We start from the raw sequence: 72,089 nt of genomic DNA, 5'->3' as shown, positions 1-72,089 counted from the left end.
CCGGCTAGCTTTTGTATTTTTTAGTAGAGACGGGGTTTCACCGTGTTAGCCAGGATGGTCTCGAACTCCTGACCTCGTGATTCGCCCGTCTCGGCCTCCCAAAGTGCTGGGATTACAGGCTTGAGCCACCGCGCCCGGCCAACACTGTAATTATTATTATGTACATCATCTTTTTTGATTTTTTTCCAGCTATGGTAAGAGGAGGGTATTACTATATGCAGGTTACAGTGGGAGAAACTGAGGCCCAGAGATCTTGAGTAACTTTTCAAGCTATAAAGTATCAAAGCCGGTTTATAAATCCAAGTTAAGTTGGCCCTGAAATGCATGCATTGAGCTTTCATTCTACTGTCTCATAGTTATGATCTCCATTGCTACTCTGTCATATCAGTTTCCTTTTTCTGCTGTAACACATTATCGCAAACTTAGTGACTTAATACCAATTTGTTATCTTACAGTGCCGTAGTTCAGAAGTCAAAACATGGTTGTTATGGGCTAAAATTAAGGTATCAGCCAGGCTGCATCCCTTCTGGAGGCTCTGGGAGAGAATCCATTCCTTGTCTTTTTCAGCTTTGAGGGCGTGCCCACATACCTTCCAACAATTATGTCACTCTGGCCTCATCACATCTCCCTCTCTGACTCCGGCCCTACTCCCTCTATTGGATAAGGATAACTGTGACTGCATTGAGTCCGCTGGGATGTCCAGGCTCCTCTCCCCATCTCAACATTCTTAACTTAGTCATATCTGCAAAGTCCCTTTTGCCATGGAAGGAAATATATTCACAAGTCCCCGGGATAGGATGTGAAAATCTTTGGGGGAATGTCATTCTATCTACCACACTTACCTGACTTCTCTTCCATGTTCCCATCTTTCCCTTTAATAAGGAAATTGTGATAGAGCATTTGGGGTCTCCACGCAGTGGTGAGTCTCCTTTTGGGGTCTTTTCCCACCTGTATCTGTCAGACAGTGTTCTGGCCTGGGAAACATGGGCCCTAGGCAGCATGGGGTCCCTTGCCTCCCAGTGAACTGGTCACTGCCATTCATTTATCTTCTTTAGGTTGGGCACGAGGAATGTGGGGGAAATGGGTACCCCCCATTCTACAGGCTGGAGACTGGGTTGCTTCTATTTTCAAACAGCTCCTCCCATCCCCATGCCTTTTTCCCAAGGTCATAAGCCCTGAGTGGGAGAAGAAAGCTGAGAGGAGTCTGATGGGTGAACGGCAGCTTTCAGTGATGGCATTCAGCCCTTTGTGGTCTCTGACTTTTCCAGCCACAGCCCCCATTCCCAATAACATGGCCCAGCTCCAACCACAGCCAGCTCCTCACCAGCCCTGAACAGACCTTGCCCTTTCACTTATCACTGCATATGCATATTCACCTCCCGCTAGTGCCCTGGACTCGTTTGCTGGGTGAGAATTGACTTATCTTTGAAGATGGCCCACATATCATGTCCTTCAGAAAACCTAAGCTGATTCCCCTGGTCAGAGTTAATGGGACTGCCCTCTGGGCTCCCAGTCACTTTGCTCATACCCATTTTTAGACAGAAATGCTGCAGCTGCAAGTGCCTAAGCCCAACAGGAACTTACTGACTTATGTAGCTGACGTTCAGGAGTGGATCTTGCTTCAGGTATAGCTGGATCCAGGGTCTCAGCCAATTTTGTCAGCTTCCTGAGTTTCCTCTCTCCTTCTCTTTACATCTCCCTAGCTTTGTCCTTTTCCATATGCCCACCTTTTCCATCTTAGCTCTATCCTTTTCCATATGCCCACCTATGCAACTTGAGACAGTGACTGCCATCTGCACCTAATTCCAGTTTTACAAACCCAGTGGAAAACAAGGCCCTCTCTCCCTCACACAAATGCCAGTCCTAAGGAGGAATAATTTGCCTTGTTGTTCCCCTGCCCATCACTAACCACATCACTTTGGCCAGAGAGGATAACATTCTCTGTCATTGGCCACTCTGGGTCATAGATCCAACCTTGCATGGAGAAGACAGGTCACTTTGGGTCAGCTCCAGTGGAACCCATGGTGTTGGAGCGGGGATCCCCAAAGAGCCATGCTAAACAGACCAAAATCACAGTGTCTGTCTTCCACAGCTGGGGTGGCACTTACCATTTTGTATTTTCCTTTATCTGTTTAAACCATTAGCTACTAGTTATCACTTCAGTTCGGTAACTTGAATTCATACATTTCATTCATTCGACAAATATTGACCAAATGCCTACTGTGTGCTAGACTATACTGAGGGGCACGAAATTAGGCTGTGTCTTACTCCTCATGGCAACACTGTGGGCTGGGCATTTTCATTACCCCCACACAGGGACGACATAGTGTTATGGGCTGAATGGTGTACCCCCAAATTCATATGTCAAAATCCTAGCCTTTAGTGTCTCAGAATGTGACTGTATTTGAAAATAAAATCTTGGGCCGGGTGCAGTGGTTCACGCCTGTAATCCCAGCGCTTTGGGAGACCGAGACGGGCGGATCACGAGGTCAGGAGATCAAGACCATCCTGGCTAACATGGTGAAGCCCCGTCTCTACTAAAAATACAAAAAAAATTAGCCGGGCGTGGTAGCGGGAGCCTGTAGTCCCAGCTACTGGGGAGACTGAGGCAGGAGAATGGCATGAACCCGGGAGGCGGAGCTTGCAGTGAGCTGAGATCGCGCCACTGCACTCCAGCCTGGGTGACCAAGCAAGACTCCGTCAAAAAAAAAAACAACAAAAAAACAAACAAACAAAAAAAGAAAATAAAATCTTTACAGAGGTAATCAAGTCAACATGAGGTCTTTAAGGTGCGCCCTAATCCAGTATGACTGGTGTTCCTATAAAAAGGGGAAATTTGGACACAGAGACATGCATAAAGGAAGACAAGGTGAAGACGTCCATCTACAAGCCAAGGAGAGAGGCCTAGAGTAGATCCTTCCCTCACAGTCCTCAGAAGGAACCAACCTTGTGGACGCTTTGATCTTAGACTCCCGACCTCCAAAACTGTGAGAGAAGAACTTTCAGTTGTTTAAGCCACCTAGTTTGTGGTACTTTGTTAGGGAAACCCTAGCAAACTAATATACATAGATTTACCATGTACTTGCCTATGTGCATTGCATGTGCACATACACACATACACACGTGCACATGCACACACACACATATTATTTCATTTTTTTAAAAAAGCCCCTAAAATATAAAATGATCATGAATGCTTAGCAAATAAATCAACCAAATTTCCTTTATAGTCATCACCACCCACCCCTGCTCTCCACCACTAGAATAAAAGGGCTTCATTAAAGGAAGTAAGAAAGAAAAACTTTCTTGTCTCTCACCTTCTACATAAAAGGTTTACTCAGGGGAAATCACCATTTGAAAGCCAGTTTTATCTGGGTCTTACTTAGAAACAGCCTTACCAGAATGCAGAAGTGGAGCAAGAGAAGAGAAGAAAGACAGTCTTGAAGCGACATGTCTGCTGCTGCTCACAAGGGAGCCCATTGGGAGAGCCAAGAGCTGAAGAGGCAGAGAGACCCATGAGGGTTGCCAACCATCTCGTTCTGCCTGAGATTAAGGGATTCCTGGGATCTGGAACTTTCAGTGCTAAAACTTGGATAGTCCTGGGCACACCAGATGGCTGGTCTCCCTCCAGTCCTTTGCCCCACAGGGTGGCAGTCTCCAAGGAGAGGCTGTGGAGCGGACAGCCTGTGCTAGGACCCCAGCCCCTGCCTCCTGGCTGGTCAGACTATTCACCTGTCTGAGGCTCAGTTTCCTTAGGTTGAAGATGGGGATAATAAGAATAATACCCTGTAAAGGTGTTGAGAGGCATGGCAGTAGCCCCTGGATGTTCCTGAGGTGAGCAGTTCTGGCTGAACTCAGACTCACGTGCTTTGCCTGCAAGCATCTTTCTGCATTTTGCTTTAGGGCTTTCTGTGCTGAAGCAGCTTGCTTGGCCAATGCAGAAAGCAGAGGCCAGGACAGCAGAAGAGTTAATGCCCCCAAGAGTAACCTTCTACCAATTAGGCTTAGACGCAGTGAATCAGTGCTCAGACCTCTGTGAGGTTCGGGAACATTTCTTGGAGGCATTCTCCATGCTTCTCCAAGGCCCCACTGCAGCTGGCTTTGGGGCCTGGAGCAGCAATTTTGAGAAGCCCCCTTATATGAGCCTGACGGTCACCCACCTCATACTCCGGCTTCCTAGAATCACCCCTCAAGTAAATCCCCTGTATCCAAGCCCTTGTTGCAGGCTCAGGCTTCAGGGGAACCCAAACTTAGGATAATTAAAAGTCACAACCAGGTTTAGCAAATGTCAAGCAGGCATTTCAGAAATGTCCATTGTGGTTATTTGTCTAGGATTGAGAGTTCACACGGGTGCTGGGAAATCCTGTTTTTAAGGTGGGCCATCTCAGGGACCCAAGGGGTGTCAATACACTTTAGTAACGGCCCTAAGAAAGTGGATCGAGTCCACCTGTAGATGGATGTCACTTGGCTAAGCTGAAATTTGTTCAAAATGGAAAATGCCTGGAAGGGTTTGGAGTATTTCTTCAAGTTGGATGAAAGTGTTTCATCCTCCTCCCAACTGTATAAAATTGTGGGTGCCTAAAATAATAACCGTTTTCCCCCCACTGGTTTTTATGTTCTCAAAGCAAAGAGATAAAGGAACAAAAAACGTCTGTACAATAGCCAAACACAATGGTGTGATTTTTCCAAGGCATGAAAGGGTGGTTAGGGTACCTTCCCAATGCTCACTTAGTTTGTAAACAAATAGCTTTAGGCAAGCAACCTTGTCACAGAAATGTTTCTGAGATTTGCAAGGAGACAAGTCTCTTGACATTAACTAAAGCCTGAAGTACACAGGGAGATGAAAGTGACTGCGGGGTCTGGATTCAAAAGAAATGACAATGGTGTTCCACAACATGCCATCTGAATATAAGCCATTTCCCATAAGGATTTCTGCCCAACATTTCTCCAGATACAGATCAAGAGTGTTTGAGATCCAAGGGCTGGAAGTGTGGCTTGACTCCTGTTAGGTATTGGTTGAAGGTGAGCTATGTCTAGGTTCTCTAAGGCTCTGGAATCACTAAGAGTCAAAAATCAAAAGTCAGCTCTAAAGGGGTTGCCAAGGACCCAGAGGGGTCTGAAACACAGGGGAGTTACACAGGGGATCATCTACTTCAAGATATCTTGAAAAAGGCAAGGAAGAATGACAGAGGTGAGGAACTGGGATCCTTAAACGGCCCTTCTCAAACTTTCCTGTCGACTTGAATCCCCTGGGGCTCTTGTTAAGATGTTGATTCTGATTCAGTGGGCCCAGGATTGGGCCTGAGATTCAGCATTTTCCATAAGTTCCCAGGTGATGTTGGTGGTTCACAGACTACACTTTGAGTAGCAAAGCTTTAAAGGCGGGGACTGTAAAACAGACTTGAATAGCGAAGACATCAGAGCAGAAGTTTGGTACCCCGCTGGAAGCTTGCTAAAGTCTCTCCTCAAATCACCACGCTGGGTATGTGTGGGACAGAGATTGAGAAAGGCTGAGAGAGGAGATGAGGGAAGAAGGAAGAGAGGGGGAGGGAGAGGGAAAGAAGAGAGGCTGGGAAAGACCATATGTGACTACTTGTACTTCAGTGAAATCAGAGAACAGAGCTAATTTCTCCAGATACTACTATGATTTCTGTACTGAAAGATTCTTTAATTGAATAAACATATTCTTAAAGACCATTTCCTTTGTAAGCTGTCAGCACCCAGTCCTTGTTAGCAAGATAATCAGGGACTGTGAGTCCTGGAGGGGCCCCCTAGAGATCATTTATCCAATTCTTCCAATTTCCCCCAAATTTAGGGCTTGAAAAGCAAACTGCAAAAGGATCAGACTACCGATGAAGGCCTTCCAAATGAAGCCATCTGGACAGGTGTCTCAACCTATCCATATTGGGATATAAAAATCTGAGCCATTTCTACCTTTGCAATTGCTACTATGAACAGTGCAGCATGGACATCCACCCTCATCCCGTCCCTCCATCTCCAAGTGGTAAAGGATTCCTTCACTGATTCCTTAATCCTATTCCGTAACTTTTCACCTCTGCTGATCATTAACATGGTCTTACTTTGGATCTTAAGGCTCAGCTCTATTCATTTTAAAGCTCCAATCTCATATTTGATTGAAAGCTTGTCTACTTTGTGCCAGGGAGGTGGCCCGAGAGGTGGTTCTCCCCACAAAGGCCCAGCCCTCAGGTGATGGGGAGAGAGACGGAAAACTGACTTCCTCTTCTCTTCTGCAGCCCAGAGCTGGCGTGGATGTCTCCTTTTTCTTTATCATCATTTCCAAGCTCTCTGTAGGGCAATTCCCAAAGGCTCATTCTTGGTGAAGCATATTTGTGGAACTTTTAAAATAGGCCCATAGACTCTTTAGTTTCCCTCTCCTTGAACATAAGCCAGGCTTAGTGATTCATTTCTAACAAACAGAATGTGGCAGAAGTTATGCAGTGTGGCTTCTGACTTAGGTTAGAAAATGTGATCCAAATTCCACCTGGCTGTGTCTCCTGGAGTATTTGCCTTTGGGATCAGCCACCATGCTGTGCAGAAGCCAAGCATGGAAAGGCCATGCGTAGGTATTTCAGGCAACAGCTCCAGCAAGTTCCCCCAAGGGCCAGCATTCACCACCAGACGTGGGAGTGAGAGGCCCCAGCTCTCGGCCTTGGAGCCACTCAAGCTGTTTATAAGTGATCAGGGAGGAGCTGTCTTGCTGAGAACTGCCCAATCTGCATACTCATAAGCAGAATGATGAGTTGTTTTGTTAAGCTACCAAGTATTGGGATGGTTTGGTACCCAGCATTAAATAACCACAACAAAAATGGTCGGTTCTTTGGAAAACCCACTGGGGATCTCCCTGCTGCATAGAGCTTAGACACAGGTGATCTGGTCCAGGCTCAAGTAACTCTTCCCCCACCCCTGGGTTCTGCTCTGGGCGATCAGCTTCATGACAGACTTTAGTAGCAAGGTCCCTGTGCCCAGAGAGTGGCGCTTCTGGTGGGAACAGCCCAGTTACCTTCACTGGTATCCGCTGACCCACGGAAGACTGACATACCCTTGCTAGGCCCCTAGGTGGGCCCGCAGGCAACCCCACCCCTCCTAGAGACACTGTCTCATTTCCTCCATCTCCTTCCTGCCCCTTTCTCCATTCCCAGGAGTTCCTGGACTAGAGTTTGACAATTTTGGGCCAAAGAGACTATCACCATTCCCTGACATGCTCCACGTGCACCATCTTTTAAGAGGTGGGATATGCAAAGGGGAAAGGAGGTTGCTGCCCCACACGCTGCAATCGGCCCACAAGGTTACTGCCCTTCTGTCTCTACCCAGCTTTTCTTCCATCCATGGGTGGGAATAGAGGGGGCTGATGGTATTGGAGATTCAGCCAAAATGTCACCACCCACAAACCCTGCAGTGAAGTGGCTGGTCCAGGCAGTTGGCGGTTCTCAGAATCTGGATTGAGGAACACTTAACACTATGGCTGCAACATGTCTTGTGCAGTTTGGGCACTGCCCAACTCCCAGGGTAGGAGTCTGCAACTTTTTACCATACTGGGTCAGAGAGTAAATATTTTGGACTTAACCCTGGAGGCAGAGCTTGCAGTGAGCCGAGATCGCGCCACTGTACTCCAGCCTGGGCGACAAGCGAGACTCTGTCTCAAATAAATAAATAAATAAATAAATATATTTTGGACTTTTCAGACCACGTAAGATCGGCCTCAATTATACAACTGTATTGTTTTAGCAAGAAAGCAGCTATACACAATATATAAATGGATGAGTATAATTGTGTTTCAATAAAACTGTATTCACTAAAACAGACAGTGAGGAGATTTGGCCCCAGGATTATAGTGTGCCATCCTTCATTCTAGGGGATTCCATTCACAAAGCACAATGCACACAGTCTTAAGCTGTGGCTCTGCTTAGCACTGTGTGCTCTTTGGGCCTCAATTCTGGGAAAACAGGAACAATCCAGATGAGTGCCTTACACCATCCTGGAGGAGTGTTTTCAAGGAGGCAGTAGAATCCTCTGGGATGAGTCTAGAATCTTCCTTTCACCTTAGGGGAACCTTTTGGGCATTCTACTCTTTCATTCATGAAAAGAGTCATTTTGAGCAGGTGCTCTGTGTCAAGCATTGGGCTCAGAGCTGGGAATATAACGGAGAACAAGACAGACACAATTCTGGTCTTTATGGAACCTGCAGAATTGTGGAGAAGAGAGACTTTGAATGAGTAATTACAAAAGGGGAGGCTCAGGGGCTATGGGAGCTCTTGTGGGGAAGCTAAGCCCATCTGAGGAGTCAGGAAATAGCTGTGGTCTAAAGTGTAGTTCCCAACACTTTTGGCACCAGGGACCAGTTTGTTTAAGACAATTTTTCCACAGACCAAGGTGGGAGGGATGGTTTTGGGATGATTAAAGCAGATCGCATTTATTGTGTACTTTATTTATATTATTATTACACTGCAATATATAATGAAATAATTATATAGTTCACCATGATGTAGAATCAGTGGGAGCCTGGAGTTTGTTTTCCTGCAACTAGATGGTCCCATCTGGGGGTGATAGGGTGATGGGAGACAGTGATAGATCATCAGGCATTAGATTCTTATAAGGAATGTGCAACCTAGATCCCTTATAAGCATGGTTCACCATAGGATTCACACTCCTATGAGAATCTAATGCCGCCACTGATCTGACAGGAGGCAGAGCTCAGGTGGTAATGGGAGTGATGGGGAGTGGTTGTAAATACAGATGAAGCTTCACTCATTTGCTCAGTTCATCTCCTGCTGTGCAGCCCAGTTCCTAACAGATCACAGACCTAACAGGTCAGAGTTTGTGGACCCCAGTCTAAAGGATGAAAAGGAGGTAGCCAGGCAAACAGTGGAGGGACGTGTGTTGCAGGCAGAGGGGAGAGCATGTGCAAAGGGAGAGCACAGCACTGTGAGGGAGGGTGAGCTTGCGACCTCGTACTCCATGGCTAAGTCTCTCCTCACTCTACTTTTGATCTTTTGTAGATTGCCAAGATCAAGATCATAACCTGGAATCTTTCATCAAGCTGGTAAATCTGTACTGCTTGGTTGCATAGTTTAAAAACTTTTGAACTATTTGCCAATATTAGAAAGTCAAGATATCTCAAATAAAATCTGTATCTCTGGCTTCTCTTATTAAAAAAAAAAAAATCCTAGCACCTGGGTCCAATCCCTGCCCAGTGACAATTGGCTTGGGGCTGCTGGCAGCTGCCCCCTTAGATGGGACATCTTTTGTCCCAAGCCCCATCACTCCCAATTGTTTTATATCAGGTCTGATGCACTCATTTGCATTACTTCTCTGGCCAATGCAGACATTTGAATTTGTGACTTTCTGATCCAGGCAAATCTCATAATGCACAGAAATGCATTCAAGACAGTAGGAAAGGGGGATGTGACCACATTCTCCAAAAACAAATGTGCACTGTGGTAAAGATGAATTATGCTTTCCTGAAAAATCCAGTCACCAAATCAATTGAATTCCCCAAGGCATGCTCCTGAAATCCCAATGCAAGCTGGACACTGACAAAGGACATCTCTTTTCAGCCCTGTCATAGTCTGTTTTGTGTTGCTGTAACAGAACACCTGAGACTGGATGATTTATAAAGAAAAGAGTTTTATTTAGCTCACGGTTCTGGAGGCTGGGAAGTCCAAGAAGCATGGTGCCAGCATCTGGTTGGCTTTTGGTGAGGGCCTTGTGCTATGTTGTAACACAGCAGGGAAGCTGAAGGAGAAATGGTGTGCAAAAGAGAGCAAATACAAGAGTCAGCCTTGCTTTATAAAAATCCACTCTGGCAGTAACTAATTCAGTCCCTCCAGAGACAGACTGCATTAATCTCTTCATGTGAATGTACTTCTCATGACCCAACACCTCTTAAAGGTCCCACCACCTCTCAACACCGTCACGTTTGGGACCAAGCCTCAGTGTCAGTTTTGTTGGGGACAAGTCATACTCAGGCCATAGCAGGCCTCTTGCAGAAACCCTGACAGTGTTTAAGGACAGCACAGAAAGACTCCAGAGAAAGAGGGCTGAGCTAGCGATAGACTCCAAAGGAGGCTTTTGTGTTTTTTTTTCCCCCTCAGGCTCTTCTTCTCCAGAAAATCATTTCAGGGGATGAATTTTTCTCCAAGGAGGAGTTTTTCAAAGTATGTGCCAAAGAATACTAGATCTAAATGATACTGAAAGATGTTGCAGGCACAAACAGCCTGAATGTTGGAGAAAGCAGGCATTTTAGGTCTGGTTCCCCAGTGGCTGACCCTGAGCTGAGGACTCGTGTGCAAAGGAAGAACTGATCCTGGGCAATGTCCCATAGAGGATGGCTTTAGGCTGGTCCCACAGGGGAACTATCAACTGTGAATGATGTCTCAGAGCTGCCCCACCCAGGACGACATATTGGTCACTAGTGGAGGTTGTCCCTAGGGGATGTAAATTTTAGAGCACTTTTATGCACGCAGAAAACAGGGTTGGGGCAGAAACAGAAACTAGAGATCTGTGTCTATCTGAGTGGAGCCCTGCCATTGTCTGCTACCTCCAGCAATTCTAAATGGATTACAGATTTGAAAATGTTTTGTTTTTGTCTGCAGAACTTTTCAGAACTTTTAATGTGATCATTGCAATCTCTATGGAAAGGATAGCACATGTAGCAACTCCCCAACTCAACTGAGTATGAGGCTGTCTTTTCTCCAGAAAGCCTACAGATCTCAGTTTGGGGAACCCCTACTCTTAGGGTCCTATACGATGGAGAATTGAGAGCAGAAAAGGCTTTCTCGTGGCCTCAGCTAAACACTGCCCTGGGGTCTTTTGGAAGCCAAGAGGAACCCAGCCAGACTGGGCTCCAGACCTTACAGGGGCATTCCCAGCTCACCGCCACCTCTTGACCCCTGCCTCCGGGTGCTCAGTATAAGCTGCCAACGGAACTGACACACAGTCTCACACCAACAGAGTTGGACTCTTCCAGGGCCCCCCAAGAGCTTCCCAAGCATGGCCCTTTTGAACTTATTCTCTCACAACTCCATTCTGAGCCTCCTGCACCCCCACCAGCGTTGCCTGCTCTCTCCCAAACTAAATATGTTTTTAAATATATTTTCTTTTCTTTTTTTTTTTTTTTTTAATGATTCTTCATCATTCAACTTGAACTAACTAAACATGTTTGTGAGCTAAATTTCTTATAAGAGATGGTGGCTTGGTTTTCTTGGTTGACTCCTGTAGTGTTTCTAATTTTTCAGGTTGATTTTTGTCTTAACCTGCCAAACCAGGTTGGGAGCTCCTGATCACTGCCATCTACATTTTCTTTCTGACCAACATGGGTTGAGTGCAGGCATTTGGCCCAGCCAAGGAACTGAGGGATGAGCCAGTGAAAAGCCATGTGAGAAGAGCCCTTTGCTCTGTGAACCACAGCGTGGGCCATCTCTCAGATGCCTAGCCCCTGCATGTTCTGTCTGAATTGTACACATCTTGAGATGAGCTGCATTTCTCCTTGCTTATGTGAGGCAGTTAATGGCACTCAAGAAATCATCCTGAGTTTAAAACTCATTCCAGAGAAAACACGGCTCTGACAGGGTGGCACCCTTGGGATAAGTCCACCCACCAATGTTTACCAAGGCCCTTCCACGTGCCAGTCACTAGAGCTGACTCAGATCGCCACTTCTGGAGTCCAGTCACTTTTTGCCTCTAACTCTTGCTGAGTGTGGACCTTGGTCAATGCACTTTTAGCCTGAAATTCAGTTTCTTCACCTGTAAAATGGGAACAATAAATGACTTTTACATCAAGGTGATATATGAATGAAACATACACCTAAGGCACTTAGCATTGTGCCTGAACCATAGTAAGTGCTTAATAGATGTCTCTCTCAACACAACAACACAACACAATACAATACAATACAATACAATACAATACAATACAATACAATACAATACTAATAAAGAGTAGATAGTGCAGTTCAGCCTTCACCCACTTCAAAATTGTCCTACGGCTAGTCCTGGAAAAAGTTACTTTGTGAACCCTTTCTTCTGCCTCTTGTTTTCTTCCACATTCCTCCTTCCCTCTCTCACTCTCTTCCACCTTCTTCCCTCCTTTATTCCCTTCCAATCTCCTAGGGTTCTCAGTGTGCTTATGAATCTCAGGGGGGGCTCTCTAAATGTAGATTCTTGGGCCCCAAACCCAGACATTTTGATTCAGTGTGTCTAGAGAGCAGCTCTGGGTCTATATTTTTAATAGACCACCTAGATACCTCTGTTGTGGGTGGTACAGGGACTGGCATGTGCTGGTACATGTTTAACAAGGACTTGGGGCCTGGGAGTGGGCTGGCTTGTTTGTAGCATTTGCCAGTTTCCAGGGGTGTAAATACTCCCACTTCAATTTCAAGCTATCCATGCGATGTCACTGAGTGTCGAGCTGGGAAGAGATGTTCTGTAACATACCATTATGTTGTATTACAGATACAAAAGCATAGGTGAAAGGAATGAGAAATAGAATAATTAGGAAATAAGTATTTTTAGTATAATTTATTTAATTGTAATTTTCTGTAATTTAGTATTTAATGTTGTGTTTCACAACTGGCTCACAAAATTCCTAAATACTTAACAATTGGCTCTTGAAAGTTGGTATAGGCAGGTGCCAGCACACCATGACAGGGCTGCTGCTTGAAGAACCCTGCCCATGAGAATTGAATGAACACTCTGTTCTCTCTCACCCTAGTGAAATGCACATACTTGCACATTTTTACTCAAATTCTTGGAGACTTTAAAAATAGCCCAAAGCTCAAGATGGATTTGGAGGACCCCCTGTTTCCCTGATTCCCTCCTGCACTGTGAGAGTGTCTTGAGGGCTGGTGGGAAGGATGATGGAAGGATCAATATTTTGGGGGAAAAGGAATTTTGCAGATCCTTCCCTTTTCCTCCTCCTGAAGCTCCACCACAAACTGATCAAGGGTGCCACTACTACAAGCTTAGAAAGCACCCCATCCCTGTCAAGCCCAAGCTCTTAATCTCCCACTGGAGCTGTGGGGCCACCCAGCTGGTGCTATCTTATCAGAGGCTGGTGACAGCCACAGGATTCAAGAGAGGAAACGGAGGTATCTTATCTGCCTTGCTTGTATCCGGCTGGAAGGCGAGCTGTTCTTTCTCAGTGAAGGGCAGAGTCTCGTGTCACTGCCCTTGGTTGGGAACAAGGGAGAACAAAGGTCATTGCCCTTTACAGACTCAAAGGCTTAGAGGGTCATGAAGCAGGCAAGGGCACTGGGACAAAGAAAGGCTCCATGCTTTAATCCTTGGCAAATTAAATCCCTGAAAGGTGGCTACACCTATTATCCTCATTGAAGAAGAAACGGAGGCTCGGAAAATTAACTTGCCTCAGGTGGTGCAGTGAGACATCAGGATTTAAATAGAAGTCTGTCCAATTCAAGGATCAAGCTCTTAATGCTTCTACTATTGCCCTTACTTAATCTTTCCAACAGCCCTTGTCCCCATTTTACAGATGAGAAGATGGGGATCATCACTGAAACTCTCAGAGCCCCAGGAGGGGCCAGTCAGAACTCTATGGGCCTCTCTCCGAAGCATAACACACCAGCAAAGGGCTGGATCCTTTATAAAGCAGTGAATTTCTGTGGGGGCGGAAGGAAGAGACAGAGGAAGGGAGAGAGATAGGCAAGACGTGGGTCTAGAATAATCATTGTACACGAGAGGCGCAGGCGTGAACAGCACATGCGGACTGGCAGGCAGGCTCCTGCTTACGCTGAGGCTGGGGAAACTTGGAAGGGGAGGGAAGACAGCAGAGCAGTGATAGCTCCCAGCCGCAGCCGCCAAGCTTCCAGGATTTCTAGAGATGAGGTCATGGGGAACTGCTCTTTTGTTCTCACGACAACCAGGCCTACCCCCTTCCCACTCTCCAGCCCCAGTTGTACTAGGAATTGGGGTGGGGGGGTAAGAATGTCAAAGAGAGGCGGTGACAGTGGCTGCGGTTACCGTCACTGTCCTTCAATATTCAGATGGTACCCAGAGGTAACCATGGCAACCGGCCATGGGAGCAGTCGTTGAGGAAGATGTTTATCCCACCCAGTGGGTAGGGCTGAGGGATGGCCAGGCCACACCAGGGCACCCAGCCCCAAGGAGACAGCTCCGTGCCCGCTGCAGCCTTGCTTGTGGGGGTTTTCACCTCTTACTCCAGGCTTCTGGGGGTGCAAATCCCCATTCTAACATGTGGGCAAAACTTGGCGAAGTTCTTAACTCCTCTGAGCCATGGACTCCTCATTTGTTCACAGTAAGCATGTGATGATGATGATGATGATGCCATGATTGTTATTATTCAAAGAATGAGCTGTAGGACTCATCAATGAATGAGTCAGATGGACCTGTGTAGGAACCTCTGTAACTAAGACAAGCAGCTTTCCTCTCTGGGTCCCAGTTCTTTATCTGTAAAAGGTGAACCCCACAGGCATTTTACATGACCGTCATGGTACCTGCACAGCTGAGGATGTGTCTTGGTTTGTGTTTCTGTGAAAACAGAACTGGAAATGGGGTTTGGGTGCAGGTAGTTTATTTGGGAGGTGATTCCCACAAGTGGGAGAATGGGAGAGTGATGTGGGGGCCATGGATAGGAGAAGCCAGTAATGAACAGGTGACCACTGTGGGTACCTGGGGCGCATGCTCACTGCAGACCCCGGGGGAATTGTGTAGAACGTGCCTCTGGATTGTCCCACGAAGGGTGGGGACATTGGGGGATTTAACAACTGCCATCCCACAATAGGAAGAGAGGCCAGTGCTTGGGTTAAGTAAGACACTGTCGCAGGTAAGTTCAGAGGTAGGCAAGGGAAGATGGTGTGGGGTGTGAGAGAAGCCACCACAAAAGGAAACACTGGGTCCTTTCCATAAAACAGCATCTTGGTCTCCCTCGGCCTCCTGCTGCTTACACACATACACGCTTGCTTTCTAGAGGCCATTCCTGTTTCCATGAGACTAGTGCATTAATTTAACTTATTTATCTTTTTAAACTTTAGGTTCAAGGTACATGTGCAGGTTTGTTGTACAGGTAAATTGCGTGTCACAGGGGTTTGGAGTACAGATTATTTCATCACCCAGGTAATGTGCCTGGTACTCAATAGGGATTTTCTATCCTCACCCTCCTCCCACTCTCCACCCTCAAGTAGGCCCTGGCATCTGCTGTTCCCTTCTTTGTGTCCATGTGTATTCAGCATTTAGCTCCCACTCCTAAGCGAGAACATGAGATAAGTAAATTAATTCAGCCTCTGTAGAAGGCAGTTTGGCAATTTCTCAAAGAACTTAAAACGGGAAACAGGTAATTGAATGGTCGATTATCATTTGACCCAGAAATCCTATGATTGGGTATATACCCAAGGGAATATAAATCATTCTAACACAAAGACACATGTACACATATGCTCATCGTAGCATGATTTACAATAGCAAAGACATGGAATCAACCTGAATGCCCATCAAAAGTAGACTGGATAAAGAAAATGTGGTCTATAGACACCATGGAATACTGCACGGCCGTAAAAAAAGAAGGAAATCACATCTTTTGCAGCAAGGTGGATGCAGCTGGAGGCCATTATCCTAAGTGAATTAATGCAGGAGCACAAAACCAAATACGGGCATTGGCCTCCATCAGCCTTGATTATGAGGAACTTGTCTGCCTTTTGTATTAGCTTGAGCCCCTGGGCAGGTGCCTTGATGCCTCTACATTTCTGTTTGTTTGTCTGTAACAGGGAACAATAACAATACTTACCTCACAGGGCTGTGATGAGAATTAAATAAGATAATGTGCAAATATGGGATCAGCAGAGTATTTCCATAAAGGGCCAGATGGTAACTATTTTAAGCTTTGTGAATGATCTCTGTTGCAACTACTCAACTCTGCCACTGTACCATGAAGGCAGCCATGACTATATGTAAATAAGTGAATGGGTGTAGCTGAGTTCTAATAAAACTTTACTCACGAAAACAGGAAGCAGCCAGATTTGGCCCATGAGCCCTAGTTTGCTAATCTCTGGTATAAAGCCCAACACGCAGTACCTGGCACATAGTAGGTTGTCAGTGGAAGCAAGTCACAGTTATTATTGCCACAGCTTGGAAAGAGTACAAGCTGAAGGCTCTCCAGAGCTTAGTTAAGTTTCTACTTCTTCCCCTTCCATGCCACTTAACCATTCAAAGCATGAATCTGTGTCCTAGTCCTTGCTACTCAGAGCATGAAGGTTCATGTACCAGCAGCCTCATCAGACCTGTAAGTTTTTTAGAAATGTAGAATCTTAGGCCTCATCCCAAATCAACTGCATCAGAACCTACATTTGAACAAGATCCCCAGGTGATATCTGTGCACACGATAGCTGGAGAGACACTGTCCTCTTTCATCACCTGCCTGCTCTTCCCAATCAGACAGCACATTGCCTGGCCCAGACTTCGAGCCAGTTCTTCTGGGGTTGCTTATTACCTGACTCTTCTCTCCATCCACTCTAAGTCGCTTTTCACCTCCATCCCAGGCACACTTCACAACTGGAGGCCCAAAGCCCTATCTTTATTCAGTGTAATTCTCACATATAGTCTCCTGGATTCCACCCGCACAGATGTCCTCAGAGCCTCTGCTCAGATCTAATCACCCCACACCCTGCTCCTGAAATGGTCTCTCCATTCCAGCCGCACAGGCAGCCATGCACCCAGGTGTCCCAGACAGTTTCCTTGTCTCTTCATTCTCCTCTCCTCCTTTCTCTTGTGCTTCCTCTACCCTAGGCACTCCCATGAAAAAATTTTCCAACTCAAGCATTGTATTAGTCCCTTCTTGCATTGCTATAAAGAAATGCCTGAGACAGGGCAATTCATGAAAAAAAGAGGTTTAAGTGGCTCACGGTTCTGCAGGCTGTGCAGGAAACATGATGCTGGCACCTGCTTGGTTTCTGGGAAAGCCACAGGAAACTTACAATTGTGGCCAGAAGGCAAAGGGGGAGTAGGCATGTCACATGGCCAGAGCAGAAGCAAGAGAAAGGGAGTCGGGACGTGCCACACACTTTTAAATGACCAGATCTCGTGAGAACTCATGATCGCAAGGACAGTACCTAAGGGATGGTTCTAAACCACTCATAAGAAATCTGCCCCCATGATTTAATCACTTCCCAGCAGGCCCCACCTCCAATACTGGGGATTACATTTCAACATGGGATTTGGTCAGGGACACACATCCAAACTACATCAAGTATCCTGCCCGCCAGGGGATAACCCAGCCCCATGCTGCCCATTACTGCAGCCATTTACCACTGGTGGCTCATCTGAATTAAGATGTACTTAAAGTGTAAAATACACTCCAGATTTCAAATATTTAGTAAGGAAAAAGAATGTAAAATATTTGTTAATAATTTTGTGCAATCAATGACATGTTGAAATGGCATTTCAAATATACTAGGTAAAAACTGTAAAAAAATTTCACCTGTTTCTCCCTTTTTAATGTGGCTATTAGATAATTTAAAATTACACATGTGGCTTCCATTATAGTTGTATTGGACAGCACTGGTCTGGCAGGATACTGTGTGGATTAAGAATGCAGGTACCAGAGTCCAACTGCCTATGTTCTGTTCATGAAAGAATGATTCTGAGACTTATTTAAAAGGTAAGGAAGGGTTTATTTAAGACTATCACAGTAGGGGATACTGCAATAGGGGAGGGAAATGGGGATCAACTCTGAATACAGAAAGGACAGGTGGGGGATTATAGTCAGTGAGCAGAGTAAGGAGAGTCAGTGGATGAAAAATTGTGAAGAGGAGACACCCAGGGTTGGGGAATTCTTGCTAAACTGACTGAACAGGATTCTTGCTAAAAGCAGGTCAAGGACTTATACATTAAGGGTGGGAGATGAGGAAATTGATCAGATTTCAAGGGTGATCAGAGATGAAAGGTGAAGACATTTTTGCTAAACTGGCTTGGCATGATTTTTGCTGGGCAGGACTGGGGCCATATTTGAGGCCTAGTCGAACAGTCGGCTCAGAGGAGCTGAACTAAAGTTTGGGCGAGGAGAGAGTGTTTGTCAATTCGAATCGTAGCTCTGCCACTGTCTGGCTGTGGGTTCTTGTTGAAACTGGACAACCGCTCTGTGCTCAGTTTCCTTCTCTAGAAAATGGTGATCGTAAAAGTACGCGCTTGGAGTGTTGCTGTGAGGGTCACAGGAGATGATGTGGGCTAAGCTCTTGGCACCTTGCCTGGCATGTAATTATCACTCAATAAATGCAAGCATTTGTTATTCTTTCCATAAATATTTGGGAGGACTGATTCTGAAACCTCCAGGGATTCTGGATTGGGAGCACTGAAAATGCTGACACAGATTCCTGGTTTCCTCCCACTTCATGTGTCTTGTAAAGCTCCATGAGCACCCGGTGCCATTCTCCTACCACAAGTTGAAGGTTATTTCTATATCCTCTGAAACTTTCTCTTCAACCACATGACCATTTTTTGCCAAGAAACAGAACTTCCACCATGTCGTAAGTTCCACAAAGCTAAGGTGCTGGTGTTCCCCAGCCGTGAGACCCAGTTCCCCTCCATGGTTCCAGATGCACACCATCCAAATTCATGCTTCATTCAAATGGTGCATGACTGTGGATCATGGACCTCTGGGTCATTCACAAATCCTGGAACTTCAGAGGTAATTTGTGAAGGCCAAGGTCAGCCCACTTAAAACAGTTCTCTCTCTTTCTGTCCCAATTTGAAATTCTTACTGACCCCAGGGTGAGCAAACTGCAAGGAAACATTTGTTGTGAGAAGACATGGCAGGCCAGGACCATTGGCCAAAGCTGGGCCATTCAACATGTGTCATTGTTGGAAATGGGACAGACAGTCTAATTCTCTAGTGAGGAGATTTAGAATTCTCTGGAGATAGGAGAAATTCATTTCTTGGCCAGTAATCTAACTCAAAAAGCTAGAAAGGCCTTAAAAGTGCATCATGACAGAGACAGCTGAGTCTGACACCCAGCCCTGCATGGGTAAAGTCAGCTCCATTTATTGGACCTATATGTAAATTTTGGTAAATAGTCAGGTTCTTATCTTTAAGGAAGTGTTTTTCTGAGAGACTCTTTGCCCAGCAGAGACCTCGGGGAAACCAAAGATGGCAAAGAACTATCCACTCTGTTCTCTGGCCCTATCTCTCCCAACTTCCACCTTTGCTCAGGTAGGTAGAGCCTTCATGTAAATGGTTCCCTACTTATAATGCACATTGCAATTGCCCAGAACATCTGTTCAAAATGCAGGCTCCAGGGTCCAACTTCCAGGCTGAGAAAGGTGATATAGCACCCAGGTATCTGCAAGTTAATTTTTAAAAGAAAGTCACATGGGGCAGTAATTCTAGCAAACCTTCCTCCTAGGCCCCTGCAGATCTGTAGAAACCCAGTTGCATAGGGCTTCATGGCTGGCAGGGGCACCCCTTGCTCTGTGCACCCCAGAGGAGGCACGTCTAAAGTCGGCAGAGGAAGCTTTTAGCCTCCCTTCCCCTCCAACAAATTCCTGCTCAGGCCAGCAAGGAAGAGAGTTTGAGTGTACAGTTGTTTATGGGGTAAGAACAAGAAATCTCTTCTGATTGCACTTCATAAAACTGCTTTACACAACTGTGACTTGCTTTACCATTGTCATTTACTGTGGTGATCCAAATGAATCAGCCCCAGTCTCTGGTCTCATCCCACCCCTTAAGCCTTCCCAGGATTTACTGCTCCTGAGTCCCTTTCCACTAGGCTGGCAGGTCTGGATCCCTGCCGCTATGGTGCACTGTGAAACATTTGGAGAGCTTTTGTTTTAATGCCAGCGCCCAAGCTCCACCCTGAATCGTGGAAGTCAGAATCGCAAGGGAGGAGTGGGGCCCAATGTAATGCTTTCTAGCCACTCCCTGGGTGCTACTGATGGTAGTCAGAGTTAACAACGTTTGTGCTACGTTTTCTAGCCTGGCTGCACGTTGGACTCCTCCAGAGCAACTTTAAAAATCTGGATGATGCCCAGGTCCCACATTTTTCCCCAGCACTGGAGTGTTTTTAAAATCTCACTCAAAGTTGAGAACCACTATTTAGGCCCTTCTCTTTCACAAGGAAAGTCCTAGCACAAACTCGTCCTGGAGTCATTATTAACTCAAACATCTTCAGGTTCCTTTGGGGGCGTAGGAGTGAAGGTTTAGCTCCCAGACACCATGATGCCCAGGAATAGAGGGCTCTTGCATCCAACTGGGGCTGTGTATATGTTTGTTGACAAATGGAACTTCACTCAGCCTGAGAGCAAACCCTGTAGTTCAGTGGGTTTGCAGACTTGCAGTGCTACTCAAAGTGTGGTCCCTGGACCAGCAGCACCAGCATCAGGGAAACTTGTTAGAAATGCAAATCTTCGGGTGCCACCTTGGACCTATTGAATCAGGGGTGGTTGTCAGTGTGGGGTCCAGCAATCTGTATTTAGTAAACTGTCAGGGTTATGCTGGCGCACGCATGCTCTAGCTTGAGAAGCACTCCTTTAGTGTGCATAGGAGTCGCCTAAGAAGCAATATTAAATGTAAGACCCCTGCACTTCCCTGTAGAGAGGCTGATCCTGGAGGTCTGAAGTAGGACCCAGGAATCTATTAGTCAGCACCCCAGGATAAAAATGGTTCCAGGGTCACACCTAGAAAAGTCTAGTAGAAGCCATTTGGGCACAGAGGCCAGTGCTCCATCTGGCCACGTATCCCACAGCCTGCGAGGCCTCCAGTCTTCCCTTCCAGGCTCACACCCCCACTCACAAAGCTTCTGGAGTATTAAGCCCTCACCACTCCCCAGCCTTCCCTAGAAAATGGGCTAAACCAATTCACAGGAGGTGAAGGGCAGAACTGGTGTCCCAGCACCAGGGTTCTGTTGCAGCTTCAGAAGTCTGTATTTGTGGACAGAGCTCTTCCAAAGGTTCCGGAAGGATGAAAACATCCAGTGACTCCCAGACATTGCTGGGCTGGATACATTTATTTGTAATAATGCTCCTGGCTCCACGCTTCCAGATGGACAGTCCCAAAGAGAATGGTTTGTTTCCTTTCCTCTTCCTCCACGATGCATTTTACGATTGCAGAGGGTCCTGCTTGCCATGTGTTTGCTTCTAATCTGTAAGTGCTTTTCCACGGGCTTGGCTTTGGCAGTTCCCATATTTACCGAAGAGAGCACACGCCGTCAGAGGCTGGCTCCGGTCCAGCCTCCTCCAGAGTTCAGTGTTTGGAGGTTGGCAGCAGATAAAGAAGCATGGCCTCTCTGTCGCCGGCTCAAACTTTCAGGGCGTTTTGCCCCTCGCACTCAATTTCTGTTATCTTTGAGGGGCTTGCCTTTTAATTTGTTTCTCCGGCAGCCATGCTAATAAATGGGCCACAGCTGAAGAGCTGTCTGAGAAACAATAGCTGCTCAGTTCCATCAGCCAATTTGTCTCGGGCACCATTTGTTATGAATCCTCCAGCCCATTAACCCCTGAACCTGGGAGATGCTATCTCCCCAGGGATGAATTACCTTTATTTCCAGACATGTGTTTGCTCATTTAGTACCCTATTCATAAAAGCAGCCCTGTTTTGGCACTGTTTTCCAGAAATGAAGGGGAAGGACACATCATTCGGGAAGAGTGGCTGGCCATAGCCTAAGAATGATGGCTGACATTTACTGAGCAGTTACTATGGGCCAGGCACAATGCTAAGTGTTTTTTTGGACATTGCTTTTTAGTCCTTGCCACAGTCCCGAGTCCTGGACAAAATCATGAACTGCATTTTGCACAGGAAGCAGCTGAAGCACAGAGGGGTTAAATGACTTACCCAAGAGCACTCAGCTGTAAGTGGTGAAGCTGAGAGTTGAACCCTGGTACCTGTTTATTTTAAGCCAACTCTCTCACCAGCTGGCCGAGCTCCTCCCCTTGAGCTCTTCCCACTTGGGATGGGGACAAGGAGGGACATTTGGATCACAGGAAAGAAGAGTTCATTGGCCTCTAATGATCCTTACCAATGGATTTCACTTGCGGAAAAGATGTTTGTTGACAAAAGTACCACATCTGACTATTTTGAATTTGAGTGCTTATTTTAATCCTAAAGTTTATTTTAAGTTACACACACTGTTTTATTCATGTGAGTGAAAGGACAGAAAATTATACTTAATACTGCACAGATCTGTCACCATTCAGCTTGAATTGATATCTACCCATATCTACTCTTGAATGTGGTAGGATGCGACCAGGTCTCCTGATAGCTTTGGGCGGTGCTTGTTCTGAAAAATCTTAGAAGATGGAAGTGATTCATCTTCTAGAATTAGATTTCTCATTGAAGTTGAGTTAGTCTGCATAACAAAACTAAAATACCATTGTTTAAAACACAATCAATTCCCTTACACCGGGATTTTTTCTTTAGCAGTGTTCTCAAGCTTAACACGTTAGAATCACCAGGAGAAATTTAAAAGAAATCATGATGCCAAGGCTGTGCCCCAAAAGATCAATTATATCTGGATCTCTGGGAGTGACATCCAGGCATGAGCATTTTTCAAAGATCCCAGGTTATTCCAATATACAGGGTGACTGAGAACCAGAGCTCTGACATAAAGCAACTCCTAACAATTCCATGATAATATAATGGTGCCACAAAGTCAACCCAGGTTCTTTCCATCTTTCTGCACTTCCAGCCTCAGCACCTGGCATTCATTCTCAAGGTTACCACATTGTCCAGTATAGCTGCTGAAGCTCCAGCCATCACATCGGATTCCAGGTGGGAGGAAGGCAGAAGGAAGGGAAGAACTAAATGATGTAATGCCTGGCTGTGATGACCTGAACTGTGTCCCCACTAAATTCATATATTGAAGATCTAACCCCCAACGAGACTATATCAGAGATAGGGATTTTAAGAGGTAATTAAGGTTAAATGAGGTCATAATGGTGGGATCCTAATCTGATAGGATTGGTGGCTTCAGGAGAAGAGGAAAAGGGTCTTTCTCCTCCTCTCTCTCTTTCTCTCTCTCCCTTTCTCCCTCTCTCCCTCTCCCTCTCCTGCCTCTCTCCATGCCCCTACTTTCTCCCTCTCTCTGTCCCCTTCCCCTATGTGAACACACGAGAAAAGCAAACCAGGAAGCAAGAAGCAAGCCCTCACCAGAACCTGACCATGCTGGTACCCTGATCTTGCACTTCCAGCCTCCAGAACTGTGAGAAACTAAATTTCTGTTGTGTAAGCTTCCCAGTGTGTGGCATTCTTTTATGGCAGCCCCAGCAGACTAAGATAGTGGCTGAAGTCTTAGTGGCTGAAGTCATCTTCCTTTCATCATTCTTCCCAGAAGTTCCAACAGCACTTCTGTTTATACGTCATTAGCCAGACATCATCACCAGGCCACCCCTACCTGAAAAAGGGGTGGGTGAATGTTGTCTCTTTGCTGGGTTCATCACCATCTTAAAAAAAATCAGGCTTCTATGACCAAGGAAGAAGGGACAAAAAGCATTGAGGTGGCAACCAGCAGTCTCTGGTCTCAATGCCTTGATGAAAAAGGGAGATGGGGTGCAGGGGTTTGGGAGATGAGAGTGAGCAAATGAGAGCTATGAGGGCGCCTAGGAGAGGGCACTTTGGAAACAAGGAAATTAAGCTCTGGTAAGCTCTACCACATGTCAGGGAGTACCAGGAACAGACGGCAGGGTTTCTGCTTGGGAGCTTCCGTGGGACCCGGCCACCCCACTGCCTCTCCACCACATCACATCTGTTGTTAAAGAGGCTCCCGTGTAGAGTCCAGCTGTTGGAAGAGCTGCCCTTCTATTGACTGGGCCTTGCAATTACAAATCAGTTTGCACAGAGGTCCCTGGACAAGCACAATGACTCAGACAAGCAGCGTGTTTTTTCAGACTTTGTCATACGCAGGGAACGAACTCTTTGGCAGCCCTCTTCTAGGCCAGCATAGGAAGGGCTTGGGAAAGCTGGAGAAATCTGAGGTGCACAGACATCTGGCATTGCCCAGAAATATAGACCAGGAACCTGTATTTGTTCAGTGAGCAACGATTTGAGGATTTAAAGCGTGCTGATGTGCGTGCTGTGAGGACAGATGAAGTCCCTGCTCTCACAGAGCTTATGTTCCAGAAGGATGAACAACAAGCAGTTGAACAAATAAGATAATTTCAGATGGGACAATGGGGAAAAGATGGGGCCACATTAGATAAGAGTCAGACTGTTCTCTTCAGGGAAGCAAGAGGTTTTTGTTGTTGTTGTTGTTTTGTTTGTTTTGGAGACAGAGTCTGCTCTGTTGCCCAGGCTGGAGTGCAGTGGCAGTCTCGGCTCACTGCGACCTCTGCCTTTTGGGTTCAAGTGATTCTCCTGCCTCAGCCTCTTGAGTAGCTGGGATTACAGGTGCATGCCACTACACCCAGCTAATTTTTGTATTTTTAGTAGCGACGGGGTTCAAGCCAGGCTGGTCTTGAACTCCTGGCCTCACGTGATCTACCCCCCTAAGCCTCCCAAAGTGCTGGGATTACAGGCATGAGCCACTGTGCCCAGTCAGCAAGAGTTAATTGATGAAAAAGACCCCAGATGTGGAGAGAACTGGTGGAGGAGGTGGGGGGAAGAATGTTCCCAGGGAAGAGTGAAGGGAAAGAAGTTGGAGTGTTTGGGGAGTAGAAGGGAAACTAGGGGGTGTGGAGCAGTGTGGACAAAGAGTGGGCAGAACGTGGGGTCAGAGAGGAGGCAGGGACTGGGTCATGGAGGGGTGGAGACAGTATGGAAAGACTGAATTTTCATTTAAGGGCAATGGGGAGCTACTGGGCAAATTCAAGCCAGAGAGAGACAACTGCTGCTTACTTTTTAAAGATCACTCTAGCTGCCATGTGGATAGTGCGTTGTAGTATCTGGCCCTTTATGAGAAACATTTGCCAGCCTCTGGACTAGAAGGGAATACAGTTGATGGGGATATATATTGGTTGGGGAGAACCCGGGCCAACCAGATATATTGGTAGTCTGGGTGTGGGGGAAAGGGAATGATGGAATTCAAATTTTAGGCTTTTGGCTTGAGGATCTTGGTGAATGATGGTGTCATTTACTGAAATGAGAAGGTCATGTTTGGGAAGGAAAACTGAGAAGTCTTTGGGGCATGCTATTTGGAGATGCCTGATAGCATAGGGAGAGGCAGAGCACAGAGCATCTCTCTGTACATGGGTCCATCTGGGTTCTCATGCCATTCAGATAACTCCGTGGCTATTCAGAAGTTACTCCACAAGGGAGCCAGCCTTCTCACACAGGGGAACATGATCCCTGGGAGAGTCAGGAATCAAGGGGACAGACACTAAGATGGACCCACAGCAGAGCCCTTGCCAAGTCCAGAAGAATCAAGAGAGCCCGGGGACATAATATACATTAGCTTTGAATTTGGCCAGAAGGGCTAGCCAATCGCTAGCATGGCATTAGCACCCCTTTACTAATTAGTTGAATAAGTGCCAGCGTTATATGTATGTGTCTACTTAAAGGGTATGAACTGAGAGACTTTAGGTTCCCTTTTCACCCCCAAAATTGTCTCCCAGTCTGAGCTAGATACCTTTATGTCAGATCCCTCCATAATCACCCAGGTTTTTTAGTTGCATCATATGAGGCCAATAATAAGACACCGGTGGTGTCATTCACTCTTCTGGGTATCAAGTTAAAAGCCTCAGAATTATCTTCTTTCTCTCTCTCTCGGTTGTATCTTCCAAATGTCTTGCAAATCATCAGGCTTCACTCTTCTAGCATGGATCAAAGTAATAGCTGCCTAACTGCTCACCGATTGACAGCAGTTGGTCCTCACCCGGTTTCCATGGTGACTGCCAGGACACACATCTCATTGTAATGGACAATGATGGTTTTGTCTGCCAAGAAGAGCAACTCTCTTCTATCAGCCCCTCTCTGCATGGCATGTGGCTTTTGATGGGACTGCTGATCCTGGTCCTCTGGCCCCGGCCACATGTGGGCAGATGACTAGTGTGGGCTAATCAGAGAATGCCACCATTCCAGCTCCAGAGATTTAGTCAGTGACTGACATGCCAGGAGGAGAGAGCTTGGCTTTTCCCCTGAAGTTCAACATTTCAGTAGGTTGGTGCAAAAGTTATTGTGGTTTTGCTCACACCTTCAAAGGCAAAAACCACAATTACTTTTACACCAACCTAATAGCTGATTGAGCCAATAGCTAAGAGAGTAACTGGGCAAAAAAAGAAAGGAAAAGTGCTCCAGGCAGAGGACACAGCTCGTGCAAAGGCTTGGTGGCAAGAGGGAGCATGGAGGACACCAGGCATGAAGAGGAGGCCAGTACAGCCGCAGTGGGAATGAAGAGGGCCACAGGGAGCAGGTGGCATCGTGTCTGTTCACAGCGGCAGAAGCAGCAGTGGTGACAGCTCAGCACACATTTAAAAATGGCCCCATATGCTGAGCATTGTCCTAACCGCTTTACAGGCAGTCACCTGTTTAAACCTACAGTAATGCGATGAGGTAGGTATCATTAGCATCCCAATTTGACCTATGAGGGAAGTAAGACAGAAACAGGTACTTTTCTGAAGTTCTATATAGTGCATGAAATGAGATGGAGAGAGAGACAGAAAGGAGCAAATACAACATGTGATGAGCAGTGACAAATTAATTTGTCACAGACCAGTCACTAGCCCCAAGCACACATCCCATGACACTGAGCAGTGTTACCAGTTGGTTTGGCCAGAAGAGCTCATGGCTGACATGCTTTTCCCCACCAAGGCCATGGGTAATGTTGGCATTAACCAGCGCTCCCCACCAAGATGGTTTTGGTGGAGGTGCACCCCCGCACCCCCTCTGTAGCTTTACCCTACGTCCTCTGGAGAACCAAATAAGCACTGTCATGAGGTCAGAATCCTCAGAGCATCGAGGGGAAGCAGTCATTACCCATCGGCCCCATAAAGCACTGAAGTGGGGCATCCAAGTGCCTGACCAGTAATTGGAGGCTCAGCCCCGCAGCCCGCTCTGCCCCCATGCAGAGCAGGTTCCTGGATTCACTTCCCATTCCTTCTGCTGCTTTTCCACATGGCTGGATTTATTTTCAAAACAATTTATAGTTACATTAAATATTAAAGGCACTTTGCAGGTGGTGTTTACTGTTTGAAAAGTTAACAAATGTATGTTGTGCCGTATGAAATGGCAAAAACCAATTTGGAGCACTTGATGGCTTGGGCTGGGTGATAGCAACGTGACAACTATTTCCATATTTTAATGAGGCAGCTTCTTCAGAGCAGCCCTGTTATATGATTGGGTGCAAGGGTCACACAGTGCAGACTAAGCACAGGTGCCAGGGACAGAAAGGCCACCGCTAGCCTCTGTGCTGCTCTGTGTAGCTGTTTGTGAAGCCCAGGGCTACATGGTGGCCTATTTTATGATAATAACTGTACAGTCCTGTTGTTCTTATGGGGACTTCACCCTGCGCCTGGTGCTGTGATGAGCACTCTCTGTTCTTCTATGATAGGCTTTTCCATTCCTTCTAGACTTGTTTATGGAACACACACGCTGTGCCAGGCATTGTGCACAGAGAGACCCAGTTCCTGCCCTCTTGGAGTTTATATGACACGAGTTGAAGAGAGACAAGAATCAAGTAAGTAGACTAAAAAATAAGTGAGTTGTAGATTGTCATTAGCACCTGAAGGAAATAAGTGAGTGTAGTGACAAGGATTCACGGGAGATGGGGCAGGGTTGGTGAAGAAGGCCTCTCTGAGAAGGTGCTACTTAAACTGAAGCCTAAAAGATAGCACCTCAGCCATGGGGAGAGCCAAGGGCATTCCAGGCAGATGGAACGGTAAATGCAAAGGCCCTGGGGCAGAAAAGAGCCCAGCAACTGACAAAAGGCCGGAGCCATCCTAGAGCCCCGAGTGCAGAAGAGGAGGTGGCTGATATTAGAAATCTCCATTTTACAGATAAGAAATCCACAGCTTAGAGAGGTTAATTTTTCTAACAGGTTACCTAGCCAATTAATGCAGAGTTTCTGATTGGGTAGGTCTGAGGTGAAGCCTGCATATTTGCATTTCTAACAAGCTCCCAAGTGATGCTGATGGCACTGGTCTGCAGACCACACACTGCTTGACACTGAGGCTAATTCAGATTGTGTGCTGTTATCACAAGATGGAAACAGAAGCCAGCCGCAATGACATACCTAGTGCTGACCCTGTGTCGGACACTGATGTTTGTGCCTATATATATAGTAGATAGTGACTTTTCAAGCAACCCTTTGAGGTAGGTATGATTTTTATCTGCATATCTCTATTTCTATGGATAGAGAAACTGAGGTACAGAAAGGCAAAGCACTTTTCCTAAATTTGCACAGCTGGTGGGTGGCCAAGCTGGAATTTGAAATAGCACCCAGCCTCTCAGGTCTGCCATCCTGCCCCTCTGAGGGAAGCACTTCTGGTCTCCATGTCTCTGGTGCTATTCACTCAAGTAATTACTAATTAAATTTCATAACTAACCCTGCAGTCTGCTGCCTCCCTGGACCTCGTGGCACTGATTTTGCAAGTCCTGCCTTACTCTGAAGGTTCCTTTTGTTTTTCCTGCTCTCCTTCCCTGATTAGTTCAAGCAAATATTCAAAGGAGCACACATTCCCTGAGCTCCTTCTGACTGATGGTGGTTGTCACAGGCTTCTGGAGAGAGCCTGTCTGCAATGACTTCTCCGTGTATAATGGACATCGACTTGGCTGCATTTCTCATGCCTTCCCCTGGTGTTTAGCAATCTCACATTGTTGGAGCTGATGTTGATGGAACATCTGTGATGAACCAGGGGCTGGAATGAGAGCTTTGCAAACCCTCGAACCTGTGCTTCTGGGGAGGTGTTATCAGTCCTACTCTATAGATGGAGAAACTGACGCACAGAGAGGCAAAGAAAATTGTTCTGGGTCCCATAACTGGCAAGGGGTGGTGCCAGAATCTAATCCCACAGTTGGACTAGATCCTGAGCCCTGTCTTCTTCATATACTCTCTGGCCCCATCAGGATTATCTGTAATGAGAGGCTCAGGGAGCCCAGGGTCAGGACCACATAGCTGGTGTCAGAAGGGTCCAGGACAGTGGGCCCATTGCAACAGGAGAATAAGCGTATCATGGAAGGTCAGGCATGGAAGCCACATAGCACTCAGCCTTCTACATCCTCCTATGTGTGTCTTTTGATAGATGGGAAACTGAGCCCCTGGGGTGGGAAAGTTTCATTTCTAATTAATTTCTCTTCTCTCTCTCTCTCTTTTTTTTTTTTAAATAATTTCAACTTTAGATGGAGGGGGTAGATGTACAGGTTTGTTACCTGGGTATACTGCATGATGCTGAGGTTTGGGGTACAATTAATCCTATCACCTCCATACTGAGCACAGCACCCACAGTTAGTTTTTCGAACCTTGTCCTCCTCCCTCCCTGCTCTAGTACTCTGCAGTGTCTATTGCTGCCATCTTTATGTCCATGACTGCCCAATGTTTAGCTTCCACTTATAAGTGAGAACATGCGGTATTTGGCTTTCTGTTCCTGCATTAATTTGCTTAGGATAATGGCCTCCAGCTGCATCCACGTTGCTCCAAAGGACATAATTTTGTTGATTTTTATGGCTGTGTAGTATTCCACAATGTATACGTACCACATTGTCTTTATCCAGTTCACCATTGATGGGCATTTAGGTTGATTCCATGTCTTTGCTATTGTGAATAGTGCTGCAATGAACATTCGAGTGCATGTATCTTTTTGGTAGAACAATTTCTTTTAGATATATACCCAGTAATGGGACTGCTGGGTTGAATGGTAGCTCTGTGTTAAGTTCTTTGAGAATTTCTCTTCTTTATAATACATTAATCCAGGCTTTCTCCACCTTGGCACTATTGACATTTTGGGCCAAATAATTCTTTGTTTTACAAAACTGTCCTACCCCCTGTAAGATGGCTAGTGGCAATGCTGACCTCTACCCACCAGAGGCCAGTTGAACCTCCCTGGCCCCTGGCCAGGATGTGACAACTAGCAGTGTCTTCAGATTGGAGGCTGGTTGAAAACCCCAGCATTCATCTAACCGGGCCCCTTGCTGGCTTACAATTCTTCTGGTTTCCCATAGTTTTTCTGGATAAAATCAAAACTCCTTTGCTGGATCTATAAAATATTCAGTGATATGGCCCTGCTACTACAATTCAAGATGCTTGGCTCTACCCAGCACCCTCCCCAACGCCCAGAGAAAAAAATAATAGTTGACAAACACCGAGTACTTCCTAAGTGCGAGGCATTGTTCTAAGTATAAGTGCACTCTGCGGGTCACCATCTCTATGTCACAGTTGAGAAAATCGAAATCTCTAGAGTTTAAGAAACGTGCGCAGGGCCACATAGTTAGCCCCTGGCAGATCTCCAGTTTGAATCCTGGCATTCTGACCTTGCCCCCAGCCCTTCTGCTTAACATACATAATAGGAGCGATCGTTGCTCGAACTTCTATCACTGCCATTCCCTGAGGATGAAGCCCCATCCTGCTTCTCTGCACCTCTGACTCCTCCCACCCTCACTGTTCCCAGAGAGCGGGGACAGCATCTCTTTCGTTGTTCATCAAATCCTATGCCTGGCACAGCCCCAAACTCAGCCAGTGTTTGTAACTCACCGGGTGTGTCAGCCCAGGACTCACCTCTCCTGGCAGGGCTGTCTTCATCAGGGATGATTTGCTTGACCAAAACGAACTCACTTGAGCTAACTTAAACACAGGGAAAGCAGTCCTGAGGAGTGAGGTTATCTTGTGGGTCACAAGGACAAGAATTCATCTGGGTATCCTCTCACTTAAGACTAGAAACTCTTCACAACAGACTGGTACTGGGAATTGGAAAGCTGGAAGGAAGCAAATGGGCATTTCCTCCTCTCTCTTTGGGTTCTTAGGGAGCACTTTTCTCTTTCTCTGCTTCATTTGCCTGCTTTTAGATGTAGACCAGCCCCGAGCTCTTTCTGTTTGCACACCAGAACATGTGACCCCTGAATGCCTGCCCAGCACGGCCACCCCAGCCACCCCAGCACGGGCAGCTCCAGCCCAAGTCTATGCACCTTAAAGGTTTAGTCCATGAAGTGACTTGATTCATAAGTCTGAGCCCTAAGGCCAGGTCACTGGGAGGGAAATCCCATTGGCCCTGTGTCACGAGCCCTTCGACAGTGACATGTCTATGATCAGCCCTGAAGGGGAGTGGATGAGGAGACAAGACAACAACGAGAATGGAAGACAAGGACAAATAGCCTGATCAAGTCTCGTTTTGAGTGTAGTGTTCTATGCCTATATATGCTGGCAGGGGAAGAGGTTGTCTCAGCCGGTGACGGGGTCTCTAGCCTTTCACTAGAGTTACAATCGCGCATGCGCCTGGGTTGTACTTTTCCCTGGCGCGGTAGTGCGCGCTCTGGCAGCCCGGCCATTCTATTCGTTCCTGGCGGGGGACATATTGTGGCTCGCAACTCCATCAATCAGGTATACGCCTGCCTTGGCCTCCCAAATGCTGGATTAAAGCCGCCGCGGGAAAGAGGTTGGCGCGCGCGGGAAAGGTTGGCGCGCGGGGGAACAGTTTTGGCACAGGCGGGAGAAACTTAGGCGCGCGCGGGAGAAACTTAGGCGTGAGCGGGAAAAGCTTTGGGCGCGCGCGGGAAGGGTTTGTAAATAAAGAACCCGGGAATGTGCCCTCTTGTCTCCGCTTTGCGGAGATCAAGCAACAGAGGTCGGCTAATTCCGGGCCTCATGGCTCCGGACAGCCCTGCTTGGTCAGGAGGTCACAACCTGGCTACAGATGACTCACTGGGGACTCTGGGAATAATCTCTCTCAGAAGGTAAAGTGGGCTGAGACAGAGGGAAGAAGATGAGTGAGAAAGGAATAGAAATCCAGGGGAGGCCAGGCACGGTGGCTCATACCTGTAATCCCAGCACTTTGGGAGGTGAGATGGGCAGATCACTTGAGGTCAGGATCACAGGAGGTTCGAGACCAGCCTGGCCAGCATGATGAAACCCTGTCTCTACTAAAAATACAAAAATTAGCTGAGTGTGGTAGTGCATGCCTGTAATCCCAGCTAGTGGGGAGACTGACTCAGGAGAACAGTTTGAACCCGGGAGGCAGAGGTTGCAGTGAGCCAAGATCACACCACTGCACTCCAGCCTGGGCGACAGAGCGAGACTCCATCTCAAAAAAAAAAAAAAAAAGAAAGAAAAGAAAAGAAAGAAAGGCAGGGGAAAATTGAAAATTATGGCAGAGGAAACAATGGGGTGAAAGAAAGGCCCAGGGTCTCAGATCACCCCAGGTGTCCCTGAGTTGGGGACACATCTCTTTCTTCCTTCCAAGGAGAGGACTTGTCACAATGTTCTTGCTGGCAGAGCTGGAAAGGCTTGAAGGAGACCGCCCAATGAGGTCACCACACAGTCCTCTTTGCTGCCCCTCATCCTTCCTGCTTTACGGTGCCCAAGTCAGGGCTGCTGACCAACCACTGAGTGTCTTGACAAGTCTCAGGGAAGAGATGGACAAGGTGCAAAAGTCCTCCTGTTGGTCGGCTGGGAACGGGCTCCCTAATTATGTTCTCAGCCCATACTCCCTCTGGCCACAGCTTCCAGTTAACTAGCAGCAGCCAGGGGTGGGGCAGACAGACCACGTTCCAAGCAGTTATGGCCAAGCCAGAACTGAACACTGTCACAGAAATGTGAAGGGTGCGCTGGCTTCCGGACACCCCAGATTATGGCTCTGGTGTTGTGTCTATATGATGCAACCAGGGTGTGTATCTTCCCCCCAGGGAAAGGCCTTCCCCACTCCAACCACCACCACAGGTGGCATGGAGAACTTGCTAGATGCACACAGTGTCTTCTTCCTCCTTCTCAGGGGCCCTGCTGAGCCCAGAAGGCCTAATTATATTTTACGGGTTGCAGTTTAGGACTTGCGGTTAGGCAGGAAAGCGTGTGATTCTCAAAGTGTGGTTCCCCCTAATGCCTGCATCTGAATCCTCTGGGGAGCTTATGAAAATGCAGATTTCTGGGCCCCACCTTTGACCTATTGAATCAGAATCTCTGGATTGGTGGGACCCAGGAGTCTGCACTTTAATAAACTTACTCCCTCCCCTCTGCTGCACATCAATCGTGTGCACACCAGTGATTCTGCTGTACTCAAAAGTTTAAGGACCGAAAATCACTGGCACAGTGGTTAAAAGCTTGGTGTCTAAACTCAGAGCCTGACTCTCTTATTAGCTGGCCCTGTGGCCAAATTAGTTACCATGCTTCATCTCAGTTCCCTCACCTGTAAAATAGGCATAAACACAGCATACATGTCATAGAGTTACTGGAAGCATTCAGTACCCTTAGCTGTAAGTAGTGAGCACTGCCTAGTGATAGCTGTCATACTTTGTGGTTGGTGGAGGACAGAGAGGATATGAAAGCTGTGAAGGCCGAAGACTAGAAGCCAACCCAGACTTTAGGCTAGAGCTGGGGGACTGGGGTGCCAGGGAAGAATGATCCCTGAGCAGAGCACAGCAAAGATGAGATGTCATCCAGGGCAAGGCCCAGAGGAGGTCACATGCTATAAAGTCCCTGCAGTGAGAGAGCATGGGGCACCTATGGACCAGAGCCAGACACTGTCAAGGGCAAGAAAGACAGGTAGGCAGGAGCCAGCTGGGGAGACGCCTGGTAGACCAAGGCATGGGCACTTGATCCTGTGGGTGATGGGGTGATGGGGAGTCATTCAGGGGCTTGATGCAGGGTTGTATAGATTAGATTTGTACACCGTTACACCTTTAGACATGGGCACCTGAGGTTCTTGCTTAGGGTGTGATTTATAAGACTCTGCCCTGGACCCCACTGCCTCCCTGACAACCTGGTTGAGGAATCGGTGATCCCAAAGGATATGCCACCTGGAACCTACACCCACTTCTTTATGCATCATGCTTTACATACCTGGAACTCCTGCTGCAAACACCCTGAACCTACCTTTGGGGTCTGTGCACACCTATTTCTATTGTCCCTCTTCCTTCTCCAGGGAGGCCGCTACAGCCTTTGTCCAGCAGGCCAATCTGAGAGGCAACTGTGTGTGTACGGGAGGGGTTGGCAGCTCTTGAACTTGCGTTCTGTGGGGTCCACATGTGTGGGGCTGGAGATGGGCCTTGCACCCTCCTTTGTGCTTTTCTTCCAGGTTGCAGTAGGTATCAGGGACAAGGCTGTTGCAGATTTGCTCTCTGGCTGGTCAGAGGGGAACAGACTAGGCGAGGCCTCCACACTCGAGGCCTGCAGACCTGTTACGAGCCTGTTGTCAAAATCCCAGCCAAAGAAAATGGTAGGTTCTGGCTAAGTCGTGGTGGCTAGAAGTGGGGGAAGGTGACTGATTCAAGAACTATTCAGTAGGTAACCTCATACTGTTCCCTGTCTTGTCTTTGACTGCTCATGGGAACCAACCCACCATTTCACAGGGAGGAGGAGAAAGTAATTTGAAGCTAGCGGGGTTAGATGCAGAAACAATAGGCTTATCCAGACTATATAGAAAAAGGTAAAAGAAAAAAAAATCAGTGACACACAAAAGCTAATACAATATTACCTCACTTGCAAAGAGCGTTGCTGAAAGACAGGACCTCTGGTGCATGGCAAAGACTGAAGAAGAGGGAAATCAGGGAGGGAAGCTTTCAGTTTATGTGAGACTAAGGCTAGGTAGTAATCTCACGCCTTCTCATTGCTGCCAATGAAAACATTTTAGCTTGCCATCAAAAAATAGAATTTCTGGAAAACTTACATCCTCCACTATGTGCTTGAGGGCTTCCCCAGGTTTGAAGACTCTTCTGATAAGATCAGTGTGGATATTAACACCTGTGACCTTTTGATATTATATAACAAAATGTGTCAACATTTGGTAGATCTGCAGAACTCTGTGAACCAATATTTTCCAAATAGTTGATATAATGTTATAGAATCACACATGGGTAAAAGGTCCATTTAAAACACAACATAGATTGATTTTAATATGATAAAATATAAAAGCTCACTGATAGGGTTTCAGATTTCAGGTTGCACCTAACCATTACAAAACTACCACTTGTTGAGTTTTGGTGTAGTATCAAAAAAGAATAGCCACAGTTTTCTGAAGAGGGTATTAAAATTGTCCTTTTGTTTCCAACTGTATGAAGCTGGATTTTAAAATATCCTTCAACCAAAACAATGCATCACAATAGATTGAATGAAGAACATATATGGGAATCTGGCTGTCTTCAATTAAGACAGAAATTGAGGCCAGGCACGGTGGCTCAAGCCTGTAATCCCAACACCACCTTGGGAGGCTGAGGTGGGAGGATTACTTGAGCCCAGGAATTCAAGAACAGCCTGGGCAACATAGTGAGTCCTTGTCTCTGCTAAAAAAAAAAAAAAAAAAAAAAAAAAAAAAAAAAAAAAGTGTGGTGTGCACCTGTAGTCTCAAATATTTGGGAGGCTGAGGCAGGAGGATGGTCGCTTGAGCCCAGGAGATCGAGGCTGCAGTAAGCTGTGATTGTGCCACTGTACTCCAGCCTGGGTCACAGAGCAAGACCTTGTCTCAAAAAGAAGAAAAAGGAAAAGAAAAGAAAAGAAAAGAAAAGAAAAGAAAAGAAAAGAAAAGAAAAGAAAAGAAAAGAAAAGAAAAGAAAAGATTAGACTGGCAAAATGTAAAACAATACAACTTTATTTTACTAATTTTAAGAAAATAGTTATTTTCATAAAATGTGATATACATGTTAACACATAAGGGGTTTATTATTGTTATTCTAATGAATTAATAAATATTTTAAATACATATTTTTAAAAACATTCTTTGGGCTCCTGTAATTTTAAAGGTGTAGGGTTCTGAGGCCAAAGTTTGAGAACATCCGTTCAAACTATTTCTTGGAAAATCTCACTTTTTCACTTAACACCATATCAAGGATATATGTTCAAATATAATATCTAATAATGTAAATAATGCTCCCTTTTTAGTACTTAGACTATGTCCAGAGATTGTGCTAAGCAGTTTGCAAGCATCAACTCATTTCCATTTACTGTTTACAAAAGAACCTGTGTGAGGTAGGTACATTTACCGCTATCTGCAGATGAAGAAACTGAGGCACAGAGAGGTTAAACTGCTTGTCCAAAGATACACAGCTACTTAGGTGATCAGCCAGTTTTGAACTCAGGCACTCTGACTCTAGAGCCTGCAGGTTTCATAGTAACCAAAAGTATGGAAGTCCCAATATCTCTGTGAATAAACATACCTTGAGTAGGTTTTAAGGACTAGAGTGGTATATAGGGCTTTGCTTAGGAAAAAATTACAAAATAAATTTGGGTAGGTGATTTATGTAACCATGAATCTTTCTCACCATAAGTAATCTGTGGTCTTGGTGTACCTGTTGTGTTTTTGCACAGGTCTTCTAGTACCCCCCAAAAAACTTAAAGACCAGAGAAGACTAGCTGTTCACCTGCACACTCTTTTGAGATCCTCGGTGAATACCTAGGTTTTCCCTGCCAAACTGTGAGGAGTGCCTTCTCTAACCCACCTCAATCCACCTTCTGTCTTCTTATCTACTCTTTCATGACCCCATAGTTTTCCTGTAGCCATGTATCCCAATTGGTAATGATCTGTTTGTCATCTGGATTGCTCAGACTCCTGCTCTCTGACTAGATCACGTCAGGGTCTAGTTGCTCCTTGAGAACAGGGAACCTGGCTGTTTGCATTCATCCTTGGGTCCTGTGAACCTAGGACAGTGCTCAGTACACTGTAGCTCTTCTAAATGCTGGTCGAGTGAATGACTGTGAAGTAGACACTCTCAGAGCTCTGCACCTAACCCCTTCACTGTTTCTGTTTACGCCAGCTCCTGAGGGACTCTGTTTCCTACCAGTCTATCCTTGAGCTTCTTCATTAGGGGCTGCCATCAGACAACTGGAGCCTTGCTGCACCAGTCAAGTGCTGGCAGTACCTGAAAATGTGTGCCCCTCTGGGGACAGCCCTTAACCAATGACAGGTGATGAGAATGGCAAATAGAAGTACTTCATCATATCACCCCTCATCAGGACACCCCAGATGCACCCCACTCTTTCCAAAGCTCCCCTGCAAGATTGAATCTAAAGTACCCTTCACAGCAGGGGTTTCCAGCCCCCGGGCCATGGACCAGTACCTGTCCATGGCTTGTTAGGAACCAGGCTGCACAGCAGGAGGTGAGGCAGGTGAGAGAGTTAATTTTTACCTGTATTTACAGCCACTCCCATAGCTCGCATTACCACCTGAGCTCCACCTCCTGTCAGATCAGCAGCAGCATTAGATCCTCATAGGAGCACAAACCCTGTTGTGAACTGCACATGCAAGTAATCTAGGTTGCCCACTCCTTATGACAATCTAATGCCTGATGATCTGTCACTGTCTCTCATCACCCCAAGATGGGACTGTCTAATTGCAAGAAAACAAGCTCAGGGCTCCCACTGATTCTACATTATGGTGAGTTGTATAATTATTTCTTTATATATTACAACATAATAATAATAATAGAAATAAAGTGCACAATAAATGTAATGTGCTTGAGTTGTCCCAAAACCATCCCCCCACCCTCCTGGTCCATGGAAAAATTGCCTTCCATGAAACTGGTCCTTGGTGCCAAAAAGGTTGGGGACTGCTGCTTCATGGGACTTGGCTTGCCACCATACCCCTGCTTGCTCCCTTCCCCTTCCCATCTGACTTCCTCACCACCCTGTGTTTTTTCCTGCAGCAGTTCCTCATGCAGCACACGTATCTTTGCCTCTGAGTCTGCTACTGGAAAACTAGACCTAAGACAGTTTAGAACTGTGTCTCCCTACGAGGCATCACCCCTCATGCCTTATGGACACTTCATGTTTGTTGAATGAATGATACCAAGATCTCATTTATAATCCTAGAGCTCTCGGGCAAGATTTAAGGAGTGGAATGGCTAAGAAAGAAACTGTTTCAACAATATTCTCTAGAAACCTTGATAATGAAGACCTCTGGGAGGGTGGTATCACCAGTGGAAGGCTGGAGCTGGTTCCTTCTGGCTTGTGGGAGCCAATTGTTCCACATTCTGGAATTTTGTAAGCCACTTGTTAAATGCTAAGGAGCTTGAAATTGGCCATGGTAGGAGTATTTATACTACAGAAATTGGCAGATGCTCCAAATCACAGCTATTCCCATCCTCTCCTCTACCTTCAGGGAGACCAGTTTACTCCACACTACTGGACATAACCCTTCAGGGTTAACAAGGAAAACCTGTACAATAAATAAAATATAGCATATTGGCTAAAACTGTGGGTTCTGTAGCCAGAGAGACCTGGGTTCAACTGTATTGTCATTTATTGATTCTCTGACTTTGGCAAGATACTTGATTTCTCTGTGCCTATATTTTCTTCATCTATAACGCAGGGCTAACACCATTCATCTCTTAACATAATACATATGGTCTTAATGCCTCATGTGTAGAAGCAGCTCCATGAATGCTGGCTATTGATTTAGAACCAAGAGACACATAGAAAGGCCTGGAATATGGTCTTGGAGACTACTGTCATGGTGCCCCCAGGTCAGCAGACTTCACCTCACTGCTTTATTCTTTAGTTGTCAGTGCAGCCCTGTCAGGTCACCTTGACCAAAAGCTGTGGTCTGGTGACCTCTTAAGAGGATGAATTGCTGGTCTCAGCTGAATGCTTATCACGTAGAAACCCAAGGCACCAGATGTTAGCTCATTCTACAGATCTCTCGAAGAAAGAATGAGCACTGGAACTCTGTCTCTGTGGCTGCCTTCTAGAAAAGACAATCCACTGGAGGCAGATTTGTTAGCAGGAGCTGTGCCCAGATGGCTGGAAATCACATTGCCTCTGAGACCAAGACCCACGGTCCTGGGGCACTACAGTGACACAATCCCATCAGACTTGGCACCAACGAAGCAATACATTTCCTGAGTCAAATGCAATTGATTAGCTAAACTTGAGCAACCTGAGGACGGTGTAGCCAAAGCCTCCAGTGTCCTGCCCATGTCTCCTGGGGACCAGCTCACACCTGCTGGCTTCCCTTCTGCCACTGCTGCCTTCCACTCTGGCCACCGTCAACTCTGCACAGGATACATGCCCCTAGGAGTAGCTGGCAGCCCATGATTGATCGGAGTTGGTGGCTAAATCCCCAGCTTCCTCACAACTTGGGTGAGACAACTCAGGGGTGTGCTCTACAACGTCTCCAGAGGTAACTAGTAGTGGGATGAGTCCAGTTGTCCACAGGAGTGACCTGCTGATGACATACCCTGATGGACTGCCTTCCTTTCCCTTCCTCACCTCCCCACTCCCCTACTAGTACCTCCTAGTTCACTTCCCAAATAAAGTACAGGCCCTCACAGCTTGGTTTCAGAGTCTGCATCCAAAGACAATAGATGCCAATTATTCAACACCTACTCTGGGCTTTCCTCTGTGGAAAGGTCATAAAGGGGGTGGGTCAGGGTCAGTGCAGAGAAAGAAGAATGAGCCAAGCTAAGAATGACAAACCGGGCTGGGATTTCTTTATTTATTTATTTTTTCTTTTTGAGACAGAATCTCACTCTGTTGCCCAGGCTGGAGTGCAGTGGCATGATCTTCTGGCTCACTGCAACCTCCACCTCCCGGGTTCAAGCTATTCTCGTGCCTCAGCATCCTGAGTAGCTGGGACTACAGGCGTGCATCACCATGCCCAGCTAATTTTTGTATTTTTAGTAGAGACAGGTTTTCACCATGTTGGCTAGGCTGGTCTCAAACTCCTGACCTCAAGTGATCCGCCTGCCTCGGCCTCTCAAAGTGCTGGGATTACAGGTGTGGGCTGGGATTTCAGATGAAGGATTGTTCTTCTTCAGCTGGCCTTTCATCCTTCTTGGGTTTTGACATGCTATGCATATGTCAACCTTATAAACATTTATTGAAAGTGTTTTGCCAATACCCAGAATTATGGGTTTGCTGAAGAAACCCTGGAGAAAATGGAGCAGACATTTAAAACGAAGTTTCTGGACTGGCCTTTTCCATGAATAATAATAAAAGACAGCATTTATGAGGCTCTTACTTTTTGTCAGATAGTGTGACCAAGGGCACAATCTTATTTAGTCGCCACAACAATGCTATGTGGCAGGTCCTACTATGTTTCATTTTGTGGTTGAAGAAACTGAGTCTCAGAGAGATTAAGTCATTTGTCCAAAGATGTCCAGACAGGTAGGTGGTGCAGACAGGAATCCCATGGTCACCAGTGTGCCAGGCCTAACGTGTGATGAAGATGTATAGATCAAAGCCTCCCTCTTCCTCTACCCCACCGGACTACCAGATCCAGGGAATGATGCATTTCTCTGATTGGTTCTGTTTTTAACAAGGTGCTGATGCTCATTGTGGAATACTGCAAAATTCCCCCTCCTTTCTCGACCTTTCTGCCTCTGCAGCAGCCTCATGTGTTCATCACAGGCACATCAGGTGGAAGGGAATGAAAGCCACTGTGACAAACAAGACAAAAGCCACTGTTGCCAGTGGCCTGGGACCTGAAAACAAGTCATTGTGTGTTAATTCTTCATGGAAGAAAACTAAAGGTCGTGTGTGTCAGTGTGAATGCTGGCTGTGAAATTAATGCTTCAGCCAAATGACTCAGTCGAGACAGAAACATGATTTTGTTCACACTGATGTGAGCCAACATCTCAAAAAAAAAAAAAAAAAAAAAAAAAAAAAAAAAAAAAAAAATGCTGCTTAGAGTCAATGGAATCTTTGGAGGCCAGGCCTTTCAGTTTCTGCTGCTCCTAACCAAGCTACTTTGGTCTCTCTGATTGCTGCCCTGCAAAAACCAGACAGAACTTACTTTTCTCCATCTTTCCACAGGTGTAAGAGCTACCAGAGGGAGGCAAGTGGAAGCTACTAGAGGGAGGAAGCATAAACTGGGTCCCAATCCCTGATTAATTGAGAATCAGCCAACTTGGGAAGGGGACGGCTGCACAAGCCCACAGAACGCAGACTCCCAGAGGAGGCAGGGGTAGGAAACTCTTGGCTGTGGCCTGATTGTCTGGGAGACGGGAGTCAAGATGGCTTGGTTTCAACAAACTGGCTTTGATTACTTGGCGTTTGACTCTGTGTTCTCTGGCCGGGTCAGCCTGACCCAAGGTTGTCACCCCAGAGGGCTATGAACTAACATGTGCAGTTAACTGGCCACTGCTGACCTGCACCTGGAAGACAACGTCTCAGTTGTTAGGGCTTTTGTTGGCCTGCTTGGGAACCGATTATTTTTGCCTGCAAATTATTACAGGTTCCTGAGGGAACCATGCCAGTCCTTGCCCTTTAGCTGCTCTGCTCTGTGCCGGGGGTAGAGGCTGAGAGAGGAGACAGAATGGGGAGAAGGAGGAGAGGGGACGCCGTCCTTTGTAGGTGGATATTTTAAGGCTCTAATGTTAGCTGTGGTTGGAATTGACCAAGGGAGGCACTAGCAAGAGGTTGGCGGGCCGGAAGAGGAAAGAAATCAGACTTTCTCTCCAACTCCTCTCTCTCTTTCTCGGCCTCAAATGGTCAAAATTTTAGGGAGACAGAATACAACAGGGCTGGGATTAGGATGAAGTGAATGAGGCTGAGTTGTGCAAATATGGGGTCAGCTCCTGACCTTGTTCATCATGGAATTTTTGTATTAATGTTGATTTTTTTTAAATGTTGCATTGAAATATTTATCTTGATTACTGAGCTTTCTGACATTTCCTTAGACTTTACCCCAAAGCAGCAGCCTTGCTTGGTTCACCCTGGTCCTGGCCTTGCCTTCCAGTGTGTGGGACACATTTACACACAGAGAAAAATAAGCAATCCAATGGTCTAACTCTACTGGATATTCTGTATGCTGCTTTCATTCACTCAATAATGTGTAGTTGAGCACTTCTATGTCAATGAATATAGTTCCACATTGTCCTGGGCTTGAAGGATGTGTTATCAAATATTTTACTAACCCCCCATTGATGCATCTAGCAGGATCTGTCCATGCCCTGCCCATATCTCTAACATTTCTGTGTGTTCCAGCCAAACTCCACTGCCAGCTCTGCATTTCAGATCTGCAGAATGCCATGCTGCCTATCACTTCAGCAGGAAAAACTGCCATAGAATTAACAGCTGCCAGGAATAGCTCTTGACCAATGACTAAGAGGGAATTGGTGTGTAAATACCCCAGCTCCCTTGCCCATTGGGTGGGACAACTCAGGTGTGTGCTGTACACAGTATCCCAGAGCTTTCTCCATGGCTGCAAGCTCCAGTTGCCCACAGCAGTACTTGGCTTAATAACCTGCCTTGATTATTATAATAACCTGTCCTTCTCCATATCACGTTTCCTTTCCCTCCTGGGGCTGTCTACACCCCCCAACACAATAACAACTGCACTTGAATCTTTGTCTCAGGATCTGCTTCTGTTAAGATGGTCATTCCGATTATTTTGAATTTTTCAACATTAACATGTTCACCACCCATATAATACATACATAATATTAATATTAGCATATTAATAGCCCCCACCCCCTCCTTTGGGGATGTGGTCCATACAAACGAAGGGTAATAGAAGAAGGTAAAGTAGAGAAAAGAGACAGAAACTCTGAAATGCTACCATGCATCTCAGAGTTATGTCCTATAAAATGAGCCTTTTCACTATGTGCTCTGGCATCAAAAGTGTTGAGAAGCATTGTTCTCACTGGTCAGACTGTGCCTTCACCTCTGTAGCTCCAGTGAGTGACACATAGTAGATAATGGATAAATACATGTTGCATGAATAAAGGGAGGAGTAATTGGTTCATGCTCTGAGCCTCTGCCAAGCTGAGTATGTGAGACCATTTGATTTACCTGAGCAATTGAGCATCTGTGCCTCAGGACTCTCTAGTTCTACCATCAAGACAGAGAATGGTGTGATACTCAGGTTAACAAGGTGAGTCCAAGAGGATTGCCCTGGAGGCATAAAACAGGGGCCCAGCCTTTGGAGATAAAGCATGCTCTGGTCCTAAAAGGCAGCAGGAGAAGAATCTTCCCAAAGTGAGAGTCAGACCACAATACCTCCCCTGGGAGGATGTCTGTGCCTGTGTATGTTGGAGAGAGAAGGAGTTTTTTCATCCCAAGCGAGTAGAGAGGTTACATCCTCTGACTGCTTCCCCCTCTCTCTGTCTTTCTCTCTCTCCTGCTGTGAAGGCCAAGTATGACTTCACAGAATCCCTAAGCTCCATAAATCAGTTCTAGATCCATCCCTTGCAGCTGTAATGAAAGCAGGATTTTAACAAAAACTGGATGCTTCTACTGTTTCAGTTGCTATCAATTTACTCTAGAAGCATTTTTCTAAGACGAGGAAGGAAATCTAGTTACTCCAAGAGCTGACAAAGGAAGGCTGGAACTTTTCCTGAAATGTCCCATAGGAGCCCTGGCTTTTGAGTACATAGCGCTCTTTCCCCCACCACCACCCAGCTGCCAACCCAGATCAAGGTTGACTTTGTTCATGTGGCTTTTGTAAATGGCTTGTCCCAGACAGTGACCCATCTGATCATGTCTGAGCTACCCCACCTCTTTTCCCCTGTCTCCTCCCCACACTGAAGATTCCTGCTCTGTCCTGTAATTCCCTTGGAGAACAGATACTCCCATTCCAGAACCACAAATACTGCTGGGAGTTTGCATTTCAAGAGACAGCAGCCCCTTTGGGAGGAGCGGAAATGGTGGTCAGCCTTCCACTGTCACTTTGAAAGGTATAACATTTTATTCCCTGAGTTTGTATGCCTCCATTTTGACTCATCTTCTCTTCATTTCTGTCAGCATGTTTACCTGTACTTCTGTCCACGGTTAAATCTTTGCCCACAAGGAGTTCACCTTGGAAATGACAGCATGACCCGACTTCACACTAAACGTCCTAGATCATACACACAGACAGTCCTTTCACCTGGGACAGATGAGGAGAGCCAAACTTAAGATTTGTGTCATATGAAGGCTTATTCTCAGCAGCCTGGCTCCTTGATCTTGCCCAAAAGGCAACTTTTCAGCTTCCCATAAATCATTCATTTACCTGCATTACATCATCTTTGCAGGACAACTGCATAGAAGTAACCTCCCAACCCAGCTGACCAACCTGAGTAGGTAGCAAGAGCTTCGTACATAACTTCCTAGTGGCCTCCCTGCAGGATTGGTTCCCTACCCACTTGTATTAGTCAGCTATTACCAAAACAATGCTGTGTAACAATCCACCTCAACATTTGGTGGCTTAAAATGACTATTGATTCTTTGCACTGACTGTACAGTTCAGTTAGCTCCAGGCTGAGGATCGACCTCAATCTGCTTTACTTGCTAACCAGAGTATCCTCTTTTCACGGTGAACAGTGGGAATGCCAGAGACCACGTTGAATTGCACACTTCAAGCCTCTGCTTATGTTGTAGTTGCTCATATTCCATTGACTCAAGCAAGTCACAAGGACAAGATTCAAGTCAGTGGGGCAGGGGAAGTATCCTGTTCCCTAAATGGGCAGGGAGAAGAGTGAACGTTTGCTGAACAATAAGATTATCAACCACACTACCCCTCTAGCCTCATCTTGAGCCCTCTACCCCTTAATTCCTATTTAGCCAGTCAAAATGTACTGGGTGGTCTCTGGCCTCAGGAACTTTGCATATGCTGTTCTCTCTGCCTGGAAGTCTCTTTCTCTTCCTAGTCCTCAATTACTCCTTCTGATTCTTCAGATTTATGTCTCCTTATTTCCACAGAGAATTCTGCCCTAATTCCAAGACCAGGTTGAGCCTACACTCCGTACCAGGCACTGCCCTTAGTCACTGCCCAGTTTCCAGGAAGTCGCTCCATTCATAGCACTCTGAGAAAGCTTCCCATTTTCACGCTTTTGCTCCCTCTATCTGTGGTCTCCTGTCTTTTTGTTGTTGTTGTTTTTGAGACAGTATCTTGTTCTGTCGCCCAGGCTGGAGTGCAGTGGCGCGATCATGGCTCACTGTAGCCTCAACCTCCTGGGCTTATGATCCCCCCACCTCAGCCTCCTGAGTGTCTGGGACTACAGGTACATATCATCATTGATGGCTCATTTTTACATTTTTTGTAGAGACGGTATCTCACCATGTTGTCTAGGCTAGTCTCTAACATCTGGGCTAAAGCAATTCACCCACCTCAGCCTCCCAAAGTGCTGGGATTACAGACATGAGCCGCCGCGCCCGGCCCATCTGTCTTACCTGTATCCATTTGGCTCCTTTGTATAATTCATAGCTCAGCCTAAATATGACTTTCCCTGAGCACCTAAAGTAACACATTACACTCTGCATAACACTTACAATTGACGTTTTTTTTTCTTAGTCATTGGATAGCTCCACCAGCATGTATACCTCAGTAAAGAAAATTCTCATCTAATTTACTGAACCCCATATCACCAGAGCCTGGCACACTGCTTGGCCCATGGTAGGAACTCAAATCTTTTAAAAGCGAATTGCAAATTTGGCAGTAGTGCTTCAGCAGTCCTTGTGTCTGTGAGGCTGACCTCTGCAATGTCTGGGGTCAGATCTGTCTGTTTGCGGTCACACCTCTTTTGCCTAAGACAGCCCAAGCGGTTAGTTACCTGGCTCAGCATGAATATGTGTTAAGCCTCTGAAAGGCGTTCTCAAGGTTGAGTTCCCACTGGCACAGATGTCAGTGCAAGTGGTTAGGTGACCCAGTAAGAGAGGGGAAGTGAGAGAAGGAAGGGAGAAAAAGCCCTGCAGGGTGTGTCTGTGGGGAACTGGGTTCCGCAGTATGGGGAATGGAACACACCTTAGCTATCCCCATGGAGGGGCACAGGAGCTGGCGTGTGTGTCCACCAGGCATGGCTGAGGGCAGCTGGGGACTGGAGGGGTAACACCCTGGAACTTCTGGTCTGGCTTGTACCAGGGGCTGGGCTGGCTGGGGCAGCCAGAGAGGACCCTCGGGCAAAGCCAGCAGTTGTTGGAAACCGTTAGGGTGGGATCAGCCTGCCCAGGAATGAGGGTCAGCGGCCACAGGCAGAGCCTGTTGGGGTCTGTGACAGAGACCGGTGGAATGAATGAGCTACCATCAGGGAGAGGACCGCGGGGTGAGGAGCAGGGCGGTCAGGCATGGGGAGAGACAGGAGCCATGCCAAGGCCAGCTTTTACAGCGGCGCCTGGAGCAGCTCAGGGGTCTTAGGAGGGAGGGGTCCTTCTGATGAACGATGACTCATCCCAGGGGTGGGCCTAGGAGGATCCCGAGCCCAGAGTCCAGGCTCAAAGCCATCGGCAATTACTTGGCAATTCATTCCCGGTTTCTCAGAGGTAACAGCCAACTCAGGAACAGTGTGTTGCTGCCTTTAAAAAGGTTTAGAACATTCCGGAAAGAGACCTAAATTTAATAGCAGGAGAGAGGGAGGAGGGGAAGTGGTTGCAGAGCCTGGAGGGAAGCCAGGAATCCTGCCTCCTCCTCCTCCCCAGCCTCGGAGGATGTGCGGAGGTGTGTGGGCAGGTCGTTTCTGACCCATGGCAGGTCCCCGTTGATGGTCAGGCTGGGGATCGTGCAGGCCTTTTTGTTGTCCTGGGGTCTCCTTCTAGCCTGTCCCAACACTGTGCAGTGCCTATAACCAAGAAGAAAAAGAAAGGAAACAGAGGAAACTCAAAGCAGCCAGCCTCTCTGATTTGTGAGCAGCTTGGGTCAAGGACCGGTGTTTGAGCCAATTTTTAATCACAGCTCACCTGCCTAGTCCCGCCCGTGGGACCAGTGACCACCGAAGCCGGGTGAAGGCCCACGTCTCCCCTTGTGGTGGTTTCTGTGGTTATCTCCCCTGCACTGCACACCTCCCTTCCTCCCCTCCTCCCCTCTTCACTTCTGCCTGTGCGCCGCGTCCAGGCCGACAGCCCTAAAGCTACTTTAACCCAAGCACAGCCGGTCCATGGAGGTCCCCTTGGACACCCATACTGCACAGGGGTTGTAGGTCCTTGCCTCTGGGGCCAGATGGTCCACGTTCAGAACCTGGCTGTGCCAACCACTGGATCCCAGTTTCTCCGAGCCCCGCTCAGTGAGAGTGTCTTCCCATAAGGGGGGTGAGCCTCACATCACCTCGTTCATCTGGGGCCCAGGGAAAGCATGGTGGTCTGTTCCAGCACTGGAGGAAACACTGTCTGTGTTGACCTGGAGAGATGGCTGTCCTCTCTAGGGAGGTCCCTTCCCAGAGAATTTTCAAAGGCAGTTTGACTGTTAGCAATTTTTTTTTTAGACACAACTTTACAATCTTTTCTCCTGTGTTTCAAGTAACTTCCATTGGTGTGGTTTCTCCCAGGCACACCAGTTTGAGAATCACCTGGGGAAGGGGTAGGGTTGGGGGAGGAGGGGGCTTATCAAATGCAGTTCCTTGGGACCAGCCCGTCCTTTGCTTCTCTCAGAAACCCTGTGAGTAGATGAATAATCGAGCTCTTTTACCATAGATGAAACTGAGGCTCCGAGAAGTTAAGGGACATGCCCACGATGATTTAATTAAATAATGACAGGCACATCTTCAACTGCTGCAGTCCCGGCCCTTGTCACAGGCTCCCTGTGGACCCCAGCTGCTAAACATAAACAAGCCCATAGTGCAGCAGCCACAACTCAAGCTGGGGGGCCTTTGGGGAGGTTGATTTTTATCTCCCCCCAATCAGGCACAAGTGAGAGTTTCATAAATAGTTCTAACACAGCTGCCTTTCACAGCCAGCTCTTTGCACTGTAAAAAAAAAAAAAAAAAACTGATTTCAGAAACCATGTCCCCAGGCTTCATCGTTTCCTTCTGTTTTTCAATTCTTTGACATTTTGCTTGCAGGGGAACTTTCTCAAACACTTCATGCGTCCATTCAACAAATATTTATTGAGTACCTTCTATGTGTCAGGTGCCATATGAGGTGATAGAATCAGTTGCTGTGAATAAGATGAAGGTCTTGCCTTTATGAAGCTTCTACTCAAGAAAGCAAAAAGGGCAAGTGTGAGAGGGAAATGAGAGCTAGTAAGTAACATTAGGCAGGTGATAGGATTTAGGACATGCTACCCCAAACTAGAGCATCTTGGCTTCTGAGAAAACCGCAGAAGCGGGAAGGTCTCTCTGACCCCCACCCTTCCCTCCTGAAGCACACCATCAAATATCATAGAATCCTCTGACCTTCTGCTGAAGTCGGTCATAAGAGCCTCAGGTGGAATACAGTGGAATACTACTCATGTGGGCTGTGCCCACCTCATAAGCGGAGGAAAGGAGAGTCCATGACGCAGGGACTCAGCGAAGAATCTGAACAAACAGGCCCCCAGGTAATTATCGGTAGATCACACCCGCTTTGTCCAATCACACTTCTCCAGGACTGTCCACCTCTTCATCAAACTTAGCGTAAAAATACACAGGTTTCCCCGTTGTTGTTGTTTGTAGTCTTTCACTTCTAAAGGCTCCCATGTCATATAAAACTATATTAAATAAATTTCTATGCTTTTCTCTTGTCAATCTGTCTTTTATTATAGGTATCTCAATCATAAACCTAGCAATGAGTGAGGAAAGAAATCTTTCCTCCCCTGCACAAGGTAAGCAAGCTAGAGTGTGAAGGTGGAGAGGTGTCATTTATTTTAACTCTAAAAGACAGAGACTTTTACAAAACATAACCTCAATGCCATTATCGCACTTAAAAAATAACCAGGACTCCCTAATATACGATCATGTTCCATCAGTGTTCACACCTCCCCATTGTCGCAAATATTTTTGCATGCTATGAACCTTACTTAAATTCAGGTTCAAACAAATCTCTTTCAGTCTTTAGGTTCTTACCCATTTCCTTTCTTTGTTTTTGTTTCTTGCAGGTTTTTGTTGAAATGGCCAGGTCATTTGTCCCCTAGAATATCCTGCGGTATGGATTTTGCAGATTGCATGCCTATGCCATCATTTCATCTGTTAGGACGTGCCATTGTATGCAGAATGTGACATCTGAGCAGAGACCGGACTGAAAGACACAAGGGCAGGAGCTATGCAGAAATCTGAGAGCAAGAGGTTTCCGTTCAGCTTTCATGTTTTCTTAGCTTTACTGTTCATAGTTGTGACCTCTGAAACCTCCTTCTTTTTTCATGTAAGTTCCCCTGCCCGACTATTACAAGTAACCCAGCTGGCTTACGCCTGTAATCCCAGCACTTTGGGAGACTGAGGCAGGCAGGAGTTCGAGACTAGCCTGGCCAACAGGGTGAAACCCTGTCTCTAATAAAAATACAAAAATCAGCCAGGCATGGTGGCATGCACCTGTAATGCCAGCTACTCGGGAGGCTGAGGCAGGAGAATCGCTTGAACCCAGGAGGCGGAGGTTGCAGTGAGCCAAGATCATGCCAATGCACTCCAGCCTGGGTGACAGACTGAGACTCTGTCTCAAATAAACAAACAAACAAACAACAACAACAAAAACAAGTAACCCAGCTGCCTTCATCAATCTACAGTGAAATATGTGTGGTTAAAAGCACTTGGCCTTGAAAACTGGAAACAACCTGAATACTATCAGCAGAACAAATCAATCAAGTGCAGTATATTTCTAAGTGGAATACTACTCGGCAATGAAAAATGAATGAGCTACTAATTCAAGCACTATACATATGGGTAAATCTCGAAAATAAGTTGAGTGAAAGAGGCTAGATACAAAACAGCACACAGGGTAGGCTGCCACCTATGAGGTTCAAGGACAGGCAAAACTACTCTGAGCAGCACTTTCTTTGGGAGTGATAGTGACTGGAAAAGGGGCATAAGAGAACCTTCTGGAATGCCAGGGATGCTCCATAGCTTGACCTAGGTGGTGATTGCACAGGTGTATACATAGGCAATAGTTCCTTACACTTAAGATGTCCATATCTTCCTATATGTAAGTTATACCTCAATTTCAATAAAAAATTAAAATCAGGTGGACTTTGGATTCAGGCAGACCCAGCCACTAGTTAACTGTTTAACCTTTATCAATTCTCCCATCTGCTTAGGTCCTCAGTTTCTTCAACACAAAATGGAATAAATACAACTTACTTCATTAGTATTGCATGCAAAGCACTTCACACAGTGTCTGGCAGATAGGAAGCCCTAAAAAATGGCTATTATTCCTTGATAACGTTCTTACTAATATCTACCCAGCTCCCAACCCATGGCAAACTCAGGGTGCAACCTCAAACCAGCAGACTCTTCATTTGTCTCAGCTCCATGCGACATGTCTCTATTAGGCTCACCAAAGGACTCATATTTGTAACTCGTTCTTTAATGATATGCACATTACCTCCTGCTGCTATTCTTTTAACATGTTGCTTTTATTTGATCTAATTGGAGCCACAGCGTGGTTAATCACAACATTTAGTGGGAAGTTTGAAGAAGCCAATGGGTCCCTCATGTGTGTTGGGCTGCAACGCCGGCCCCTGCCAGGTCTCCCTGGAGCCTGAAGACAAGAGACGTATTGGGGAAACATCCTATCCATCTGGAATCCTTTCTCAGAGGACCTTCTTTGCAAAGCTGCTGCCAAACATTTGCAACTGGTTTTTCAAGAAATCGCAGTTTATTGGGGCTGGGAAATAATCTCAAAATTGACTTCTTCCCATCCATTTCCTTTCTTTGTGTTTGATTCTAGTGGTTTCTGTTGGAGCGGCAGGTCATTTGTCATGTCTGATGTTGCTGCCCTCATCTCTGCTCAGCTGAATTCCCATTTTCCTTTGGGTAATGTCTCCCTTGGTGACATCTTGATTCAATTCTAGAACTTTTCAGACACTTTAAGTTACTAGAAAAAGCCCATTCCAAGAAATGAGACTTAGTGTTTTTGTAAATATATTTAAATAGAAAAGACATGTAGAAAAGTACACAGATTACAAGTGTACAGGTCAATGACTTTGTATGAAATGAACGCATCTGTGCAAACTCAGATCAATAAATTAGACAAGATCATAATCTTACAAATCTTCCTCTAATCATCCCCTCACAAGGTACCTGCTGTCTGGACTTCTAACACCATAGATCTGTTTTGCTTCTCTCTGAACTTGCTATGAATGAAATCAAATAATGTGTCAGCCTAGCTTTGTTGGCCAGCACCTGTGTCTCCTTGCCTCTTTGCCTGAGGGCTTCCTCTGAGGATTGGAGCTCACTCTGCCAGAGCAAGCAGCAGGCTGAAATTAACCAGGGAATTAACACCTTTCAAGACCAGGAGGCAATCAATGGCTCTCTAGAGTTGTTGAATCAGTATCCCAGCCCCTGTGAGGAATATCTAAGAAGGCATGGTCTCTATTGACTGTCAGAGGTCCCCAGTGGGACTAAGCTCCTATTGCCTGCAGTGATACTTTGCTCTGTGACACACTCTGAAGAGTGTGACTTCTTCCCTTGCCTGATTCGCTTCCCCATTTCTCCTATTAGTGTTTCCTGGAATCCCCTCCTAAACAAACTAATTGCCTCAGAACCTGCATCTAAGGGAACTGTAACTAAGACAACCCCTGACTGTCTTCCAATTCCTTTTGCTTGGCCTCAGAAAGCACAGTCCCCTTCTTTTCCCTAGTGAGGTTAGAATAGCTTTAAAAAACAAAAAAAAAGTGAGGGAGGAGGAGCGTGAGGAGGAAGAGAAAGAAGAATAAAAGGAGAAGGAAAGGAAGAAGGAGAAGGAAAAGAAAGAGCTGAAGGAAGATGAAAGAGATGAAGGAGAAGGAGAATTACACTCCTTCCGAGGCTACAGGACTCTGCCCTCTCATTTTGTTCTTTTAAACTGATGCTTGTGGAAAGGCAGTAATGATGATTAGTAGTAACAAGGACCATTCTGCCAACCTCGTCAGGCCTGAGGACAGTGTGCTGCCTCCTTGTTCTCCCCTACCCCAGTGGTGGTGCAGAAATCTCCCTAGCTCTGTGCCACTGTCAGCCAGTCTGAGATTATGAGAGAAAATGCCACTTAGTCTCCTGTTATACATTTTCAAAGCTGGTCTTGGCCTCCAGTCTTTCAGGCTTCTCCCAGACACCAAGAATTTACATCCTCATCATTCTTCATCTTCCGCTTGGGACCCTTCAGTGGGGCTTAGATTCTCCTAGCCTGCCCCTTCCCAGTCCTGGATGACTGCCTTCTAAAACCAGAACCGCTCTTGGCACACCTAGCAAAGCAAGGAGCTGCAAATCGCTCCACTAATGGACTCCACTGGGATTTCAGAGGTAAACTCCCGTTGTAAGATTTCTGTGTCAGAAACTTCCACCAAACTCCTGCATATTCCTCTTGCTGTCAAGCAGGAAAGGCCAAGACTCTAGAATATGCAGTTTTCAAGTTCATATCTGCCTCCACAAGGCACTCTTGGAGACGGTAATGTGCTCACTGATTGGGCACATTTTCAATATGAGTAGATTTGCAGGTGTCTGGGACTGCAGCATCAGGCAGAGCCCTCCCCAGCTTCCTTGACACAGGGGGCCAAGGTTGGGCCTCTGGGTTCAAAAACCCCTAAAAACTGTTGGCAAAATGTTATGTGTATTTGCTCACCTGTGTTGTTCTGAGGAATAGTTTTGTAGATTTCCAAAACTCCTCAAAGTGGCCTAGGATCCCATATTATTTGCAAACTATGCATCTGACAAATGTCTAATATCTAGAATCTGTAGGGAACTCATACAAATTCACAGGCAAAAAAAAAAAAAAATTAAAAAGTGGGCAAAGGACATGAACAGACACTTTTCAAAAGAGGGCATACATGCCACCAACAAGCATATGGAAAAATGTTCACTATCACTAATCATTAGAGAAATACACATCAAAACCACAATGAGATACCATCTCACACCAGTCAGAATGGTAATTATTAAAAAGTCAAAAAATAATAGATGCTGGTGAGGTTGTGGAGAACCTTATACACTGCTGATGGGAATGTAAATTAATTCAGACATTGTGGAAAGCAGTAAAACAGAATAACCATGTGACTCAGCAATCCCATTATTGGGTATATTCTTAAAGAAATATAAATAGTTTTACCATAAAGACACGTGCATACATATATTCATTGCAGCACAATAGCAAAGACATGGAATCAACCGAAATGCCCATCAGTGTAGATCTGGTAGACTGGATAAAGAAAATGTGGCACACCATGGAATACTATGCAGCTATAAAAAAGAACAGGATCATGTCTTTTGCAGCCACATGGATGGAGCTGGAAGCCATTATCCTCAGTAAACTAATGGAGGAACAAAAAACCAAATACCACATGTTCTCACTTATAAGTGGGAGCTAAATGATGAGAACACATGGACACATGGGGGGAATAACACACACTGGGGCCTATCAGAAGGTGGAGGATGGGAGAAGGAGAGGATCAGAAAAAATATCTATCAGGTACTATGCTTAGTACCTGGGTGATGAAATAATCTGTACACAGAACCTCTACAACACACAGTTTACCTGTAAAACAAACCTGCACGTGTACCCCTGAACCTAAAATAAAAGTTAAAAAAAAAAAAAGAACTCCCTATTGGTAAGAGAGCTGATTATTGAAAACTGAGTAACCCTCCTAGGTTCTTATGATCCCGCTTCAACTTTACCAAATAGACACAGGTAACCCAATTATGGCCAATTAGCCTTGGGACTGGGCTCTAGGCCATGATGCACTCCATTAAATAAACCTAACTCCAGAAGACCTTGAGGAGTGATGTAAATCTCCTCCTCCAAGAACACTTGAATCACACCCTGGAAAATAGGCTACATTTCCTCTTCACACATTTCTTTTCTCAAATTCTGACTCGTGGAAGCAGCTACTCTCCCCAAAATCTCCTTTCTCTGCCTCTTCCTAAAGGCCCGCTCTTGCCCCTTTCTCTCACCTCGTGTACCTCTTTTTTTCCAGGTAGCTTGAACCTTTCCTAACTCAAGCCTACTTTGTCTCTCTCAGCTTCTTACCACTGTCCCCTCCACCCCATTAACCTGGGCAGCTCAAGGAAGGAGCTATGGAGCCAAGCAACACAGGCATAGAAGTCCAGAAGGTAGCAGAGGCGCAACAGCTCCAAAAGCTATGTCCAAATCACTTTGTTGGTATCATACTGGGTAGACAAAAATGAAACCAAAGCAAAAGTTACCCTGTATTTTATTTTTATGTTTTATTATTATTATTATTATTTTCTTTTTTGAGATAGGGTCTCGCTCTATCACCCAGGCTGGAGTGCAGTGGTGTGATCACAGCTTATGGCAGCCTCAGGCAGCCTCAACCTCCCAGGCTCAAGCAATCCTCCCACCTCAGCCTCCCAAGTAGCTGGGACCACAGGCATACACCACAATGCCCAGCTAAATTTTTTTTTTTTTTGACAGAGTTTCGCTCTGTCACAAAGGCTGGAGTGCAGTGGTGCGATCTCCGCTCACTGCAAGCTCTGCCTCCCAGGTTCACGCCATTGTCCTGCTTCAGCCTCCCAAGTAGCTGGGGCTACAGGTGTCCGCCACCATGCCTGGCTAATTTTTTTTGTTATTTTTTAGTAGAAGCGGGGTTTCACCATGTTGCCCAGGCTGGTCTCAAACTCCTGGTCTCAAGCGACCCTCCTGTCTTGGCCTCCCAAAGTGCTGGGATTACAGGCATGAGCCACCACCCCTGGCAGTAGTTACCTTTAAATTTAAACTGTATTATGAAAAAAATGAAGTAGGGCTGTTTGAACTGACATAGATACCTAAGATATATTATGCAGGGAGTACCAGGACATACAGAAAAGTATTACTTCCTTAAGAGTAAGACACCTGGGACACAAAATTTAAGGGTGTGCTCACTGTCAGGGTTGTGCAAACCATGTCCCTGGGCTAACATGAGCCTGAGAGTGGGTGCCTCCTTAAATTCTGCACCCTTGGCCTGGCCCTGATATGAAAAGAAAACAGTAAAGCAGAACCATCTTACACATGTGTAGTATGATCTCGTATGTAAACACTATGCATGTGTATTAAATATATAGAAATCTCTGGAGGGATCACACCCAACCTATTCTTACTGTTTCATTCTGAGATGTGGCATTGGAGGGAAGAAAGAAGGGCTTCCCTCTTAACTGTACCCACTTCTGTACTGTTTTAAATTACAAAATAACAATTATATATGGCTCTTATAATTTTAGACAAGACAGAAAAATAAATAGAATAATAAACCGTATTACATGTCAAAGGGTCTACAAAAAATATATACACAGACTGTGAGGATTTTCTTCTGTGGTCAGATGCAAATTGTGAAAACTGAGACACGTTGACGATTCTTTTTCCCCTGAGTTCAAAGCACCCTCAGTCCACACGGCAGCCGCCACCTCTGATTCATCTGGTTTGAGGTCTGTTCATGCAGCAGATGGAAGTCAGCATGCCCTTGGGACAACACGGCAAGGGTGGAGGGTGATAACGTTCCCCTTTCTCTCCTCCAGAGTGAGAGTGAAGGCAACAGTCAGCTGCCCCTTCCCATGGGGTAGCACCGTGATGGGAAAGAGTGAGGCAGAAGAGGCTGGGACTGCCCCACTGCAAATGTCTGGCTGGCAGACACACCTGGGAAGGCTCTTAGCCATCCATGAAGAAGCCTACACATTAGAGTTGTTTTTCCAGACTCTAAACGTTCTAAGCAGTGATATTTATCCGCCTATCTTATAAAAGTTTTTCAGTGAAACGTTTAAAATGTACACATTACTCCAAGCAGAGCAGAAGAATATAACGACTTCATTGTTTTCCTTCCTGGCATCCTCTGCACGTCCCTTGACCCTGCCTCTTCCTGCCTGACTCGGGAGTTCTCCATCATTGGCACTGTTTCCATCATTCTTGGAATCAGACAGGAGATATACCAAGCCTGTGGCCCAAGCGTTTCTTGTCAACACCCCAGAGAATTGTGAGCTCACTGGAGAGTCCCTAGAGCAGTGGTTCCCATCTAATGGGAACTTGCACTCCAGGGGACACTTGGCAATGTCTGGAGACACTTTTGGTTGTCACATCTTAGGAGGAACTCTTGGCATCTTGTGGGTGGAAAGCAGGGATGCTGCTATAAACAACCTCCAATGCACGGGGAAGCCCCCACAACACAGAGTTATCTGGCCCAAAATGTCAACAGTGCTGAGACTGAGAAACCTTGCGCTAGAGCCTCACTACTCAAAAAAGGGCCCATGGACCAGCAGCATTGGCATGTCCTGGGAGCTTGTTGGAAATGCAGAATCCCAGGCCCCACACAAACCCCAAGTTGAGATAGAGCAGAAGATGAATAACCCCTATGTCAATCAGGATAGGCTAGTTAGTAAACCTTTGTGTAGAGGGCCAGAGAGTAGGTACTTTAGGCTTTGAGGGCCAGATGATCTCTGTTGCAACTGCTCAACTATGCCTTTGTAGTGTGACAGCAGCCCTACATGGTAAGTAAACAAATGCACATGGCTGTGCTCCAATCATTTGGCCAGCATCACTTTGCTGACCCCTGGACAAAGTCCATTTGTGGAAACAAATGATCCCTCAAATAGTGAAGATTATTTCTCATGCACACTGCATGTCCATCATGAGTTGTCTGAGGTCCCTGTGCCATGCCAGCCCTGGTCAGGAACCCAGGGTCCCAGATTCTACCATCACAACCTTCACTGATCATCAGGGAGGGAAAATACGTAGCAGGCACGGCACATGTGGTGCACAGACCAAGCATGCGTTTGCTCCTGGAGCTTCCACCTGGAAGTACCACCCACCTCTCTCACGTTTTACTGGCCAAAGCAAGTCATCTGGGTGTGCCTAAATTCAAGAGGGTAGGGACATATTCCCAGAAGGATGGCAATGCCTAATGACCACCTGGATCTCCTCTCCTCAGAAATCCCAGCCCTACCATAGGCTTAATTCATCCCATCTATGAAATCCATTAACTATCTGGATAGACTTGAGCAGAGTTGCATCTCAGATTAGGCATGGACCACTTAGTGATGAGTTCATCTCTTCCTCATGCCTCTATAAGGAATAACAGCACAAGCATACATTTATGTGATTGTCTGTACTGTGCCAGGCACTGAGCACTTAATATATTTCATTTATTTCCAATCTCACAACAGTTCTAGAAGGTGAATGTTATCTGCCTTTTACAAATAAGAAAACCTGAGACCAAGAGGTGATGTAGCCTGTCCAAGGCCACCAGCTGGTAAATGGTAGAGTTAGGATTCAAGTTCAGGTCTGTCTAACCTCAAAGCTTGTACATTTTAATATCATCTTTTGTTTTTGTTGTTGTTGTTTGTTTGTTTGTTTGTTTTGGTTTTTTTTTTTTTTTTTTTTTTTTTTGAGACACAGTTTCACTCTGTCACCCAGGCTGGAATGCAGTGATGCCATCTCGGCTGACTGCAACATCTGCCTCCCAGGTTCAAGCAATTTTTGTGCCTCAGCCTCCCAAGTAGCTGAGATTACAGGCACGAACCACCATGCCCTGCTAATTTTTTGTATTATTAGTAGAGATGAAGTTTTATCATGTTGGCCAGGTTGGTCTCAAACTCGTGACCTCAAACGATCCGCCTGCCTCGGCCTCCAAAGTGCTAGGATTACAGACATGAGCCACTGCACCCAGCCTATACTTTTTTTACTTTTAATCTTCACAATAATCTGATGGGGTATGTATCATTAGACCCATTTTACTGATGAGGAAAAGGGGCCAAGAAGTTAAGAAATGTGTCCAAGCTCACATATTCAATGGTAGAATCAAGATTCCAACCCAGATCTACTGACACTGACGACTGTGCTTCTAACAGTTTCTAGTACTGGGACATCTGTTCCGTAACTGAGGCCCTAAGGCACTGTAGGTACCTTGCCCATATCCTTGAGTCTTACCACTTCAGAGGGCATCAGCTGACTGTCAACTGTTAGGACTTCTGTCTCTTTGCTTGAGGGCTTTCTCAGAAGTCACACAAGGAAGACATTCCCTGTCTGGGCTCAGGGAAATTCAGAAGAGCTGAGAGATGGCCATTGGAGAATCAGCACCCTGCCCCCACCCAAACTTTCAACCAAAGATTGGCAGAGTAGGTGTGAAACATCCCAGCTCCCTTGCCTCCTGGATCCAATAACTAGGCGTGTACTCTACACTGGTTCCCAGAGGCCACAGTAAGATAAAATTATGGTTATCTTCAGTAGCAGCTGACTCAGTCACATACTCATTATTGGCTATTATCTTGGATCGTCAGATTTCACAAATAAAAATTACAGGATCCCCAGTTAACTTTGAATTTCAGATAAAACTGATAGCTTTTATAGTGTAAGTATGCTCCAGGCAATATTTGGGACACATACTAAAAAAAAATATTCTTTATTTGTCTGAAAAATATTGCATAGGACATGCTTATATTTAAAAAGTACTCATTGTATGACTTTCTAATTTAACAGGCTTCCTGAACTTTACCTGGCAACCCTACAGCCAGTCCTTTCCTAGATCATGGCCTCACTTCCCTATCTCCATCTCCAACTACACTGCTTATATTTGAATCCTTGTCTCAAAGTCTGTGCTAGGAGGAGCTCAGATAAGATGTAGGGTGACATAAGGAGCCAAACATGTCTGCACACAAAGAGAATTTACTGATGCTTAAGGGCCATCTGGACCCCATTGGAGCCAGGACAGTGGGGCCACCAGCCAACCTCTACAAGAACCATTTTGAATTCAGTGTATATGAAAGAGAGAAGGCTTTCTTCCCATATTGCCACTATTACTATAGCTGGAGGCTTACTGTGGGCGGTAACTCTTTATCTTCTCATTATATGCTCTTCCGATAAGCATTGAAAGACGTAGACATTTCTAGGCACTTCTTATCTGGGATTTCCTCCACTGAGTTGAGCATCAATAGATCAGACAAATACTCGGGATGACACAGTCCCTCCTTGGACCAGATCCTGCTGCCACTGAATACCCATCCCACCCACGATCTTCTTTCTTAGCATACCTTGATTTTGCTCGCCTTCTTCAGAGCAGCTGCATTCTTCAGGAGAAGCCTGAGCTATCCACAGAGAGTGACTCTTTTTCAGTGCAAATCAACTATGATAACACCATTTTCTCTGCCAATGTGTGGTTTAGAAATGGATATGAGATGCACTCCTGGCCAGGGGGGACATGAGAGGCCATATGGGAAACACCTAAAAAGAGGCTCCTTTATTGTGACCCTTGACCTCCTAAGAGGCACGAGTAATGGATGCTAGCTGTACCACTCAGATCCTCTTTCAAGACAGGTACTTTCCTATACCCTCCAGGAGTGCTTTATCCGAGGTCACCCCACCCACTCAGCGTCAGCACACATCCAATGACTAGTCAATGGAGAGGTACAAAGGTCCAGCCTCTTGCCACAGTTTTGGAAACTCTGAAGCTCCATCCCAGCTCCAGAGGGCCCTGTGAGTTCAGCTGAGGCCTCCGTTGCAGCCGCATCATAGCTCAACTCCTGCTTTTGGCCAACCTTGCCTCTCTCACTCCCTAACAGCTGTTGTTCCTGAGAACATTCTCCAACAACCTCCCTGCACACAAATTTCCATTTCAAGGAACTGGTGTTAAGACAACATATGAGGAGCAAGTTCCCTTTTTCACAAGCAGATATTGCTTTCCACACATGGAACTACAGCAGCCATCTTGGGGCCATGAGGGGAACCAGCCTAAGAAGATAAGTCCATGCTCTGAGGACAACAGAACAAAAAGATAGAAAGAACCTGGGTCTTCAATGATGTCATTGAGCTGCTAAATTAACCTGCTCTAGAACTGCCCTATTTCCAGGATTCTGGTTATGCCAGCTAATAGATGTTCTTTGTCATAAAACCTCTTTAAGTTGAATCTTATGTTGCTTGCAGCCCACGTTTTAAATTACATACTACATATCAGTAGGAGGCAAAGGGAAATACTTCAAGTCAAGGAAGTGCCCAGAACAGCATGGATTCCAAAATCCGGCACTTACGTGACTTGCCAGAGTACTCCAAGTCCAGACGCAGTCCCCTCATCTTAACTACTGTGACACTTGTCCAGATGCAGTCCTCTCATCCTAATCACTGTGACAATTCCCTCTCCTTTTTATACCACTGTTGTCCAGTAACGCTAGAGGCTAAGAAGTATGCAATTCTTTGCACAACCGTGAGAAAGAAGAAATCCCTAGATAATATTTTGACACCTTGTAATTCATGGAACAGCCATGCCTCTATTTCACTTTCTCCTTCTTTTCTTGTTACTTAGAAAGAAAATAGCAGAGAAACATGTCAGGCCAAGAAAGGCTAAATCATCCCAAGCGATGTCAACCTCATAAATATTATGAAATACTGTAGGATGCTCAAAACATATTTATACAGTTTTGCCCCCTCTTGTGATGAAGTAAGTCATTAAGCTGCATCCCCAGGCCTTTCGACATCTCAGTAGCCCTGTCTCAAAAGTCAGGGGTGCCTTTGGCACACAAGCTGTTGTCAGTGAGCTAAAGATCAGACAATCTGTGCATTAGGTGCCTAAATACACAACTCAAGCATGTGGCCATTTTTGCCTGAGTCTTTATTTTAATCAGTTATATAGAAGTTTGGAAGTAAGATCGAGGGCTCTGGAATCAAACAGTATAGAGTTAAGTGCTAGACTGTGGACAAATTATTTAACTATTCTGTGCTTGTTTCAACACCATCTATATAATGGAAATATTAATAGTACCAGTCAGCTTGGACTAAGTTATGCCGCAGTAACAAACAGCCTTAAAATCTCAGTGGCTGGCAACAACAGAGGTCCATTGCTTATTAGAGACGCATGTCCACTGTTGGGTGTGGCTCAATTCCATGTGATCTTCATCCCATAATGCAGATTGACATATAGAAGCCTGTATTTGGGATACCGTCAATCTCATGGCAGGGAAAAAGAGATCCTGGCAGAACCACACAACGACTGTTAAAGCTTCTGCTTGGAAATGGCACACATCAACTCTACCCAAGCTTTATAGCCCAAAACTTGTCACACAGCAAGACTAAAACCATGGAATGGAAAGTATAATTCTCACACATGGAGAAGATGCCAGTGTTTTAGACAGTAATACAATCTACCACAAAAGCATGCAGGATTGTTCTGAGAATTGAAGGTAAAGGGAAGACAGTAAGTTTTCAAAAAGTTAGCTATTATGAATATTAGTACCATCGTTTTAAGTTCTAAGTTACTAATTGGGATAAGAAAGGTTTTATAAATGGTTTCTTCTATTCAGTAGTCATTTAGATTAAGCTTTTGAAAGTGCTAACTCAAGAATATGTGGATTATAAGGTTCTGTGAATCAGTAACCAAATAAATAAAGTTTATTCGACTGTAAAATGGGCAGAAAAGTAATGTCTGCCACATGAAGATGCTGTGAAGATTAAATGAGATGCCTGCAAATTCTTTGTCACTTTTCCCATTGAAAGTGAGTCTAATTCTCCTCCCCTGGAATCTGAGCTGACTTTAGTGATCCACTTGACCAACAGAATGTGGCAGAAGTAATGTGTCAGGGCTTCTGAGGCTAGGTCATAGAAGCCTTGCAGCTTTATTCTAGCCTTCTTAGGACCTCTTAGAACACTTGTTCTTGGAGCGTGAGCTGCCACATAAGTGAGAGAGGGATCCAGCTGACTCCAGTCTTCTGGTCTTCTGTGCCAAAGTGCCAGATATTTGAGTAGAGCCATCGTGAAGCCATCAAACTAGCCTGTCAGTTTAACACCACCAAACAACTTTGGTTGATCCCTTGTAGAGCACAAGCATCATCCTGCTGAGCTCTGCCTGAATTCCTGGCTCACAAAATCATGAGATAGAATAAAATGGTTGTTTTAGCCACTAACTTTTTGGATAGTTTGCTGTTTAGCAATAGATAACCAAAACACATACAAGCCCTTAGCAAAATATCTGACTCATAATTGCTCTGGAAATTAATTGCTAATATCATTGGGTCTTGGATAGACTCACAACTTACTTTCCCCCTTATAGTTTGGAATGCCCGTGACTTAAAACTGAAGAAAGGATAGTAAAGACAAAACTTCAGTCAAATGTTTCAGTCTCCTTGACATTTTCCTAAATGTCCAAAAGGGAAGCCATAAACGTGTAAGACAATGAGCCTAGGACTTTCAGGAATCCCCTGACTTCCCTTGGGTTCATCGGATACACATGTGCCTAAATCTTTCAAGAAAGCTAAAATTCAATATTTTAAAATTGCTTAAAATTTCAGGTAAAAGTGACGCAACAACAAGGTGTCTTATGTTCACCTGGCGGTTCTATGTATCCTTCAGCTTTGTACTCATTTTAAGAAGTAAGGACCTAGATTCTAGAGTTGGAAAATTGCCATATTCAAGAATAGATGAGCATGCATGTCTGGGCTGGTGCCATCTCTTTTGTTGTTGCTATTATTGTCATTGACTTGTTTGTTTTCTCAGCATAGGGACTTGGCCATTTTAGATAGAGGTGGAAACAGAGAGATGCTATATGTTCCCCAAATTTCACTCTTTTTCCACCTGGGGACACAGCTAGACCATATTTCCCAGGATCCCCTGCAGTTAGATGGGACCATGTGACTGAGGTGTGGCCAGTGGAATGTGGGCAGCAATGATGGACACCACTTCAGGGCCTGGTCCCTGGAAAAACTCCCATGTGACACTTCACTTTTTCTTCCCTCATCTGGAAGACAATCCAGGGAAGGATTCTGTGGACCTAAAAGATGGTAGAACCCTAACGCAAAGGAGCCTGGGTCCCTGAGTAGCTGAGTGGAGTAGATCTCCATTTCCATCCCCATCAGGCTGACTAGCACTGGGCTGTGACCTTAGTGAGAAATAAGCCCTGATTACAGTAAGCCCCTGAAATGAGGGGTTGTTTTGTTCTAGCAGTGAGGCTGTCTTAAGGAATACAAAGATATGGGGCAGGGAACACGTTGTGGCTTTCCCCCTCTCCAATATGTGCAAGCCGAGGACCCGTGGTGCCTTTGTTGGAGAGTTTACTGACAATAGTTACGCTGCCTGTCACAACTCCCAGAAGAAAGGAAACAGTGGCTGAGAGGGCTGCACCTGCCCTCCCCAGTCTCCTAAGGGTATAAAGCTTGAATCTTTTCTTCGCTCTTTCTCTCTGCAGGGGAACAGCGGGAAGATATCTAGCACATCATGTTCTGCTGGCTCCAGTGACAAGTCGATGAAATTCTATCACTCCTCCGACAGGAGACCTTAGAAGTGACTAATTTAATCCCTGAGGCCTCTTTAGAAGGAGAATCCTCAACTTTCTGGGCAACTCCTCCCTTTACTCTGCCTGGTTTCCACGAAGCAAGATAGTCAGTCACACTCAAATCAGCTCAGCAGGGAGCAGATATTCTTAGAGTGATTCTTCCCTAATTTGGCTGACTGAATTGAATAGCTATTTATTAGAGTTCTAAAATGGTACCTTTTGCGTAACATGGCCTTTGCGCCATTCCCTGGAAATCACTCTGTCGAGAATGTAGGAAGGGGAAGATGCATCTGCCTTGAGCGAGGAGGGATAAACCAGTTTCTGGGGCCAGGCCAGACTGGGAGGCAAAGAAATCAGCATCTATTACAAACTTCTTCAGCCTCAGGACTTGGATGTCCTTGGCTGCTATTCCCCAAGACCAGATTAATGTAGTGGTGGGTGACTGAGAAAGGAGACAGCCCAGATCTGGAGGTCACACAAACCTAGGCAGACTTAGGTTTGACTCCCACAGTTAGCACCTGCTACCAGTTGTGTGACCTAGGGATGTAAGTCAACCTTTCTGAGCTCCTGTTTCTATACCTAGAATATGGAGGTGCATAAAATCTAACTCATAGAGTTCTTAAAAAGGGGTGAATGAGGGCTGAGCATGGTGGCTCATGCTTATAATCCCAGCACTTTGAGTGGCCAAGATGGATAGATCACTTGAGGTCAGGAGTTCAAGACCAGCCTTGCCAACATGATAAAACCCTATCTCTACAAAAAATACAAAAATTAGCCAGGCATGGTGGCATGCACCTGTAGTCCCCAGCTACTCAGGAGGCTGAAGTGGGAGAATCGCTTAAGCCCAGAAGGTTGAGAGGTTGAAGCTGCAGTGAGCTGTGATGGCACCACTGCACTCTGGGTGACAGAGTGAGACCTTGTCTCAATCAATCAGTCAGTCAATGAAATAATTAGTGAAATGCCTGACTTCATTGTAACTCTCCCTCACTCACCTTCTGGAATTTTCATAGTCACTAAATTCAAGTCCAAATTCTTGCCATTGACCTTGCCATCTGTATTAGTCAGCGTTATCTAGAGGGGCAGAACTAATGGAGAAAAAAAAAATATATATATATATATACATATATATGGGTTTATTAAGTGTTAACTCACATAATCACAAGGTCCACAATAGTCATCTGCAGGCTGAGGAGCAAGGAGAGCCAGTCTGAGTCCCCAAACTGAAGAACTTGGAGTCTGATGTTCAGGGACAGGAAGCATCCAGCACGGAGAAAGATGTGGACTGAGAGGCTAGGCCAGTCTAACCTTTTCACATTTTTCTGCCTGCTTTATATTCCCTGGCAGCTGATTAGATGGTGCCCATCCAGATTAAGGGTGTGTCTGCCTTCCTCAGCCCATTGACTCAAATGTTAATCTCCTTTGGCAACACCCTCACAGACATAACCAGGATTAAGACTTTGCATCTTTCAATCAGATCAAGTTGACACTCAGTATTAACCATCACACCATCTTACCGCTCCTCAGTGGCCATTAATGTGAAATTTGCAGGGGAAACGAGCTAGAAAAACAAGCTTGAGATTTCAGAGCAATAGCCATAGTGGACCTGGTAGCTGAATCTCCACAGAACCTTAGAGGAGAATAGGGAATAGCACCTCTATCTAACACTTAAGTGGGCTCCTGTATGACCCCAAGTCTCCCAACCACCTATGTCAATCTCTACCCTGCAGTACTGAACAGGAAGAAATTGGAGGCTGGTTGGCAGACCACACCACACTCTCCCATCATACTTGAAACACATCATCAGATCATCCAGAAGCCAGGGATTACAAATACATGGCATGCATCTCACTACTCTCCAGTCCTATATCTGTGGCAGACAGCATTAATCAATCACAGCCTTCTTCCCCACTGAGTCCACACAAGGCAGCAGAAGTCTTTCCCACTTAGCACTCCAGGCAGAGACCACTAATCGATCAGAGATGCCGTGTAATCGCAAAACCCTTTATGAAGCCATAGACATTTGCCCTCTGGAGTGGCCTAACCCCAGAGAACGAACAGGCAGCCAGAGGGATCCAGTAAGGGGTAAACCAAGACAGATCGCTGAGCTTTCAAGTGCTTACAAGAACTCATTGTATGAATGCTAACAAAATCTGGATGTGGTGATGCAGTTAGCCATGGAATCCAAGTTTGGAGGGCTAGTCCTCAAATCATGATTTCTGCACTTTCTAGGTATTGCTTTGCTGGGCATTTTCTTCCCTATGGCAATGAGGTTTCCTCAGGAGCATGAGCAAAACACACAGAGAGGGAGGTCATTTTCACACAGTTCTGGGCATCGTTAGCCAATCCTCTAACTAAACACTGGTGTCAGCAAGACCCGTTAACCAGAGCTCATCCCACCCCCAGAACTGTTAACAAGACAATGACATATAGTGCAGGGTGTTAAATCTTCTAAGACGGAATCCTTGTCTTCAGCGAATGGTCATGAATCAACTAAACAGGATATGCCAGGATGTTTAAGATGGCCATATATTTATTTATGAGTGAATGACCAGTTCAGTATTTCTGCCAGTTACCTTTACGGTTTTTATGAGATTTGGATAACGTTTATTTATTGCCCATACTGTTTTCCATTCACAATGGAGCTTTGTTCGACATTCAGAGACATTTTAAATGTTTTTTACTGGTTTCTCTGGCATGAATAAAGGGAGCTTTTTTTCTTTGGATTTCTGCAAGGAACTCATGCAAAGCTAATTTGGATGATAAAATGATACCATTTCAAACATCTTCATGCTCGGATTATATTATTTGAACCTTTTCATAGGAAGAGATTAATTATGTGGTTTGCATCACTAACCTTAGAATTTTAATAACAAGGCTGTTCAGATGAAGGGCCAAAATATGTCTTTTACAGCAAAATATGTTACGTCATGAAAATATCTTCCGTTCCTACTGTTGGACTGTGCTTATGTGCTTGTTGGCAAGCCAAGAAGTAAATTTGTTTAATTGTTTCCAGAATAGGCAATACATACCCAAGACAAAGCTATACTATTTATTGTTGTTGTTAACTACGATATGCATAGCTCCCATTTATTGAAAGTTTATTATTATGCCCAGATTGAATGCATAATCTCATTGCAACCCAGGGAAGTGAGAACCAGTGTTCCCTGCTTTCTGGGTGAGGAAACTGAGGCTTAATATTGGTAAGTAGTATGCCTCGATTCCCCCAGCAGGTACATCATAGAGCAGGACTCACGCTCAAATTTGTCTAATGCCAAGGTGAGTCTGTCTCCAACTCTATTCTGCTGTCCTTGTGACTTAGGCTTTCGAGATCCTCCTCGCAAATTACGTTATATGGTCAAATTCATGAAAAAAAAATCCAGTTGGCTGCCAAATTTAATGTAGACATAACAAAGAGCTAATTAACTGAAACTCTTATTTTCCAGGCTACTCTTGTGGTTTTAGGGATAAGTAATCTGAGCCCTGGAGCTGGTGACCCATTGGTTTGAAGGGCCCCAGGGGCTGTGTTGGACACTTAGAGGAGCCGGGGTACAGAGCCTCACCTCTTCCCTCCTTTTTGCCAAGTGCTCTAATCTCCTGTCACGACATCTTCTGTCTGGCTCTCTACCAAACCGTCAGGAGAGCATCACTCCCACCATCACAGTAATTATCATAAGCATCACAAACCACTCCAGCAGCCACAGCAACAGCTTGCTTTATGGTGCACCTACTGTCTGCCAGCCAGGCCCTGAGTGCCACATCATAGATGTGCCTGCTCTCATTTTACTCTTCCAACATCCCTGGAAGGTGGGAGAAATACACTACTGGGTAAATGGGTAAATGCTGGGACACTGCAGTTTAACTTGGATCTGTCCAAAGTCACACAATGTATATAAGCTGGGGACTAGAATGCAGGGTGCTAACTCCAGGGCCTAGGCACTTAGCTTCTCATTGTGAGAGGCTAAGAGACCCTTCACCAAAGGGGCAAAGGAACACACCCAGGACAAACTCACAGGTGGTCCCAGAGCTGCAACAAAAACCAGGGCTCTCTCTTCACCTAGAACTTTCTGCACCACACCATACTGCTTCCATTCTTCCTCTCCAGTTGTTCCCTAGCAAACAGGCATGGATGGTTGGCCACTATATACCAGGAACTGTGCGATATGCTGATGGGAACCAACAATAAAACAAAAATTGGAAATGAGTCATGGTTCCTGTTCTGAGGGAATCTAATGTCAGACTTTCCTGTGTTAGATTCCTGCCATCCATGCCATTAGCTTTGTAAACTTGGGCAACTTATTTCATCTATCTGAGCCTCAGTTTCCTCAACTGCAAAATGTGATAATATTACTACATGGCTTTTTTTTTTTTTTTTTGAGACAAGGTCTCGCTCTGCCACATAGGCTAGAGTGCAGTGGCATGATCACTCAACGTCCAAGGCTCAAGTTATCCTCTGGCCTCAGTCTCCCAAGTAGCTGGGACTATAGCTGCATGCCACCATGCCCAGCTGATTTTTATTGTTGAGTTTTAGTAGAGATGAGGTCTTGCCATGATGCCCAAGCTGGTCTCGAACTCCTAAGCTCAAGAGATACTCCCATCTCAGCCTCCCAAAGTGCTGTGATTATCGGTGTGAGCTGCTGTGCCTGGTGTTACCTGCTTTAAAAGGTTACTCTGAGGATAAAAAGAAAGATACCAGGGCTTGTATAAATTGGTTAAGGTATGTAAAACACCTGGTACCTTCCCTGGATATTTTTAAGCTCTCAAAAAATGAGGGCAGCTATTTGTTCATGTCCCTTGAGTGTGAACCTAGGAACTTGCTTCTAACAAATAGAAAGCAGCAAACACTATGGGACATATAATTACACTCACGAGTTGGTATCCAAGTGCCAATCTAGATTTATAAAAGGCAAATTCCAAAGGAGGGAGTCGAGATGTGAATTGGAATGCTCTGGGATGCTTTCACAGAGGAAACATGGGTTGATACGGTTCTTGAAAGTTGGGCACCACGAATTTAGATAATGAGTAATAATTTTAAAAACGTATAGCTATCATTTCCTACCTACTAGACACTTGACAGATGGCACTCTATTGCTTATAACTCTGTATGTTTATAGACTGTATTTAACAGCTATGAAGAAATTGAAGCTCAGAGAGGTGAAGTAACTTGAACAAGATCAGACAATCACAAAATAGTTGGACCAAGAGTCAATCCTCACCTGTCTGACTCTTTGGCCTGCTCTTCTCTCTTCTGTAAAGGTCTTTGAGGATAGCCCAAATAGTGGTCAAGTGGGAGAAGCTGCCCCTGTGTCTGCTGGTAAGTGGGGTGCAGTTCTTACTACTGTGGTTGGTGCTGAAAACAAGGTCTTCACCTGTTGCACATGGTCCATGCACAGAATTCAGGAGGTCTGTGAACTTTGGTGGAAATACAAATTATATCTTCCTTTTCCTTAACATTTACCTGACATTTAGCACTGCCTTCCATTTTGAATCTAGGCAATAAACCACAGTACTGTTAGCAGTGCCTGTGACTTCTTCAGCAATAGATGACTTGGCCAACGCCCCACAGCAACAAGGGGAATAACCTGGCTCCAAAATCAGAGTCTGCTCTGCTTTACTCAGATGCACACATTAATTCACAACACTACCTCCCTGTGTCTTAATTGCTTGCTCACTTGATCAGCTTCTCGTCTAGATTGGATTACTTCTGAGGCCAGAAACTGCCTCTCGTTCATCTCTAAATTAGTATTTCAGCAAGAGCCTGGCACAGAGTAGGGACTGATACAACGTTTGTTGCCTGTGGTAGCCAACCTTCTGCAATGGTCCCTTGTGAGCCCTGAATGTCTGAGATGGGTCTTAGTCAAGCCAAAGTTAAGAACAGGCTCCTGTGACACAGCCTCAGGAGGTCCTGATGACATGTGTCCAAGGTGGTCCAAGCACAGTTTGGGTTTATAAATTTTAGGGAGACATGAGACATCAATCAATATATGTTAGATGAACATTGGTTTGGTCCAGAATGGCGGGACAACTCAAAGCAAAGGTGGGACAACTCAAAGTGGGGAGGGGCTTCCAGGTCATGGGTAGATAAGAGACAAATGGTTGCATTCTTTTGAGTTTCTGCTTAGCCTTTCCAAAGGAGACAATCAGATATGCATTTATCTACTGATAGATGGATGACTTTGAATAAAATGGGAGGCAGGTTTACCCTAAGCAGATCCCAGCTTGACTTTTCCCTTCAGCTTTGTGACTTTGGGGCCCCAAGATTTATTTTCCTTTCACACCCTAATGACCCTACCTCCTGTAATTCATGTCCTTGGCAATGTTATTCATGTCAAGGGTAATCTTTGACCCTTGGGTGTGGACCAAGGGACTTGCTTCTAGCAAATAGAATGAAGCAAACATGATGAGATGTCATTTCCAAAATCAGATTGCAAAAGCTGGGACTTCTCTCTAACATTCTCTTTCTGACTTTTCTTGCTTTTTTGCCCTGATGGAGAGGACTCCCTGGCAATGAACCAAGAGAAGCCTCTGACTAACAGCCAGTGAGGAACTAAGGTGCTTAGTCCAATAACCCAGGAGGGATTCTACCAAAAATCACTGAGTGACTTGGAGGTGGATCCTACCCCAGCTGTGCCATCAGATGAGACCACAGACTCTAAGCCAGCATCTTGATTACAATGCATAAGACACCCTGGGTTGGAGGACTCAACCAAACCGTGACCAGATTCCTGGCCCACAGCAACTGTAACATAGTAAATCTGTGTTGTTTTTAAGCTGCTAAATTTGGGGATAGCTTGGTGTACAGGATTAGATAACCAATATCTTGCTTACCAGAAGAAAGGAGAAAGGGGAGAAAAGGTGGGAGAGAGAGAAAGTGCAACAGAGCTCTCTGCTGTGACCTCCCCTGTGGCCATAGTCTGGGGGTCATTTCATAATTCTTAACACCATAACCCCATACTACAATCTCTCCCTGGTTCCCCTTAATGCTAGTAACTGTAGCACAACCTTGTCTGTGGTGGCATATGACTTAGGTCTCTAAGGTTTAGTGAATTTCCTGCCATGGGCCATACCATGCTCAGTGACTCAATCCAGAATTTTATTGTAACCCATATACCTTGCTTCATCAAGACAGAGGCCAAAATTGATTAGTTTTCTTTTTTAAACCAATTTCTTTTGTTTGTTTGTTTTTTTAGAGACGAAATCTCACTATGTTGCCCAGGCTGGTTTCAAACTCCTGGCCTCAAGTGATTCTCCTGCCTTCCAAAGTGCTGGAATTACAGACATGAGCCACCACACCTGGCCAAAACATTTTTATTTTTATTTTAGAGCTGGAGTCTCACTCTGTGAGACAAGGCTGGAGTACAGTGGTGTTATCATAGTTCACTCCACCTTTGAACTCCTGGGCTCAAGCAATCCTTCTTCCTCAGCATCCTACATAGCTAGGACTACAAGTCTGCACCACCATGCCTTACTAACTTTTAAAAAATCTTTCGTAGAGAGGGGGTCTTGCTATGTTGCTCAGGCTGGTCTAGGACTCCTGGCCTCAAGCAATCTTCCCACTTGACCTCTGGGATTATAGGCATGAACCACAGTGCCTGGTTAGTGTTCTTTTAATACTCAGGTAATGACTCCAAATCCATCCTGTGACATAAACAAAACCGATTTTGTTACTGTTCACTGGATTCCCAGTAATTTCTAAAATTCAGCAGTGGGGACAGTTGGTCCACAAAATCACATGAACATGGTTAGTTGTGTCAGCGCCATCCTCACTCAATCTCTCAGGACCCTACACCTTCAGCGAAGGTGGATTTGCACCCACCCACCTTCCATCCATGCCCAGCTACTTACACAGCTCCACTTTAAGCCCATGGACCCTAAAGCATAAATCCCCAAATTTAGCAGCTTAAAAACAACACAGATTTACTATGTTACAGTTGCTGTGGGCCAGAGACCAGCTTTCAATGGGGTTTTTTAATTGGAGTAGAAGTGCCAGCTAAGAGACCCCCCAAAGAACTCCCAAAGATTCCCCCCTCTTCAGCCCAGACAAGTCTTCTTCTCATTGACCACAACACTGATTCTATGGGCTGTAGTGGCTTTATTTGCATAGCTTCATTTTCTCTGTTCTAATGCACCAATCATGGGAATGCATGCTGCAAATTTAGTAGTAGAATTTTGTGGTGGAAAAAAATCTATCATGTTGAATATATACATTGATTTTTTATGATATCAAATTTATTGAGGTGTTTATATGTAGTTTATATATAGTTTATAAACTATAAAATATACCCATTCTGACTGTACATTTGAATTAGTTTGGTTAATTTATACCCCTGTATAACCATGACCACAATTAAGACATGCAACACTTCCATTACCCCCAAAAGTTCCCTTGTGTCTCATTCCAGATAATTCCCTCCACTCTTGTCCCTGGGAAACTCCTGATCTGCTTTCTGTCATTTTAGATTCAATTTGTGTTTTCTAGAGTCTTCTATATGGAATGCCATAATATGTCTGCCTTTGACTCTAGATTCTTTCATTCAGCATAAGGTTTGAGATTCATCTGCAGGGTCAAATAGAAGGTATCGAGCATAACCATACTTCATTCCTTTTCATTGCTGAATAGTATTCCTGTCTCTTTGTTTTGATGTGTTGCTCTTTTTTGCATTTTCCAACTTTATTAAAGAATAATTAACGTACACTAAATTGCATATAAAATGTGTATAATATAACCAGTTTTAAGATATGTGTACATCCATGATGTACACACAGACTTTTATGAATCAGAATTATAACAAAACAGTGCAGCTTAGATCATTGAAATATAAGGTTGAATAACTCTTTTATTCAAGTCCTTTCCAGAACTCTGGGTTAGTATTTGCCTTGCATTTGACAAACCAAAGAATCATTGATTATTTTCCTCCAAAACACATCTCCTCTAAGGAGACTTGCTACCTCTGAGGAAGAACATTTTGGTCCTTCTGCTGAAAAAACAAACAAACAAAAAACATAAAACAAAAAGCAATGCTTACAGTGCATCTCACTGCATTCGGTATTTCTATGAAAGGACTCTGAACTGCAGTGACATGAATGCAACTCAAACCAGC

At 45.5% G+C, this 72,089-nt stretch overlaps 1 long non-coding RNA gene across 1 annotated transcript; it reads left to right on the top strand.

Moving 5' to 3' along the window:
* The first annotated feature begins 19,399 nt into the window (after positions 1-19,399).
* LOC108542244 (uncharacterized) lies at positions 19,400-43,216 on the top strand. Its single transcript, XR_001889201.1, has 3 exons — positions 19,400-19,573; positions 27,475-27,581; positions 40,788-43,216. It is a non-coding gene; the product is annotated as an uncharacterized LOC108542244 (long non-coding RNA).
* Positions 43,217-72,089: the final 28,873 nt, after the last annotated feature.

The sequence above is a fragment of the Rhinopithecus bieti genome, unplaced genomic scaffold (genome assembly GCF_001698545.2).
Source record: "Rhinopithecus bieti isolate Rb0 unplaced genomic scaffold, ASM169854v2 scaffold_21542, whole genome shotgun sequence".
Classification (NCBI taxonomy): Eukaryota; Metazoa; Chordata; class Mammalia; order Primates; family Cercopithecidae; genus Rhinopithecus; species Rhinopithecus bieti.
The sequence above is the reverse complement of the archived record's forward strand: the minus strand, read 5'-3'. Positions and strand labels throughout refer to the sequence as shown.